The sequence below is a fragment of the Glycine max genome, chromosome 2 (assembly GCF_000004515.6).
Source record: "Glycine max cultivar Williams 82 chromosome 2, Glycine_max_v4.0, whole genome shotgun sequence".
Lineage (NCBI taxonomy): Eukaryota > Viridiplantae > Streptophyta > Magnoliopsida > Fabales > Fabaceae > Glycine > Glycine max.
In genome coordinates this window covers 36,327,767-36,392,061 of record NC_016089.4, presented here as the reverse complement: position 1 = coordinate 36,392,061, position 64,295 = coordinate 36,327,767, and the positions used below count along the sequence as shown (strand labels likewise).

Below are 64,295 nucleotides of genomic sequence, written 5' to 3'. Positions count from 1 at the left end.
AATTATAAGGAGGAAGCACGGAATGCAGCACAGAAGCATAAAGCAAAGAGGGTGGAGAGTGTCAATGTTGATGCAGAAGCCTTTGGTGATCACTGGAAAGTTCAAATTGCTCTATGCATTCTGAAGCTGAAGCACTAGAACATATGAAGAAAAGAGATACAGGCCATCAAAGTGTGTCATTGGAGAATAAGACAAGAGATTCAACTGTGCCGAAGATAGGAGATTCGGCTAAAGTTGTGATAAAACAAGACATGAAGGGAAGAAGGCATAAATATGGGTTTAACAACAATAAACGTGAGAAACCAGAGAAGGTAAGGGTGGTGGATGATGAAAATGGCGACAAACATCAGCTGGATGAAGTCCTAAGGATGCCATCTACATGTTTATTTCTCAAGATATAGTATTTATATTCCATCACACATCCATTGACTGCTAATTACATGTAATAGACTTTTTTTAACATACTTGCCCCAAATAAAATCATAATTCAATGTTTGCTGCACAACACGTCACTAAAATTTGCTATGTACAAAATGACACCAACCCCAATCAACCCCTCCCCTGGTAACCCCCAATTTCATTCCTTCATGATTCATGGTCTTCATGTCATTCCTTCCCCGAGAGTTTGAAGTACTTTTGCCAATGATTTCTCTACAATTCACCCCACTTTGCCATCCTTTAAATCCCATGGAAATCTAGCTTTGAGTGCACACTATGTAATCTTGACATGTCTACGATTATTGTTACTTGTGCTACACAGTAATTTTCTTTCATGTCTTGAAACAAATTTAAAGCACAATTATCACAACACATCATCAACCTTAATTTGTTATCAGACTATTGATTTATCATACTTTTTCATTACTATTACATCTTATCCTATTTTGAATCACAATTAAAAAGCACAACTAAATCACTTATGACTTATCCTCTTTTGATTAATCCTATTTTGTATGTTGCTGTATGTTATTGTATAAAAGATCATGGGTTCTCCACCTGCCTCCCCTCGTCCTCCTCCTCCTCCTCCTCCTTCTCCTCTTGCTCCTTCGGACGCATCAGCTTCGTCGTCTGCCGTGAAGCGGACACGCAAAGCCTCACGTCTACGATCGTTGTCTACTAGACCACCTGGTGCTGAGAGACCAGTGGTTCATGTTAATCCTGCTACCAGCAAGGCCAACGGTCCCCACAGGAAGAAATTAAGAACATATTTGGGGATTGTAGCGCGTGATAAGGTGGACGTCACCTACGAGAACTGGAAGGAGGTCCCTACTGCTCAGAAGGACCTGATTTGGGAGGATGTTCAGATATTTTTCTTTTCTTATTTGATTTTGTTTAATTAATAGCCAAAAAATACATTATTGTAACAAATAAACTTTATTTGATGTTGTCAGGCAGAATTTGATATCCCAGAGGCTTCTGACAGTAGGATGAAAAGGAAGTTACTTCAGACCGTGGGGGAGAGATGGAGGCAGTTTAAATCAGACCTCACAAGGAATGGGCCCTTGCAGCCGATCAGGACGATGTCGAGGACACTGTCTGTGAGAAATACAACATTAGCAAGGAAAAGTGGGCCCAGTTTTGCCAGACTTGCAGAGACCCTTCTTGGGAGGTATGTTCCTTGCCATTTAAGTTGTTTTTCAAAAAACATGATGTTGTTATACTTCATTCTACCAATTTGAAACATTATTGTTTAATTTTTTCAGGATGTGCGCAAGAAGGCACAGGCCATCCAGAAGCAGAATACTGCCCCTCCTCATTTTATCTCGTGGGGGTTATGACTATTTGGAGCAGAAGCTCCTGGCTGAGAAGACGAAAAAGAAGCTGGAGGAAGCTGCACAGTCAGGAAGCGTTGATGGCTTCATCGACCCTCCATCCCCGGTCAGACGCCACGTGAAGTGGAAGATGGCCCGCACAAAGAAAACAGGGGAGATGACGACTGAGGCCGCAAAGGAAATCGCTGAGAAGATCGTAAGTCATTTTCAACTAACCATTACAATTATATTTCAATATTTTGTGAATGCCATGTACCACTATGTGTTTTCTATGTAGGATTCCTTTGAGGAGCAAGCCACACAGGGATCCTTCGTCCCCCATGGACGTTAGGATGTTCTCACCACTGCTATTGGACGTCCAGAGCACCCTGGACGTGTCCGTACTGCTGGAGCCGGTGTCACCATCAAGCAATACTTTGGATCAGCTCCACGGACGTCCCGCAGCTCTTCCTCCCTGCCTCCCAAAGAATTGCAGCAGTTGACCCAGCAAATCAGGGACCAGCTAGAGGAGTCCATCACAGAAAAAGTGACGCGACAGCTAATGGCATCCTTCAGCCAGATGCAATCTCAGGGACTTGCACCGCCTCCCGACCCTCTGGTTGGTCCCTTTGGTCCTCGAGTAAGTACAAAGGGGAGTTGTGTTGATCCCTCAGGAAACGATCCTGAGACGGATGACTCTGATAGGTGCAGCTTGTACATAGAAGCAGATCCTGCCCGCCTAGTTGCCATGGGGAGAGTTTATGAGGGATCCACTGTTGTTCATAACACTCATTTGTTGCCTGGCCAAGTAAAGGTGAGTGTGGAGGAGGTTACAGATGCAGATGCTCCAATGCCTGTACCCACTAATGAGGTTTCCTTAGTGGGGCAGGCACTTCACACCTTCCTTGCTTGGCCGACACATCTGGTCAAGTCTTTATCACAGCAGGTACTTTACTCTGACTATATGTTTCTTATTTTTAAATTAATTCATTCAGCATGCCTCAAATTAGGCCATTTAACTTTGTTTCATGAACCGATAGTTGTGTCTCCGGCAAAACCACCTCCAAAGCCCTATCCAGAGGTCGATGATCCGCTTTATCTGATGACATTGACCATCCCAGAGCTTTTCTTGAGGCCTTATTAGGTTAGATAGGATGCCACCGTGTTCGGGATCTTTCATCCAGATTTCCCGCTCTACATAAAGCACGAAGACCTCTCCGAAATCGCACACAATGGTCAATGTCTCAGCATATCAGTGTTACAGTTGTGGATTCTGTAAGTCATTTTATATTACTTTTAATTACCTAAGTTATTGCTTTCAGTTCATAAATATTTAACTTTGACATAACATAAATAGGCATCTCACTGAAACATGTATGCGAGCGGGGAATTCTGATATCTATGGATTCCTCGAGCCACAGTCCATTCAGAGGTCTGGGCAATCGCAGTTTGAGTTTGAAAGTTACATAAAGACTTGGATGCAGCGTTCAAAACGCGATGTCTATCTTGGAGCCTACCTAAATGGGTAAGTCACACAAAATAACTGAATTTAATTAATGTTTACAAATATACTAACCAATATTCGTCTCCACTGCAGCGGACACTGGAAGATGGTGGTCATCCTGCCCAAGGAACACCTAGTTGTCTGGTTTTGTTCATTGCATAACAGGCCAGACAACTACCTTAAGGATATTATTAACATGTTAGTGTTCTTTTCAATATATTTGCATTGAAATACCTCAATGTACAACATCATTTTTTAATTGTTACTCATCTGGAACAGTGCTTTAAAAGGTCTTGATGATGCTCCACAGCCTAAATCAAAGGCTCCTGTTAGGTGGATTGTCGTCAAGGTACGTCATTTACATATAACTTCCACTTGTATATATTTCTTTATGTGTCTGTACACTAGTTGTTTAATTAATATCCAAATTTCATTATGTATTTAGTGTAATAGACAAAAAGGAAGTACTGAGTGCGGCTACTATGTGATGCATTGGATGTCCACCATCATTTTAGGAACTTTTAGGAATAATTGGGAAGTGGTAAGTTTATTTCAAACAAAATCGATTTTTTTATAATTTGTATTACATTATTAACTTATTATGATTTATTTCATCATGCAGTATTTTAACGATCCTAGACCATTGGAGCCAGAGGGATTAAAGGCATTACGGATCTAGTGGGCACAGTTTTATCTCCGAGTTAGAGATCAGACCTAGGATTTAGGGACATTATCTTTAGCTTAGTTTACTTTGATTTAACATTTTTGACATTTTCTATGTAATATGAACATTGAATTCATTGATGATTGTTCTTTATGATAAATCAATTATTTGATGTTTATTATCATTAAAACTGCTTGAAAGCATAATAAAATGTTTATTTGCTGTGAATTGGGCTTGAAATTGCATTTTACAGGTACAATTTTGGGTTTATTGTAAAAACATAAAGTATATATAAAAAGATACTTGAAAACAACATCGGTTATTAACAAAAACCGATGTTAATATGGTAAACAACATCGGTTATTTTCAAAAACCGATGTCAACATGAACCTTAACATCGGTCATACAGAAAACCGATGTTAACTTTTGTACATTAACATCGGTTATTCATACATAACCGATGTTACCATTTCTATATTAACATCAGTTATTTACACATAACCGATGTTAATGTGCATAAGTTAACATCGGTTATCTATACATAACCGATGTTAATGAACAAAAGTTAACATCGGTTTTCTATAAATAACCGATGTTAACTTTGTACATTAACATTGATTTTCTATGAATAGTCGGTGTTATATACAAAGACGTACAACAAATAAGTATATGCATCATCAATGTTGACATCGGTTTTCTACTGCAACCGATGTTATATTACATTAACATTGGTTATTCGAGAGAACCGATGTCAATATATAACATTAACATCGGTTTTACTACAAAACCGATGTTAACTTTCGTCATGCATACACTTTTTTTGCTATAGTTCATTGTGTTTAACATCGGTTATTTAGAAAACCGATGTTATCATATTTATGTTAACATCGATTTTTCAAAACCGATGTTAACGATGATACATTCAACATCGTCACTTTCAACATCGGTTTTAGAGCCGATGTAGAATGCCCTAAATAACCGATGTTGAAAGTATAATTTCTAATAGTGAGAGAAGCCAAAAGTATGAATGAATGGAAAAGTTATGTTGGTACTACGTTTAGGGGAATGAAAAAACTGAAGCGTGGTTCTTGCGTGCTTAACCTTCATAGGTCTCCTATGGTGGGAAGATGTTTTTTAGCCATATGGTTAAAATGAAGGGCTAGATAGGAAGGGTGCACCACAGGAAGAAAGTAGCATATAATTATTTTTTAATAAATAAAATTACAACTATAAACTTCAAAATATAGCCACCACCAAACTTCAAAATACAGCCACCACCAAACTTCAAAATATAATTATTTAGGCTTTCATTTAAGTTCTTAAATTAACTATTTTTCTCATTTTGATTCCTAAATTTATGTTAATATTATCATTTAAATTCTTAAATTAAAGACCAAAATGAGAAAAATAGTAATTTGAGGGACTTATTGTGAGTTTTTCTTAGTTTCATAGACTAAAATGACTTTAAAATACAAATTCAGTGACTAAATTGATCGTTTGCTAAATTGATACAAAAATTTTCATAGATTTGAAAAAGTTTTACAAAAATAAATAAAAAAAGGCATTAAACAAGCCATGAAGATAGCATATAATTGCTTTTTTTAATAAAATTACAAATATAAACTTCAAAATAAAGCCACCGCCAAACGAAAACATCACTGGATCAAAAATTGATACCAAAATATCTTTAGATATGAGAAACTAATATAAAATAAAAAATGAAAAGGCACGAAATAAACCTTGAAGACACATATATCTAAATCAAAACCCAAAAAATAAAGTGAAAGAAGCTTCAAATTTTGTCTTTGGGACTGAGGTTGCGCAACGTTTGAATTCCAGTGTGAAGCCCACCACTACCACTAAATCCCACCGCGAAATCCACTAAACCACATCATGAAACACATTGTGAAACTCAACATGAACCCCACTGCAAACACAACGAGAACTCCACTAAAAACCATGGCGAGAACCGCAAACCCCACGTCGTGAACTACATTGTAAATTGTTGTGAACCCCACCATGAACCACATTGTAAAGCACTATGAACCCATCATAAAATTGCTTCAAAGTCAAAAGTTTTGAATCTGAACCCACAAAAAATAAGGATATTTTTTTCTCTATGAAAGAATTGAAATTGAATGGTCAAAGAAAGAGAGGCATTGGAAGAAAGAATCGAGATTTTGAGTCATGACGTGGAGAGTGAAAATTTAGGAAACATCGCTATAGTCCACGTGTAATTATATTTGTATTATTTTTAATAAAAATATTATATGGTGTTTTCCCCATCTGAAGCTCCCTCGTCTGTCTAGTCCTTCATTTTAATTGCACGACTCATGTAATACCCCATATTAATAAAAATAAATGTTTTTCTGTGTCAGTGTTTTATTTAAGTTGCTCTATGTGAGTGATGTGCATTTTTTATTAATAATTAAATTAATTTTGTTGTGTGTGAGTGAGATATGAGCCCCTAAGGCTCAAGGAAGCCCAAACCACCCTTAGAGTCCAAAAGCCTTCTTATCCCCCCCCCCCCCCGTCACACATCAGAATTTTGAATAGAGGAAAGAGGAGAAAAGAGGAAGAGGGAAGAAAGGCTAGAGGAAGAAGGAGAGCAAGACCCATACTCCCTAACTCATCCTTGTTGCTATAGGACCCTTGGTGAGTGTTTCTTAACCATTTTCTTCTCTTTCATCTTGTGATTGTTGAAGAATGATGGTGAAATTGGGAAGTTTGGGTTTAAAACCATAACAATGGAAAATTTGGGATTTCCCATGGATTTGCACGTGTTGAAAGTTGTAGGTTGTTGATTTGGTGATTAGAAGCATGTAGCTTTATTTTTTATTCACCCTTGTTGCTTGGGTTTGTTTGGAAGGCTGAAAATTGCCACTGATAGTAGATCTCGTGAAAATCATTATTTACCGAATTATGTTGCACGTTGAGCGAGAAAACCTCCTTGGGAAGGTAGTGCGTCTACACGCTGAGTGAGCATGCCTTGGCTTAGCGAGTAGACATTGTGCACTGAGCAAGCAGTTACTCGCAGAGCAAATAGGAATTGAGAATTTAATTAGCTTCGTAGAGAAGTTTCGCGCTGAGCAAGCAAGCCTCCTTAGGAAGGTAGTTGCGTATGCGCATTGAGCAAGCATGTCTCGACTTAGCAAGCGGGCATTGCATATCTATGAAGCACCAACACCAACACGAACACCGGACACGACACGGACACGGACACGTGGACACCTGAAATGTTGAAAATGTAGGACACGAACACGGCTATATATATAATTAAATAAAATAAAATTACATAAAATTAAATATGAGCGATATGCATAAAAGATCTAAATTGAAAATCAAGATTTATATATTCATCATCATCTCAAAAGAACTTTTCCTATGATAATGAGTCACAAAAAATACTAAGAGACCTCATTATACAATTTGTACGCTTTGTTTTTTTACAAAAAAAAATTATAAAGCAAGATGATGAATTAGCAACTTCAAGTCTTCAAGAATTCCACAAACTAGCAATCATCATTGAAAAAGACACCCTCTAACTCTGGTTCATCTAAAGACAAACTAGCAATTTCAAGAATACCACAATCATCAAGTGACCCAAAATCATCTCCAGCTACATCCCACATTTTAGTTTCCTCTTGATAATATTGTGGAGTATTCCTTGAGAGAAGTCGTAGGTTGCTATGAACAAATACTAAATCTTCAGCTCTATGTGGTGTCATCTTGTTTCTCTATAAAGAATGGATAAATGAATATGTACTCCAATTCCTTTCACAACAAGAAGATGAACAAGGTTGCGCAAGTAGCTTAAGGGCAATCTTTTGAAGTATTGGAGCATTAATGCCATGAACTAGCCACCAAGCTTTTGGATCCATTTGACATCTATCATTTAAAGAATCAAATTCATCAAAACCTTTTCTTCCATCCAAGAAGTTGGCAAACTCAATATTCACTTTCCTCCTTACATCCACATCAAGAAAGAACCTCTTGAAGCATTTTAATCTTTCACGAGTGAGTTCCATGTCTTGATGTGGAGGAACTCGATTAGAATCTTCACTTAACCATTCATGACTATAATATCTACAATTAAAAAGAAATATATACATGATTAAAATTTATGTAATTCTAAAAAAAATGTATGTAAAAAAGTATAGAGTCAATTACCTAGGATTTAAAGAATGAGCTAAACAATGGAGAGGAGTGCTACTCTTAGTCCAACGGTCAATTAATATGGAGTGCACTACCTCATAAAAAGGTTGATCCTTCACTCTCCTCCTTTCTTTCATATTGATATATGGCATTCTTCACCTTTTCAATCATTGAATCCCACATCTCATATACTAGATGGAGAGATGAAGCTTCTGTATCTGTTCTTCTAAGAACATCATAGATAGGGCTAGTGAAAGAAAGAATATAATCAACCTTATCCCACCATTTATCATCCAACAAAGTATCTTTCACAAATTTAGCCTTTGCAACATCATCTTCCTTATAAGAAGACCATTGGTCACTAATGACCATCTCTTGGAGTCCTTTCTTCAATTGCTTGAATCTCTTGAGCATTACAATAGTGGAGGCAAATATTGTTGGAGCAATGGATAACAATTTCAATGAATTGAATGAATTGAAAATTGATAGTCTCATAGAGTGACTCATGACAAAGTTTTTCACAAACATCGCATCATCCGCAATTTAGGTGATCCAAGAACATTATTCATAAGCAACATTATTTTTTTTCTGTATTATTGGCTGCACATATGTTCTTCAAAGCAAGATTTAATGTATGGACAACACATGGAGTCCAATAAATGGAAGGAAACTCAACCTCAATTATTAAACCTGTTGCTTTACAAACGGCTGCATTATCCGTCACAATTTGCACAACATTTGAGTGCGCAACCTCCATAATTACCTCCCTCATATGTTTGGCAATGAAATCCTTGTCTTTGATCTCATTTGAACAATCAATGGCCTTTAAAAACATAGGTCCACTCTCTGTGACAACCATGAAATTAATAAGAGATCTTCTTTGCGGGTCACTCCATCCATCACTAACAATGCTCACACCCTTCTGGCTCCATGCATTTTTAATTGGTTGTAACAAATTCTCCACATGTCTTCTCTCGTTTTGAAATAATGTTGTCCTTAATTTATTATAACCTGGAGGTTGGTAACCACTGATCTGATTGTTGGCAGCATAGGCAAATGCCTTCCTATAATGAGGATTTCTTGCTAAATGAAAAGGCAGCCCCGAAGAGTAAAACATCCTAGAAATTTCATGATCAAGTGTCTCTTTAGCTGGCAAATTAAAGGCATTTTCTACAAATGATGTCTTTCTCTTTTTTGGATCAACACCAAGAGTGTTTGTATCCATTTGGTGTTGAGTAGAAACCGGAGGCAATGACAATGATTTTGTTTTTGACCTCTCCACCCTCAATGTAGCCTCATTGTCTATCTTCTTCAAATCTATAAGTTTGGCAACTGTTACCTTTTGACAAACTCTAACTTCCTTTCCTGTCATCTTCAACAAGTGTGCCCTCACTCTAGTGTAAGACCCATTGAAGGTAAAATCACAAATATTGCATTTTATCTCATAATTTCCACCACCAGCTACACTTTTTATCTTTGTAACATAGGTCCATAAAGGTTTGGTATCATCATCTTGTTCTTTAGCTTGACTAGGACTAGAAGCACTCATCTCTACAACAATTTAAAAAAAATAAAAAATGAATGTAAAAAATTTCTATATAAAAAACAAACAACAAAAAGCAATTTGTAATCAATGTTGACCGGGAATGTGAAAATAAATACGTTCCAAAAACATGTACATGACAAATACATAACAAATTTATCTCCAGCTTAACTAAAAAGAATAATAAACATTTAGAAGCCCCTCGTGCTGCATAGTTCATGTATGGTTTGTTTGAAATTTGAAATAAGATGGATAAATAATTAAATAGTGAAGTTGACTATTTCACAGCAAAAAAGGTAAATGCATTTAGAAGCTCCTCGACATTGGCGTATGTAGCAGTGATCATATTCTAATGAATAAGTCTTTGTAAAGTGGTATGTGTGTGTGAGAGAGAGAGAGAAAACAGCCTTTACAATAAAATAAAGTGGGACACTTTAAAGGCCTACGTGCTTTTTACAATGAGAAGTTGTTTTTTACAATAAAATAAAGGTAAATGTGTTTAGAAGGGAAAAGTGGTATGTGTGTGTGTGAGAGAGAGAAAACAGCCTTTACAATAAAATAAAGTGGGATACTTTAAAGGCCTACGTGATTTTTACAATGAGAAGTTGCTTTTTACAATAAAATAAAAAAATGGAGAAACATGTAATACCCAGCGGATAACAGCCAAAGAGAGAGAATGTGTAAATGTTTAAAGAATAAAGTGGAACACCACAGTCCACACTAAACGAAGGAAAACCAGAGGCATCAGGCAGCAAGAAAAGAAAAACCAGAGAAGAAATAGGAAGCAAAGCTTACCTGCGCGGGGAAGGAAACGAATGCGGCAATGGAGGCGCTTGCGGGAACAAGAAGGAGAAGACACAAAATGGCAGAAGAGGTATTTTTTTGGTAAGCATTTTAAAATAAATAATAAAGAAACCTAAGGCTCTTAATGGGCCGCGACGCGCATGTCTACATGGTGGGCCGCGTCCAACCAGAGGTGTCTTCCTGTTCAACCGCGTCCGGTGACGGCGGAGGCGATGGACACTGCGTCGCACCGGAGTCGTACGCGCATGCATGGCCGGTGCGAGTCTGACGCGGGACATGCCGGTGATGAGCCGCGTCCGTGCTTCATAGTTGCATATTGAGTGAACATATAACATGAATTTCAAGTTAGCTAAGCTAAGTGAGAATTATACTAGTTGAGCGAGATAGGGTTCACAAAACCAGTGCAAGACTCCTATACTTAGTCGCTAGGTGCCATTTAGGCGTGCTAAGCGTCTCAGTCTGCTCACTAAGCGAAAAAGGCATTGCTAAACGAGAGACCCCTGGAACAACATATTATACATGAACCAAATTCCATTCTTTCAACTTATAATTGAGTTTTAAATTATTCTTTGAGGACTGTATATGCATAAATACATGAATGCTACATGATCTCCATAGGGAAAGAGGTAAGTAACCCCTCCGGACTCTTGGAAGACAATTTCTTTAAGTCAGAATACAAGACATGCAAAGACAAGTAATCAAGTTAAGAACACTTTCTTTAGAGGTAGGTGAGACCCCTTCTAGCACTTCTTACCCTATAAAGGTGGAGTGTAATTCCTTGGGCCGAAGGAATATAATACGAGGCCAAGGCATAAAAGGAAAAGGACACCTTTCAATATATTGAGCTCAATAGATGTTGTAGGATGGAAGAATTTCATGAAAGTCAATCTAAGAAATATAAAGTTAATGATAAATCCCATTATAATCATGGTTGATTAAGAAGTTGTATGTGATCTTACTTTATAATAATTATTTGACATTTATAATGTCATATTGCATGTTTTGCATGTTTTAACACTCACTGGCATCTTGTCTCATTATTTTAGTGTTTATGTTACAGATTGAATAGGTTGAAGAAGGTCAAAAGGAAGCCTTAAAGACAATATATTTTGTTATTGATGTCTTTTAGACTAGTGTCTTTGGAATACTTGATTAGATACATATTTACTTATATGTTTTGATGTAGTATTCCCTTATGGGGTCAGCTATACTTTGCGTATGATGTAATTACTTAAGCATGATGTAGACTTTCTTGACTCTTGAATTCTTGAGTAATGATATCATTTGTATTAGGGTGTTACAACTCAAAATTATCTTCCCACAGTGTGAGACCTGAAGGTTACACTTGCTAGAACCCATCTTGGAAGAGAGAGGGTAGTTTGTGTCTGTTTAACTTTTTGTGTAGATGTTCTTCTTTCAAACTTATCCTTTATTTGATACACATTTTTTTGACAATCAAACAATGAGGGGCAAATATGTATTAGGAAATATATACACCAAAAGAAGACATCACTTGTATACATTGTGTTTTCCTTGAAGAAACTAAATCATTCCATTTTATTTATGAGTAAATGGTAAAAGAATCAGGGATTTCATGATGATCTTTAAGACTAGTGTAACATGTTGCTTCCTAAGCAAGAGATTGGCCACAACATTTGCTTGTCTTTTGACAAACTCTACTAAAATGTTTGGATAAGATGAGAGAAAGTTCCTACACTAAGAGATGATCGACCCCTGCTTTAGACTTATTTAATGGAACATTCTTTAGCTTACCAACCACTAACTAACTGTCTAACTAAAAAACCACTTGAATCAAACCGAGGCTAGTTGTCTAGTGAAGTGTTTGAAGAAGACCCATTGCCTCACCTTTTGGAACATGTAGGCAAGGTTCCTTCCACAAAGTTCTTATAGACACAAAGACTCCGTGTGCACTATGACAACACATGCTCCAACTTGTGGTACTAATTTGTCTGCAAAATGCATCATCTATGTTGCACTTAGTTAATGCCTCCAGAAGCGCCTTCCATTTGACCACATTAGTATCAATTAATTGAGCAACAGGTTTGACTCACATTGCATTGGAAGCATGTGATTCCTCAAGAGATTGTCTAGCCATACGAACTAGCTACTAGGAGGAATTACTATTGTTCTCCCAAAGCTTCTCATTCCTTCCCTTCCACAAACTACAAATGACAGTACCCACCAAGGCTTATTGCAACATGGTTAAATTTTTAAACAAGGAAAAAATGACATCCTTAGTAAATGACAATTTTCCAATAGTGCATTGATCATGTGCCATAAACATGTCTCCTTCCAACACAATTGACTTTTTCATAGGTAAAGAACAAGTGCCACGTATTTTTGATCCCTCCTCAAAATGGACACAATTTGAGGGACAATCAATACCTTTGTGTCTAAGCCTCAGACGTGTGGGAATGATATCATAACAAACCCTCCAAAGAAATAATTGTACCATCAGAGGAACTTTTGACCTCCAGATAAAGGACCATTCCTCATTAAGATGCAATTGTCTATCATCAAGAATTTTCTCCTTAACAATTCTATTTGCACTCTTAATAGAATACAACCCGTTGATTTCTGAAGCCCAAATCCTTGTATACAGAGGCATTTGCATCACTTTGGTCGCATATTCCTCATTCAAGATGACATAAAACCATATGCTCATTCCAGGCTCTTTCTCCCTTACTTCATGAGATCTATAATAGTAAGGTGCTTAATGTAACACCCTGAAATGTTATTAATTATAAATATATGTTTGATTGTATTTATTGTGTTGTTTGACTCTATGATAGACTTGAATAAGTTGATAGTATGAGATTTTAGATTTTACCAAAACCTAGTTCAATGAAATCGTGATACCGGATTCGTTAACCGTTGGATCATTTTCAAATTTTGTTTGGATATCCCTAAGATATGTTTCTATAGTCTGACCGTTGGGATATTGAAAATAATAAATTTTGGTCTCCCGCTAAGCGAGAAAGGCGCGCTAAGCACAATTCCAATCGAGGGGAATTGCGCTGAGCGGCCCAAAGCTGCGCTAAGCCCAATTCCAACCGAGAGGAAGTGCGCTGAGTGCCTAGAGGGTGCACTAAGTGAGCCCTAGTGTAGAGGGGGTTGCGCTAAGCCTAAATCCTTGCGCTAAGCGCAAGAAGTGGACTTCAGCTTAGCGCGACAGGCCCGCTAAGCGAAAGTTGTAGGTTATAAATATGTCCTTAGCATGAAAAACATGATTTTCACTCTCCTTTTGATGAGGACACAACTAAGGACAAGGATCATGAAGCACTTGAAGGGCCCATGACCAGAGGCATACTTAAAAAGGCCCAACACAGTGATGAGGACACAACTAAGGGCAAGGACCATGAAGCACTTGAAGGGCCCATGACCAGAGGCAGACTTAAACTGGCCCAACACGTCATAGAGACAAGGCTGGTCATTTGTATAGCTGTCATTGATGATGATTGAAGGCCTAGGTTTCCATAATTTTTAATTTTATTTTATTATTATTTAATTATTGCAATTAAATAAATAAATTGGTGGTTGTGACTAAAACCCATGTCTATTATAGATTTTATTTTATTATTATTATTCGTCAAAATGAATGAAGGCACTTTTGGCATTCTTTTCAAATATGTGAGAAAGCTTATCTCAAGGTTCCTATTAAACCAAATTCTGACTTATCAAGGTTGATTCCTTGTAGCGTCACCGTGACTTATCTTCCATCTCTGGAAGTGGTATCCCTCTATGTCAACAATCCTTTATCAAACGTTCCGCCCCGTAAGATTCACATCACTTTTCTCCCAAAAACATCTCCCAAACCCTAAAACCTTATTTTCCACCACCCAAGACCACACCGGTGGCCACCGTGAGCCGTCGTTGCTTGCCATTTGACCCCCACACCAAGAGGAACACTTTAATCGAAGCGGAATCCTCAGAATCCTCCTCGAAGATTCGATGGAGAAAATCTCTCAATCCTCCATTTCAAAGTTTCTCTGAGGCAACCTTGACTTCTAAGCCTTCTCCTAACTAGTTTGAGTTCCTCTTAGTGTCTCTTATGTGTTGGGTACTGTAATAGGGTGTTTTTACACTTCCTTTGAAAAACCCTAGAGAATGAGACATTGTAAAAGTTATCTTTTTATAACCTTGAGGTTATTTTTGTGGCATTCACTGAACCCCGATCACATTGGCGTGATTGGAATTTTAAAAAGATATTTCTTTTCTATAGAACCCGAAATACCCCTCAGTCCCTTATGTTTGACAGTGGTATTTGACCCCGAATGTTACCTTTGACCTTGTTTTTGAAATCCATACTAAATTCCTTTCGTTTTGGAATAATAGAGACTTGTGTTGGACCGACAAGCACGAACGAGAAGAGACCTAAGTGACGCAAAGAGGAACTGGCAGAGAGCTCACGATAGGTGAGGGGAGTTATTATAAAATTTACTATTTTGACACCATAGTTAGGGTCAAGGAACCTAGGTATGAGAATATCTGTTTGTCCCTGTTGCATGCTGATTTCCTTTCAAGAAAAACTATGTTTTTAACGAATAGGATGTGATATATCTATTGTTGATGAATAACATTATTGTTTATTAAACTTGTGTATTTTGAAGACCTGGGGAGTGTGAACCTCAGGCATGGAAAATATATTTATATGTGGAATGCGACTCATTGTCGATGTTGCTATTGGTGACTTTAATTGATATGTGGTTATGTTGATATTTACGATGATATTGATTTGAGATGACGTTGTTAATGATGATCATGTCAACATGAATTGATGTTATTATTCATGGTTGTGTCAATATGGAATGAGGTTGTTGTGGTTATTGGTGTTGTCATTGAAATGGAATGTTGATGATGTTGGAAATGCATTGACAAGTGCATGTTGTGTATGTTGGTGGGGGGCGGAGTGCACTGACCTTGTCGGATGGCCCATTCGTGGGGGACAAACGTGGTTAAAGAATATAAGCATTCGATGTGGGGATGCTTAGGCGCTTTAATTGGTCCATGGTCTTTGGTACTTGCTTTTGGCCACGTTCATACGTCATATGTTGTGTATGTTCATGGAGGGGGTGCCCATGTTTCATACCTCATATGACACGGGAAATAGTATAAACTGTGGCAGTATGTACTTTGTACTAGGGGGTATGTCACCTGGTAGGAAACTCCTTGTGGCCCCAGGTTGATCACCTAGGGGGGGTGAAGTTATGGTGCATGACTGGGTGGCCTCAACAAATACTGCATGGTTTCCTAAGTGAGGTGTCGTGTGGACACGCTTAGGGTTATTTCCTTAGTATTGGATACGGTACGTACCGCATTGCATCTAAAAGTTGAGGTCAGATGCATGCATCATTTTGTGCAGTCTTGATTGGATCCATGGATGGATGATGTGTAATTGTTGAATAATTATGATGAGTAATTGTTAAATATGGATGATCAGTAATTGTTGAATATGGACAATGAACAATTGTTGCATGTGAGCGTTGAATAATGAATGTTGTGTAAGCTCATGATATTTGCTTATGCTTTCTTTCTAATTATGATTATTTGGATTTAACATTGGATCATTTTATAATGAACTCACCCTTGCAATTTTGTATCGTGTGGTTGATACCTGTGATGATCACGAACCTTGTTCGTGGGAGCAAAATGACAACAGTAGGGTACAGGGATGAGATTCTGTTGAGGAGCCGCCAAGCTGATGTGATGACGTTGGGAATATTTTGGGGAGAGAGTTGTGTTTTGTTAATCAACTCCTCCATAGTGGTTCATGATTTCTTTTGTTGGATTAAGGATGTAAGTCACAGATTTAATTATATCTATGAATTGGTTTAATCTTCATTATGTCTATGATGTGTATTGAACTACTATATTAATATTCATATATTCGATTAAACATTGATGCGTGTTTGGGGACACACACACACACACACACACACACACACACACACACACACATATATTTGTGAAATTCAAATTGACTATGATTTTCATAAGCAAAAATAATGGAGTTTTCATAAAAGAAAGAAAAAGAATTTAATTTCATGAGTTATTACAGTGGTGATATCGTAGCAACGAGGCAGGTCGTTACATTAGTGGTATCAGAGCAAGTCGAACCTTTCAGCCAGTGAGTTATGAGTCTGCTATGTTTTTTTGTGCATTCTCTAGTTGCCTTGTTGATTGCTTGATGTTTGTTGGTTGCTGGTTGCTATTAGAACTTACTCACTTGTTGTGTTCCATGAGTTATAGAGATTTGATTGTTGTAGTCATATTGGATTTGTTTTTCTGATGTTTGCTATACCATGAGTTTCAATGTTGAGTCATTGGTTATCAGACTGACCATCTGTATAATTTGTGAAGGGCAATGGGATGATATGGCAAGCGATCAGAAAATACAAATGATGGAAAGTGGGTGTTAATGTATTGAGGCATCAATTCTCAAAAGTAACCAAGTAGGAACTTGTGATTTTGTGTGGTTATTTGTTTGTGTGTATTCCTTCCAAGTCTGACTCCCTGGTATGTATAGGGAGTGATGGCTGGACAGAATGATCGTGCAATAGCTGATGCCCTTCAAGCCTTAGCTCAGGCTATGGGGAATCCAAATAGGAGAGAAGCTGGTGGAGCTGTTGAGTACCAGGGGTTGGACCGCTTCCAACGAAACAACCCTTCTTCTTTTACTGGAGGATACAACCCTGATGGTGCTTAGAACTGGATGAGGGAAATTGAGAAAATTTTCTGAGTTATGGCATGTTCGGAGGGGCAAAAGGTTGCTTTTGGTGCACATACTTTAGTGGAAGAAGATGAGTATTGGTGGGAGAATACTCGCCAATGTCTAGAGGCTAAAGATCAAGATGTGACCTGGGATGTCTTCAAGAGGGTATTTTTGGAGAAATACCTTCTCAAGGATGTTAGGAACAAGAAAGAGATGGAGTTCTTGGAGCTCAAGCAGGGAAGTTTAAGGAGCTGGTGAGGTACTTTCCCCATTATCAAGGGAGGGATGGTGAAAGTTCCAAGTGTGTAAAGTTTCTGAGTAATTGTTGAATGTGGACAATGAACAATTGTTGGATGTGAGCGTTGAATAATGAATGTTATGTAAGCTCATAATGTTTGCTTATGCTTTCTTGCTAATTGTGATTATTTGGATTTAACATTGGTTCTTTTTATAATGAACTCACCCTTGCAATTTTGTATCATGTGGTTGATACCTGTGATGATCGCGAACCTTGCTCGTGGGAGTAGAATGACAGCAGTAGGGTGCAGGGATGAGATTCTATTGAGGAGCTGCCAAGCCGACGTGATGACACTGGGAATATTTTGGGGAGAGAGTTGTGTTTTGTTAATCAACTCCTCCATAGTGGTTCATGATTTCTTTTGTTGGATTAAGGATGTAAATCACAGATTTAATTATATCTATGAACTGGTTTAATCTTCATTATGTGTATGATGTGTACTGAACAACTATATTAATATTCATGTATTCGGTTAAACATTGGTGCGTGTTTGGGGACACACACACACACACACACACACACATGTGTGTGTGTGTGTGTGTGTGTGTGTGTGTGTGTGTGAAATTCAAATTGACTATGATTTTCATAAGCAAAAATAATGGAGTTTTCATAAAAGAAGGAAAAAGAATTTAATTTCATGAGTTATTGCAATGGTGATATCGTAGCGACGAGGCGGACCATTACACTTAAAACTATCAAAAGGATCTAGCTCAGCTCATGGATTAATGGTTCGCATAATAAACCCAAGGTTCACTCCAAATATTTCTAAGGGACTTGTCACCTACCTTTCCTCTATAACCTCTCAATAAAACCTATGAATTACAAATGCTTCACCATGCATAAGACAAATTGTGGCTAACCGTTGTGCCTGAAAATTCCCCCTTAGGAAGTATCTTGCTTAGAATATTCTTGTAAACATAGCTTCTGGGTTGGACATGAACCTCCAACCTTTTTTTCCAAGAAATTCTATATTGAAACCACAAATGTTTCAGAATCCCACCCCCTAGCTCCTTCCTCACAATAAGTTTGTCTTGAGATAGCCAGTGTATACTTTTCTTGTCTCTTTTCCTCGTGCCCCACCAGAAAGAATTCATCATCCCTTGCAACTCCTCACAAAAATATGAAACTAATTGCTACTAAAACTATTAACCACATGAAGCATAAGGTCAAAGGTAAGTATGGTGAGGGTTGACATTAATAAAGCCTATAACATAGTTGAGTGGACTTTCTTAAAGGAAATGATGTTTAAATTAGGCTTCAAAGCAAAATGGATCGAGTGGATTATGATGTGTTAACTCTGTTAGCTACTTTGTTCTAGTTATAATGATCTGACATATACTATGCTCTAGGATGGGGTCTCAGACTAGATTGATTTCTTGATACCCAAGTGGATGCACAAATACAAATAGATCCAATATCTCATATTTGCCCATTTCACTATGGTTAGGCATATATTGCATCTCACTCTATCAAGAGGTCCAAAAACATAACTCTTGCTAGGTATAAGGGACGAATTCTATCTACATCACTCACACCCCTCAACATGATTCATTATAGGCCCAAGTACTACCTTTATGATCTCCCTATTACAGATGATGTATTATAGCATTAAAGCCTACAACTCCTAATGTAGGAATCGTAGTGACTTCAAGTCATAGGACTACTATCACCTTGTGGTTATATTGAGAAGTGCTTATGACACTTAGATAACTATTATGAAGTCTTCTCATAGTGTGAATGTCTAGTATAAATATCACTCCTAGTATTCATATTTGTGTGCCAGCTTGATATCCCATATCCATGACTGTGAGATGCGACCATCATGCTACTCACACAACAATCTTAATGTATCAATGTTGTCCTAGTTGATAATGATACTTCAACTATAGATACTTTAGAAATCGCAATTTATTATTCAATGAATCTCACATCATCGAATAGCCCACTTATTCTAAGCCTCGTATATATATATGTATATATATATATATATATATATATATATATATATATATATATATATATATATATATATATATATAAACAAATAATATAATTGTAATACAAATATAGCCTAAAATGGATTGGCCACTAGGGCTAACTCTAACACCTAGAATATGTCAGATCATTATAACCAAAACAAAGTAGCTAATAGAGTTAACACATATCATAATCCAATAGAACCATTTTGCAGTGAAACCTAGTTTAAACAACATTTCCTTCAAGAAAGCCCAGTCAATTATGTCATAGGCTTTACTAATGTTGATCTATAGATTGAAGAATCTTTTATCTCATTAGTTTAGTTTTAATTTTTATATTTTGTATGCCAAAACACATTTAACTGGTCTAACATTGTATTGATTGTTTTAGACTAGGCATTTAACATTAGCTTAGATCTTTTTCGGCATGCTTAGATGATAATTAAGTATGTTTTCAAGTTGCTTGATCCATAAGTTTTTGAAGCAAATCATGTTCCACATAAGGTAATCGATTAGAAATTTATCTAATCAATTACAATGTGTTAGAAAAAGTATAAGAACCCACTTACGTTGAAATTTAGCTAAGTCTCATCGGGATAATTAATTACCATATTTTGTAATTGATTATCAGTTATTGTAATCAATTATATTGCTTATATAAACTTAAGTAGCTCTTTAGAAGTTGAAATAATTGATTACTAAAGTGACAAAAATACTACAAGAATGGGGGGTTGAATTTTGTTTTCATAAACTAAGTCTTTTTAGAAAATAGAAAGGTTTATGATATAAGTTGAGAATGAAGAAGTGTTCTAAGCTTATAATGAAGATGCAAGCAGTTTTGGAAAAAAAAAGGTTCTTCCATAGTTCAAAGCTCTATTTCAAAAGATTTGTCTGTTTGAAAAGACTTAGATTAAAGAGTTCAAATTTAGATGTATTTGTGAAAAGTTTTCTTGACTTAAAGATTAACAAAAAGTAGTTGAAAAATTAATAAACAAAATCAATGTGGAGAGAGGGAAAGATTAGTGCACAATGATTTGTAGGTTGATTCACCCTTAACATAGGCTACGTCCGATCCTCACCATTCAAGATTATATTTCACTAATACAGTAAGCCACTGCTGAACTAGGAATTACTAGATTTCAACAACCTACCAGTTCACTCGTAGCTTCAACTAGACCAACAACATCACTGGATTTCAACCTTGCCAGCCACTGATGGACTTTCAACAATAAAGGGGTTTGTTTCTGAGTTTGGACTGCACAAATAGTGATTTTCACCTCACAGAGGGTTTCCACTCAAGAAACACTAGTCTCTCACTTCTATCTTAGATCTATCATAGATTATAAGTTTTTTACAAAAGTGGATCACTCTCAACAAAGAGGGTTGAAGCAGAAAATTCAGATTTCTCACACAAAGATTTTGCTCTAGTTACTCTCATTGGAATGCTTCAAATTACCTTTAATATGTTTTTCAATAAACTCTTAAAGCTCCAAAGAAAACCATTGAAGTAGACCTCACTCAACTGATAGGCTTCTAGATCAAGCAGACAAACATGATAGTTGTCATTTCATGACAACTTGTAGAACCATTCTAAGGTTCCCAATCTAAGGAAACTTTTTGATGAGCAATCTGAACTAACATTAGAATATCCTATTAGGAGAAGGTACAATTGCTGGTGTGTTAGTGTTCTATTCAAGGCTTATGTAACATCTTCAATTTTCTATTTTGATGCTTCACATTGAAAAACGATAATGGGTCTCACCAAACCAAGAAGGGGTGAATTGGTTTTGAAATCAAATCAAAATAAAAATAGAGTTTTGAAAAAATTTTGCTTACAAGGATTGTATCACAAACTTTTTTGCTTAAAACCAATTATTGAATCAATCACCCATACACAATATCCTTTTGTTAAAGAAATTTAAAAAGAAAATATCTTTAAACTCAACAAATTGATAAAGAATGCAATAGAGAGATATAAGATTCAAGAGAAGATGGATAACAATATTTATACTAGTTCACTCTCCATTTCTAGGGAAGCTACTCCAGTTATCTAATTCAACCTAAATTAGATTTCCACTATGCACAATGAGTTCTTATAAGAAATCACAATCAATTTCAAATTCTACCTAGAAAATGAAACTAAAGCACCCAACCCTAGGGTCCTTGGTGAATATAAGCCTAAGAGATACCTACCTTTAGCTTCAAACTAGAAACCCCTATTCTAGCATGTTGTAAAAACTCATGCATATGTTGCAGCAATATGTAAAAACTTATGAAAATAGAGTCAAGGAGAGATACAACCTTTTCATTCAAATGCAAGAACCAAATCTTGATTGAGTAGATCTCACAAGATGTTAACAACTCACTTTAACCTTTGATAGCTTCAAGATACGAAAACTAGAGGTTGTGAGTCGTAAAAGCTCATTCTTTTTCACTCTTGAAAGTGAGAACACAAGGTGGTTGTTTATAGAGAAAATAGTTATAACCGTCTGTAATAGATTAAATTGGCAATGTAATCGACTATCTCGAAGAAGTAACTAATTAGATTCTCACTTTAATCGATTAAAGTGTTCATCCCAGCACCTGGAAAGCTTTCAAGAACAATGTAATCGATTAGATTCTCGATTTAATCGATTAAAGTATTCTTGATCACTTCTGAGAATACTTTCAAGAATAATGTAATCGATTACTATACCCTTGTAATCAATTAAAGCAAAGACCCAAGAAAATAGACACAATCTCAAAAGAACAGAGTAATCGATTACGGATATGGGATAATCGATTAAAACAAAACGAAGATCTATCTACAAGATTCCCAAAAGACATGCGGAATTGATTATGGATAGATGATAATTGATTAAAACATAGAGTTATGCACTGAAGATGTTTGTTACCTTAGAAACAATCTTCCTACTTCTACATGATGATGCATGATGTACACATAAATAGATTAAAACCAAAAGACAAAAATCAATACAAATGTCACTCAATAAGGAGTTGGGCATGTAAGAGACAAAAATCTTCAAAGCTTGATCTTCATATTGCTCCCCCTATCTCTAACACACATCAACACTTCTCATAGATAGATTCAACTTTCAACAAGTTTGTATCTTTTAATGTAGTTAGCATCGACTTTCTGATGTGCCCTCAATGTGAGGGGCAACATGTGAAAAGCAAAATGTTGTCAACTTCAGTCTTCTAATGTGCACTCTATATGTGTGGCATCATATGAAAGACATGATGTTGTCTTTGAGATGCATTCTGAACCATTTTTTAATTCCATTATAAAGTTTAGTTCTTCCAAATTAGATTCTTCATAATTATGATATGACTCTGGTACAATTTCATTCTAATTTTGGATGCTCTTCATGTAGCCTTTAATAAGTTTTCTATGTAAGGCCTTGTTGTTCTATACTTTGTCATGCAAAACAAGTTACCATAGATAAGCATTCTTCATCATGCAAATGGGCTTTAAGAAATCATCTAAGTTCTCAACTCTTTGATAGTTGTTCTAAGATAGTCTTTAAGAGCATCATTAAGAGCACTTCGAAATCAATGCACATGTCTACTTCTTAAAACATTTAGCACTGAAACACTTAAGCAGAATGTTATTCATCATGTAAATCCATCATCCTTTCAATTTGCATTGCTAATGGTTTTTCATAATTAAAACCAAGGATGTGGATTCAATAATTACCAGATGTCATAATCAATTACATTTAAGGTTTCTCTCTGTTGATCGAGATAATTAATTACTAGTTTGTGTAATCGATTACCATGATTCATGAAATGCAAAATAAGGGTATTTTGATCAAAATAATCGATTACAAGTTTTGGTAATCGATTAAAGCTATTTTATTAGTTAAATCTATAAATACCCTCTCTTGGGTGACTCTTTTACAAATTTTATCTTTTGAAAACACTTTCTAAAGATTTAACAAAGCGATTTCTGCATTCTTCATGAGAAATTAACATGCCTAAGGATCATGCATTCAATAGTAGGTTAATCATCATTGTTAGAGCTTGAAGAGTTTCTTATACACACTCAAAGGTGTATTCAATCCAATAACTCTTTTTTCTTTGTTGTAATTTGATCTTGGATAGGGTTTCCAAGGGATTGACACTACTAGAAAAAATAGTTTTAACATCGCTATGTTAACATCTGCTTTTAAAAAAACCAATGTTAACAAAAATGCAATGGCATATTTGTAAATAACATGAGCTTGTTATCAATTTTTTTAAAAATCAATGTTAATGTGACGACGTTAACATAGGTTTTTTTTTTAAAAAAAAAACCGACATTGTTGGGTTTTTTATATAAGAAAGGTTCTGGCGCCCAAACCCTTTTTGTCTCCTCCTCGTATTCTTTGACTCTCACTCTCCTCCTCATGGCACTATAACTCCCATTCTCCCTCTGTGACTCTCACTCTCGCTCCCTCACTGTCACTCAACTCCTTGCAACGCGGCGTGCCAACCATGCCACCACCGCGACATTGCATGCTCGTCACGTTCCACTCTTGCGTTGCATAATCACTCATGCTCTCGTTCTCACTCTCACTCACAGGTTTACCCACTCTCGTTCTCATTCTCGATCACGAAAGGTTAGTTTTTTATGAATGCTTGTTTTTGTGTTTGGTTTTGATGGTGATGGTAAGCGAGAAGCTAGGGCTAGTTCCTTCTATTTTCTAAATGTACAGTGCATTATTAACATAAAAATTATTGTGAATGTGCATATTTCTTCTTGTTAATGTGCGTATTACTAATATGAAAATGCTTATTTCTGTGTATGTTGTTGAAAACATGTGTTATGTTCTAGATAGACAAATATAGACTTTGTGCGTATTACTAACATGAAAATGCTTGTTAATGGGACCTTGTGCTGGTGTAAGAATTTTGCCACAACCTTAGGCCCCTAATTTTTTTTCAAAATAGGAATATCGTTCATGATTTTCAAAAATGGGTATATGCACTATTGTGTCTTTCAACTCTGTGGCATGTACTCGACCAAACTCATATATTTTGGTTTACTACTAGTAGGTAGGCATGCATATTCATTTTTTATAGTATCCTAATATTATAAGTGGAGTTTAGAAACGATGAATGAAGATCAATAGAACTAGAAGGAAATGACTAAGACAATGATGAAGATTAACAAAAAAATAGAGGAAATGTTCAACACAGTTCATATTATGGATCAGGTTAGAAATTTGAAGACTATTCTCAAATAAACATGACATGATATAATATATTTGCTTATGTTAGTTTGCTTGTTAAATGTAGTCTTATGGTGAAGTCAGTAGGTCCTTTGCTATAAGATGGAAGGATGAACTAGAGCATACTTGACATCTCTAGACAGTAATGGCAACATGCACTTTGTTACATACAACCAAGATCTGGTGAACCTAACTCTACTGGCTGGATGGACAGAACTCAGAAATTTCTATGGACTCACTGGAAAACATCAAGTGACCATAACCATTTTTAACAAAGTATTTTCTTCCTCACCTTCTTCAAAAGCATCTCTGAACCAAAAGCTTATCCTAAATGATACTCATTGTACCGCCAAGTTCCTAACTCAGTCACTTTTAAAGTCCTGTTGAGTAAGTACAAAGTGACTAGCAGCAGTTTGGTAAGTAGTAGTTAAGCACTCTTATGTCTGTCAAATTTTAAAATCATATACATATCTAAAATGAATTTAATTTTAACTTCAGGATGTGTCGAGTACCATGTACTCATTTATGAAAGCTCCAGGATTAACCCATCTGAATTTGGAAGGGATTACGGAGTACAAGATTGTTTATAATCAATGGAGGAAGACTGCAAAAATTGGAAATGGATGGACGACTTTTGCACAATCACAAAATTTGCAAGCTGGAACTCAAATTATATTTGAGTTCTGAGATGCAACTTCTAACTTTGTTTTATTTTGGATTTATTTGAAATTAAAGTACATTATACTATACTATTATTGATCTATAAATTTTCGTTTATAAGTCTTAGTGGTATATTTTGAAGGAATTGGAACATCCTGAACACATTTGTGGGAAATTTTTGTTTATAAGTACTCTTGGTGCATGGTGCATTTTTGTTTATAACTCTTAGTGGTATATTTGGTGATATATTAATTTGTGTAAATTTTTGTTTATAAGTCTTGGTGGTATATTTTGTTTATAACTTTGGCTTATTTTTATATTTTTTCACAACTTTGAATGATAAGTTGTGATATGAATAATTACAAGCTGGTAATTAAAAAAACAAGTAAGATATTAAAAAAATCCAAAAAACAACATCGGTTTTTAGAAAACCAATGTTGTTTTAACAACATTGGTTTTTAAAAAATCGATGTTAACGTTGATACTTTTAACGTCGATAGTTTCAACATCTGCTAATAACCGATGTTGAAAGTCCTTAATAACCAATGTTAAAAGTCCTTACAATTTGAACTTGTAAGGTTTAAGTTATAAGGGTTTTTGAATTTCATTGTGTGTTAATAAGGTTTGTAATACATTGGAATTCATAGTTGAAATATCCAACTATGGTTGTTGGGTATAACTAGATGTAAGTCCTCTTAAGGACTAAACCGGTATAAACCTTGTCTCTTATTCTCTCTTTCTCTATACCTTATTTTGCAATCAATCTTGAATATTGGAATTGATATTTGTTTTTTTATCCAAACTTTGATTTTATGTTTTTAATCATTGGGTTTTTCATGATAATGAACATTGTTTGAAAAGTTTCTTTGAGGAAAAACTTGATTCAAAGGGGTTGTGTTTTAATATGTGATTAACACAAAATTGGTAAATTTTAAAGGAAATCTATTCAAACCCTATTTTCTAGATTCCCCGCCTGGTCCAACTAATCTGCAAAACCACCTCACCACACTTACCTTTGACCTTACACTCCATGTGGTAAACAATTTCAGTAGCAATTAGGTGTTATCTTGGATAGAGCGACCTTCGATAAAGGTTGATTGTTCTTTAGAGATACATTTTGCAATTACCTTGCAAAGTAGTCAATTAGCGAGCAATTTAGAAAGGATTATGTACATTATGTTGCATAATGCAATCGGATGTAGATCCTTCATAGACTGAGCGTGGTTGCATTTAGGAATGAAAACAATGTTTGTGTCATTTAATATTGTTGGAAAAACCCCATGTTCAAGCCATTTGATGCATGCCTCGGAAATTTCCTTCCCATAAAGATTCCAAAGTGGAGATAAAAGCTCAAATTAAGGCCATCTAGACCTAGAGATCAACTTGTTCGGGTGCATGTGGAACACAACCTCCTTGAATTCATCCACAAAGAAATTACTAGTAAGGAAATTGTTATCCTCCTCCGCCAGGTGCAAGCTTACTATGCCATTAATAGGGTTGATGTTGATATTTTGGCTCAAAAACAAATGCTTGAAATATTCTCCCACTGTCTCCAAAAGCCAGTCATGATTCTCCACTTTGCTACCATCACCATTAATAATGTAATTCAGTTTATTCTTTGTCCTCCTAGTTGATGTCGAGGCATGGAAGAATTTAGAATTCTTGTCTTCATTCCTCAATCAAAACACCTTAGGTCTTTGCCTCCAAAAATTATTCTCTTTGACTAAGAGAGTAGTTATCTCCTCCTTCAACTTGTCAAATCTCTCCACCACATCAAAACATAATAAAATAAGAGTATGGTCTAACAATAGGGAAATCAGATTGAGTAATTGAGTTGTTGGATACTCATGCACCCAAAAAGCATTAACCATTGCTCCTATCGAAGCACTCTTCTACTTCTCTATTAGTGCCTTTATTCCTTGCCCAAGTGAATGGATAACCCTCGAGAGGGGTGTCCATAAAACCGCAATCTCTCATAGCCTCTCTGAAGTCTTAGAGGAGCCAATCCGGATGAAGAACCTTGCCACACTTGATATCAACTAAGAGAATGTCATTGTAGTCACCTACCATGCACCAAGGGAGATCAATACCTGATTGATGTCAACAGGTTTCATGATTTCCATAATCAGGAAACTCATTGTATCCCTTCAGCACCCACTTACCAAATATATCTTCTTCAATTTGTAAATTGGTGATGTTCTCAGAGAAAAGAACTATTTCACCTTTTATAGACCCCTTCCAAATAAAAGAAAATCCACCACCTCGCCCATCCTTATTCATTGTAAACACCTTATCATATCTTATCTTGATTTTGATGTCCTCTGTTTTGTTGGAGTGAACAAGGGTTTGCATATGAACAACTTGTTAAGTTTATGGACCTTAACAAGGTCCTTTAGCCTTTACACATTGTTATAGATTAAGTTCTATATACTTTAAATAAATAAACAAAAATAATAAATTAATGAAAAACAAATATCACACTGGAAGGGGTTGAATAGTGTGTTTAACAAACTAAGCTTTTTCAAAAGATAAGAAATTTTTCAAAAGATATTTATCACAAACTTGAAGAAAATGCTCTTAATAAGAGTGTCCAATGGATAAAAATAGATTTTCACAAAGATAATTTATATTAAAATTTGTGCATCAAAAGATAAAACTAAAGCAACTGAAGATAAATAAATTGTTTGGGTGTTAACTAATATAATATAAGTCATTGTGTAAGTTAGTTATGTCTTTTTGGACATGTAGAAACACTCAGTGCATAAGTGCTGGGGTTTTCACAAACTATTGGACATTTGTTTAATGGCAGTGTGTTGGACGCTGAATAACTTAGTTTAATAAAGCAAGTTACATTAGTCATTGAATGATAACTTGTAAAAGCATAAGGTTAGAGATTTTTACCATACAAGCTTATATCAAGTAAGTTATGCTACACTTCACATAAACTATTAGTTAATCAACAATTTATATATTTGTTATCATCAAAACTATGGGTATTTTGGATCATCCAGTCAAAGCCTGACATGAGAATTGTCCAGAGATGCAACAACACTAGACTCATTTTAAAAAAAAAATTATAGTTTTGTAATAATTTTTTTCTATATTGTTTTTATAAATAAATTAAAGTTTCTATTTATTTTATATCTCATTTTTTATTCAAATTAAAATGTGACATGTTATTAAAAGGTATCATTCTTTTAATTAATTTTCCTAGCATTTTACAATCATAGATTCTTATTGATTGAATTTTCAACTCTATGATATATCAACATATTGAAGAAATACAAAAAAAATAAAATTATAAAGAAAATAAAACTAAAATTAGTATTTTCATAAAGAACAAAACTTTGATACGAAATGATATTTTGTCAATGATAGATGATAATGATGGAGCCACGAAATTTTCTTTGTGAGACCAAATATAAAATATAAATTAAATCATAAATATAATTAATATTTTAAAAATATATATCAATGCGAGTTCACCCAAACTCAGTAAAATTTAATGGGAGTGTGAATTGATTTCAAAAATATAATATCACCTCTCTTAAGACATTCATACCTTTCATGACTACTTTATGTATAAATATTTATGTATATGTAATTTATTTTAAAGATATAAATTAAAAAATAGACAATAACATAAGAATAAATTAAATAAAAAATATGATATTTTTCAAATTTATTAAAATTATGTTATTTATTTAGTGAATTAAATAAAAAAAATATGTTATTTATTAAAAACAGGATATTAGATGTCTATTTTTAAATACTTAAATAATAGGTCCTTAATTAGTATTTCGTCATGGACCCATATAGTCTAAGGACATACCCTTAGACATGGCAATGGGATGGGACGAGGACGGGTATTGTCTCCCCAATCCCCGACCCCGACTTTTCACCCTGTCCCCATATCCATACTCAATACCCGACGAGTTTAAAATTATTATCTCATCCCCGTACCCGTCGGGTATCGGGTATCCCCGACCCGTACTCGATTCAAATTAAAAAAAAATTAAAAATATTAAAAATTTGATTTTAGAAATGGTTACTGCAGGTATATTTGTGGTTGCTAGTTAGGTAATCCTACACACTAGCTATGGTTACTGGAATTGAAGGCATACATGCAAGGCCCAAAGACAAAATCATGCAGCAGCTTTTATTAATTAGACCATATCAATTAACCTTGTCTTAGATTGAGACATCAAGTAGAGATCCAGCCCCTAATTAGGAATTAGGAAACCAACATCCCCAAAACATAGAGTAACTCAATTAACCAGATTGATAAAGACATATATACATAAGCATGATAACTTATAAGTTAGTGAACCGTGGAACATAGCATGTTAGTGAACATAGTGAACATAGCAAGTTATGCCAATGTTGTGTCTATATATCTCAAGCCAGTTGACCATTTGCTAGAGAATAAAGCAACAAAGTGGTATCACACAGAGTTATTCAGAATGAAGGAAAAAAAGAAAAAAATGAAAACAAATGGGGTCAATTCGAGGTAGCTGGTACCTTTGGAGAGATGGCACAGCTTCTCAAGATTTTCTTTTCTATCTATCTTCTCTGTGATTGTCAGAGTTTGATGTTACACAAAAATGCATATATGAATTGTAAGGAACAATTTCTACATTTAGCGGCTACTTAAAACCATTTTCCATGATACAACATAAAACAAGAATAAAATTGCATAAAAGAAGTATAATGATAATCTAAACGAAGAAGGCGAGCGGATCTAGTTTCTGAGTTGGAACTTGGAAGAAGATCTTACTGAGACTTAAAACTATCGATGAGAGAAACGGCCAGCTCTAGGTTACAGCCAAACCTTAATGTGTTTAGGGTTTTGCATTTCTTCATTGGGTTTGCTTTTGGGCCCAGCGGAGTGTCTTTTCAATGGACCTTGGGCCGTGCTTTTTTTTGCTGGTATGATGGTCTACCAGATGAACTTGTTCCTAGGTGCACATTTATATTTATGTTATTTTCAAGTGGCGGGACGGGTTTGGGGTCGGGGTTGAGACGGATACAGTAATCCATACCCATACCCGTACCCGTATCCGACCTTTGGACATCGGGGAAAACCCGAACCCGAACCCATACCCGGTCAACTCGGGTAATACCCGTCAAAGTCGGGACGGATTCGGGCAAGTACCCACGGGTATGGGTTTTCTTGTCATGTCTACAAACCCTACATCCAATTATGACATATTTGATCCCTACATCCAATTACAACATATTTTATTGTCCAAATCTAACAATTAAAATTAATATAGGTGTCAATACATAATAAGAAAAATTGATACAATATATATATAAAAAAAAATATTACAATATCAAACTTACCATTTTAGTAAAAAGAATTAAAAAATATACATAATTATATATCTTTTTTAGTAAGACAGTAAGTTTGTTATATGGAAATAGTTTTTGAATAAGACACTGAATTACTACAATATATCAATCATATTGTTTTATCTAAAAAATTTAAAAAATTTCATATAGAGTGACATTGTCAGAAATATAAAAAAAATTATTAAAGTAAAACTAGTATACTCGCAAATATATATATAAGAAAAATTGATATGCTATATCAAATTTAGCACAACAAATTTGCATTGTTAAAATTCCTAAGACTCATAACCAGTGAATGTCGAAAATTGGTGGATAATATGTATTAAAAAAACATTAATTTGCAAATCAAATACATAATAAAAAAGTGTTACAATATATTATAGAATCTCTTATCCAAAAATAAATTAATTAATTAAAACCCACGCACATAAATCTATAATAGAAAATAATTTTATAATATATCAAATTTAATATCTTACCTCCACATTGTAAAATGGGTGAACATGTATTAAAAAAATAGTAAACTAAAATTAAGAATGCGTATAGAAGAACATGTATTAAAAAATATATTAAATTAAATTAATATACACATCAATACATAATAAGAGAGATTGTGATGATTTATGAAGTTTAGCATAATAGAAATGCAGACACACTCTAACCACGCATGTGTTTTTTTCAGTAAAAATAATATTTATAGATTATTTTAAAAATAAATAAAAATACTATAAGAAATAATACTATTAAATATATTTCGTTAAATTTTTAAGAAATTAGGATATTTATATAAATAATTAATATTATTTTTAGTTTATTAAAACGTGGCTCGTACACTTATTAACAAAAACCCTTTTATTTTTATTTTTACGGGGAAAAAAGCCTTTTTATCTTAAAACTAGTTGAAAACTTGATTTCATTCAATTAGCGTATTCAACTACCTAACGAAACATGCATTTATATAAGAGAGACCAATTCTTTGCATTCATTCTTTCGGTTAGACTAGATAAATATACGAGACCAATTCTTTGCTGGTTTTCAATAGCCTAATCAAACATAAACGCGTTTATTTATTTTTATTTAATTAAAAAAACATTATGTTCTTAATTTATTAAAATTCAATAATAAACATTCATACTCGGTCAATTTTAGACAAATATATTCACTTTTTACTAGTCTTTTTCTTAGGCTACAGAGGAATACATGCCACCAAGTCAGAGAGCTTTACAAATTTACATTAGGATAATTTTGTTTGACTTGACTAATGAGAGATGTGAATGTGAATATACATTTTCCAAAAGAAAAATCCTTATCAGATCTGACAAGGCTGCAAGAGAATCACTATAAAAAGGTACAAAACATGAAGAAAGAAATCAATCAATTCAGATTCAACTAAAGGTTGAAGATTTAGCAAAACAATGGAAGAAGTGAAGCTGATTGCTACACATCAAAGCTTCCCTTGTGCCAGGGTAGAATGGGCTTTAAGGATAAAAGGTGTTGAATATGAGTACTTAAAAGAAGACTTAGCAAATAAGAGTTCTTTGCTTCTTCAATCTAACCCTGTCCACAAGAAAGTTCCAGTGCTCCTACATAATAACAAGCCTATAGCTGAATCACTTGTCATCCTGGAGTACATAGATGAGACATGGAAGAAGAACCCTTTGCTACCACTTGATCCATATGAGAGAGCACAGGCTCGCTTCTGGGCTAGGTTTATTGATGAGAAGGTACCGACAACACAATATGATCCTTTTATTACCCTTCTCCATTTACTTGTTTCTTTGTAGCAATTCTTATGTGAGGGCTTGTAGCCACAACTAATCAAAGGCATAAGATTATATGTTAAGGAAATTTCAGCACAGAATTTAACAGAGTTTAATTTAAATTTAAAGAATGGAGAAAAAAAATTTTGGTACAATTAAGAATGGATAAATTTTGGTTCAAGTCCTTATTAGGTCAAAATTAATTTTAGTCTCTATATTTTAATAACAATAGTTTTAATCCTCGTATTTCTGAAATGTGATGGATATGGTTCATGACTTTCATTTTGACCCGATGAAGGACCAAATTCACCATATTTCAAAAAATACAAAGACCAATATCTTCTATTCTAAAATGTAAGGACTAAAATTAATTTGGACAAAGAGGAACCTAAAATACATTTAACCTTTGTTGCTTGTACTGATGTGTTGTTATTTTGAGGTTGGGCTTAATATCCCATGAGAAATCATAGGCTTTTACCTCAACCTTAAACTAATAATTGTTTGGGTCACAACTCAACATTATGAAAAGTTATTGCTCAATTTGGTAGTGCTAAATACATTAAGCTGTAGCTATCTGATATTAGCTTATTTTCTTGGACACAGTGTGTGTTAGCTGTATGGGGAGCTACCGTGGCGCAAGGAGAAGAGAAAGAGAAAGCTGTGGGTGCTGCACTAGAGTCTCTGGCACTTCTTGAGAAGGAAATTCAAGGGAAGAAGTATTTTGGTGGAGAGAAGATTGGTTATCTTGATATTGCAGCTGGCTGCATGTCTCTTTGGTTCAGTGTCCTGGAAGAGCTTGGAGAGATGGAGCTACTCAATGCTGAGAGGTTCCCTTCTCTTCATGAATGGAGTCAGAACTTCTTACAGACTTCACCTGTCAAAGATTGCATTCCATCCAGGGAAAGTGTGGTTGAATATTTCAGCTTTGGCATCAACTATGTGCGTTCCTTAGCAGCATCCAGTAAATCTTGAAACTGAAAATATACCTTTAATCAACTACATGCATCATTTATAATTGTTCACATTGTTTGTATTGGAATTGGAGTTTGGCTTCAAATAGTGTTGGTTATCTTATCATATGTAGTTGTGTGAAATGTGTAATCAGTTTTCTGTGCAATGGTGGCACTACTAGCTATAGTGAAATTTTCAGTTAGCTATGCTATATTGTGGTTTCATGTGACAATGCAATTAATAGTAGTTTATTATCGGTTCCTGAGGAGAGAAAGAAAGAAAGTTTTCTTTTGTTCTGTATGGCTAATTCAGCAGTAAAGATAGATACTGCTTAAATAGAAGAAAAACAAAGTACATTAATCCTTTGTTCGCCTATTTGAATAAACTATACACCGAACTTTTGACCAAAGCTTCACAGATGATACTTCTTGACTTAGTGTCTAATTGTTATAATGTGATCATGTAGCCTCCTAAAATGTTTTGTCAGCATGAGTTTTGATTGAGACGTTGAGTATGAAATCATAGCAAGTATTCAATTTCACTGTATCACTATGAAGCTAGAGGGCTATATAGCAGATTTATACTTAATTTTCTCAAATATATAAGGAGTCATAAACTTATCAAAAAAGAATAATATACACCACCAATAAAATAATGGATTCACATAATATAACAGGATAAGGGTAGAAATAACATCCACACAATAATCATATTGTGCATAATAGTATCCGAATATACGGTTATCCATAAAAGTAGTCATCACTCTTCCAAATATCAGGGTACAAATAAGTGTGTTTCGTTTACTGTTTGAATGAACAGACCCATATTTTAAGACAAAGTTTGGTGAGAAGTAACATTTGTTTACTTTTGCCCGAACGTTCGTTTGGCGTATACAATACAATAGACCAAACACACTCAAGTATATGAAGTAGTCACCCAAATAAAGTCAACAAAAACTAAAAGCAAAACAGAACAACTGAGGCACGCATCCTCAGAAGTCATAATCATCATCACAGATTCACAGTATTGAGATTTCAGCTTCTTCAACTTGTGTGACAACGTGACAAATATGTAGTGTAAGGTATTATGTGTCTTAAATATTGAGTGAGATGTAAAGACATAACGTTTTGCGTATCTGAGTGATGTAGGGGATGATGTCCTTTTATCTAAATATTTTATTATAGAAAGGAAGTAAATATGTTGTACAATTCAAAATGCAATAGACTAGTGCGTTCGCGCGTTACTTCAATGTCTTCTTTCTATAAGAAAATTCCTAGTTTTCCAAAAAAATTGTGATATTCATACTATAACATATACTCCTATATTATAAATATAAATCGTCATCGTTGAATGAGTTTTATGAACTATTCTTGAACGAGTACATTTTAAAAATTATTCTCAACTTAATTGAGTTATATATGTCTTATCTTAATTTTATGTAATTGACATTTCATTTCAATTCTAAATAAAAAAAATTTATTTAACAACTAATCTAAAAAATTTGTATTTCAACTATCTCAAACTTTTCCTATTAATTTATATCCTTACTTTTCTTAACTACTTATCTCATTCGATATATCATTTTTTATCTTTATTTCTAAATTGAGATTAAATAATTTTAAAAAATGTCAATAATTAAAAATAAATTCATATAACAATATAAATTATTTATCATAAATCTAAAATATTATATATGTTAAATAATATTTATTTATTAGAAATTTAATTAAAATATTATTCATATATTCAAAAATATCATTTATTATAAGTTTTAATCATGTAAAATAAATATTTTATCTTGTTCATTGCTAAGACTAAAATACAAGTAAAAAGAGATGCTATTATGATCTGCATTTGTCTTTATGATTTGAAAGCCTTTGACTAAATATTCAATGTATGATCCTCTATCACAAAATAATGCGAGGAATTACAGTTTGAGGCTTAAAAGTGTCAATGGCTAGTAAACAGCTTATTTTATGAATGTATGAATACATGATTTGGATGATGCTAAAAAATAATCAAACAAGGTTACAATCAAGATTACTTCAACAAACATTCAAAGATTAAGTATTGCTTCAAGATTAATACAAAGTTGTTTCAACAAACAAAGTCTTGCTTCAAGATTAACTCAAGATCAAGTCTTGCCTCAAAACAAAGTGTTTCCAAGACATCTAAGGCTCTGGTAATCGATTACTAGGCAGTATAATCGATTACCAGACGACAAGTTTGAAAAATAGCTGTTAAAAAAGATTTTGAATTTGAATTTTGAACTTGTAATCGATTACCAGATGTTTGTAATCGATTACCAGCAATGGAACTCTTGAAATTCAAATTCAAAAGTCATGATCCTTGAAAATATAACTGCCTAATCGATTACCAGAAACCTATAATCGATTACTGGTGAAAAAATTCAGAAAAAGTTTTTTTAAAAGACACATCTCTTCAAACCATTTTGAAAAGGCACGAAGGACTTATATATATGTGTGTTTGATTTAAAAAAGGGAGAGATATTCCAAGAGAACTTCATTATTAAATGCTCTCTCAACAACTCTTGGACAAATACTTGCAAATCAATATATTGAGAGTTCATCCAGGAACTTCAAATTGTATTATCCACTCTAAAGGAGAGAAATCTTTTTGTTCTTCTCAGAAAGTCAATTGTAATCGAAAGACTGGTTGTCTCTTGAATTGTGAGTTTCCTAAACACAAGGGAAAGAGATTCCTTGAGTGTTCAAAAGTTGTAAAAATGATTTTTACAAAGACACTGAAAAATCTCAAGTGGGTTGCTTGAGAATTGGACGTAGGCACAGAGTGTGGCCGAAACAGTATAAATCGAGTTTGCATTTTTGTCTTTCCTTATCTCATTTATGTTATTGCAATCAATTTTGCCTTGCATGTTTTAAAGAACATTATTAAATTGATTGTTGTTTCTTCTTCTGCATTTTGAGTCTCATTTAGAAGGAGGTTAAAAATTTATTAGTGAGAAATTTTGAAACTTAATTCACCCATCTCTTAAGTTATTGAGGCCTGTCAAACGTTTAAGATCAATTTGATATATAGAATATAATAAAGTTAAGTTAGAATATGAGAATAAGAAAAGAACCAGATAAAATAAAAAATAGCATAATAGCATCATTAGCTTTAATCTAACTAGATAATGTAAGATATATATTAACCATAATGCTTTATTGATAGCTAACTGAAAATTTCACTATAGCTAGTAGATACTTTTCTTAAAATTATAAAAAAAACATAATGCTTTTATAATTTTTATTTTTATTCAAAATATTTGAAGAGTAATTATGTGATTTAAAATTTTAATTAATAATACATTTTAAACTTAGATGTCCATATTACTATCAATATATATTAAATAATATACTGAATACAGATTTTATATTATATTTATATATAGTGGGGACAAATAATTACTCTGTGCCTCTATATTTTTAAAAAATAAATAAAAGAAAAAAAAGATAATGAAAGTTAAATAATAGTAAGTGATTTACATTATGGGAGGTATTCGAGTATGAGTGATTTGGACAGTGGAATCGCAGAGATAAAATAAAAATTTGTGGAGGTACTTGTAGAAATAAAATAATTATAGGAGTAAGTATAAAGATAAAATAATATACAAAACATGTTATTATATATTATACATAAATTAGTATATTTTATATGTAAATATTATACATAATAATACTATATCTATTAAATATAATTATATAATAGAGAGAGAAACCTTATCCTATTATTTCCTAATTTATAAAGATAATTATTCTCTTATTCCATCATATTTGCCCATCAAATTTGTGGAGGTACTTGTAGAAATAAAATAATTATAGGAGCAAGTATAAAGATAAAATAATATACAAAACATGTCATTATATATTATACATAAATTAGTATATATTATATGTAAATATTATACATAATAATACTATATCTATTAAATATAATTATATAATAGAGAGAGAAACCTTATCCTATTATTTCCTAATTTAACTCTTCCTTAAAGATAATTATTCTCTTATTCCATCATATTTGCCCACCAATAGGATCATTAGTGTCTAAATGTGACAATCTCTACTCTTTTTTCCAGTTTACTTTCAAATAGTAGTTTTCCGCATAAAACATTCAAGGTGGACACCAAATAGGTTATTGGTTGATCATTATTATATGACTCTTTTCATAGCAACTCCCAAATCTTATTATTAGTTTGGCATTATAATCCTCAAATAAACTCACCTTAAAACGTCCAAGTGTATAAATTATAAATACTAACTTAATATAATTAAGAAAAGTTCCTTTACTCTTTTCAACAAATTAAATCACGTGTTGTAACAAATCCTCTATTTTAGATTCTTACGGTAAAAAAAATCACTTCTTATAGTTAACTATTTATAATTAACCATGCATTCTTTAGGACATAATGATCGCATTTAAACTTATGACTCCATGCATGTTATCCCAAATCTACCACCATTAGCCCGATCCTCATGAACCGGTAGATTAAGAAGAAAAAAACCAAGCATTCACATATTATACCTAGTTAAAAGAATGTTCAATAAAAAAAATTCTTTTCAAAAATCAAACTATAGCAAAAACAATCAATAGGGGCGAATGTAGCAGTTACATTGAACGTAATGCATACAGACCCTCCACGTATTTCACCACCTCGGGATTGAGCGTTAATCAAGACTGTTTGACTTAAAATATTTTAATTTTGTATCATTAGATTTTTATATTTTAAAAAATAGAGAGAAAAATCCAGGTAGAGTAACTAGTTCCAGACAATCCACCAAAATCACTATCCGAATTTCATGTTTGCATCACCAAACCAAAGTTGTATTGCATGCCACTAATACTAAATAATTAATCAATTCAGCCACTCAAGTATTACTCTAACCTCTAAATAGTCCTTAAAAATGAAATTATATAACTGCCCTAATTGAATATCCATCCTCTATGTTTTCGCTACCATTGAGTCGTTGATGGACTAATTTAAAGGGTTTTTAAATACCAGGAAAACTAAGTATAGCATGGTTTCCAACACTTCAAGAAATACTTATATAAATTTCATTACTTAAAGAACTACTTAGAGAGAGTGTAATACTTCAGGGACTAAAATTATTGGTTTGTTCAAGTAAATATTGAAAGACAAATGAAAAGGAGAATATGAGTAATAATTTCTAAATAGAAATATGTTGAAGAACAGATATGCCTGCAGCTGCAATGGTCAGTGAGGAAGTTCATGGCAAACATGTTAAGCAAAATGGTTATCAATACTACTTGTTTGGATCCACAAGTAACATCAGAAGAACCTACTTCAAAAAATGGTTTATCAATACTACTTGTTTGGATACAAGTAACATCAGAAGAACTTACTCCATGCGGTATACAACCCATAAATTTGAATGTAATTCTAAATCCAAAATAAACATCATAGCCAAAAACAATTTGATGCATCAGGAAAGATAAAACAAATACTCTCATCGATCTACCTACACAGTTACCGGGCAGTTTGAGCTTGTGCGTGTTCCAGAAGTTGACTGACCAACTTGTAAGTACGTCCGTTAAGGGCCTTGGTATGGTCTATCAGTTGCTCATACCTGCAGATATAGTATAAGATTAACGGTCTTGAAAAGTATGACATGCAACATGAAGGAAAGGAAGGGATCAACATAGCTGAGTCAGAATGGTACAATACAATAGGAAGCAATAAAAGCCCTTATCCATCGAGTCAGTAATCAATGTTAACTTACACATTTGGATGATTAGGTTCCATGATAACAGTTCCAGTTTCGGAGTCAATTTTGGCATCAAGCTTTGAGCTACGGATGAGATTAACAATCCATCTCTCAGCCTCCTCATAATTCAAATTTAACTTCTCAGCAAGCACTCTGAAAAAATTAGAAGTTTTGGTTGTTACTACAAATCCCCAGTACGTCATTTAGGTGTGTTACATGAAAAGTAGACCACAGGTAATCAACAAGAGAAGCAATTAAGCAAATACAGACAGAGAATATGTAACATACAAAAAAAAACTAAAATTGAGAAATACAGATAAGAGTTAATGTAAAAGCTTTCAAGGCCACAAAATAAAAGGAACAACTCCTTATTTTGTGCCTTAGGTTTTGACAGACAGACACACGGATCAATGACACAGAGGCTACATTGTGTTTTTCACAGGTGCAAAATTGTAGCATATCAGAAAAATTATAAAGCCAAGAGCTACAACATCTTATATTAGAAAGGTGCATACCCCATGTCAATCCGTTGGTGTATTCTACAGTATGTTTCAAAGATAAATAGCCTAGCATTTTCAAGGAACTCATCCCTTAGTGGTACAGTTGAAAAGTTGCTTTCTTCAACTCTTTTGCCAAGGAAGGGATCATTGAGAATCACCTGCATATTTTAAAAAGGTAAGCATAATATAAACAACCCATTACAGTGCTAGTAGCTAACATGGACACGTATTATAAGATAAAGGAGAACTGAATAAACCACCAAAGTTACATCACTCCTACAGTTGACATATATTAAAGCAAGCTTACTTCTTCACATTCCCTCATCTTCTTTTGTGCCCCATCAAAATCATAGTTGACATAAACACAAGCCAAAAACTCAGTGATAGGGTCCGTATATGAATGCTGCTCTTGTTGAATAACTTTAATAAAATCCTTGAATTGAGGCCTCCTCCTCTTGTTAACAATGAATGCTGTGGCCAAGTATCGTAAAAGGTGTGGAGCACTAGTTTGGATAGCATTTAAATACCTAAAAATTAAACCATATATTAGATGATGCAACAACAAGCCGACACTAGAGAGAGGGAGAGAAATTGACCAGTTTGACAAGGATTAACAGTAAAAGTAAAGCATGTGAAATATCCTACAAATAATCTCAGGTATCCTAGGAAAAGAGAGTAAAGGCATACTTGTCCTGATTGAACAGATCAATTATTTGTGTTCTCCCATTGTCATGATTAAAAAAGATGAACAGACTCCAATGCATCAGCCATATTCTGCTTTGCACCTGGTTCAAAGGTGATGCAAAATTCTGCAACGAAGTTCACCAGTCTATATTAATATATTAAGCATAACAAACAAGAACATGCATCTACTCCAAAGATCAACTGACAAACAAGAACATGCATCTACTCCAAAGATCAACTGACAAACAAGAACAACCTTTGAATCAATGATTTCCTTCAAGCGATTGAGCTCTTCAAGAGCAATGTCCCAGTTCTGCATCAAAATTTCAGCTGCCAGCTTCCCCCACAATGCACTCAAACTCCTTTCACTATTTGTGCACAAAGCTCTGTATTGATAAAGATAGTCAGCAGCACCAGAGTAGTTTCCACACTCAAACTGGAATTTGGAATATTGGTACAATGCTTCGATCTGTGCAGGACCAATCTGTTACAGCAGAATCCTCATTTACACAGTGAACTCAAATACCACAAAATTCAACTTCTCAAAACTAGGATGATTCTTTTAAAACCTCTAAAATACAGCAGCAAACAACAATTAAAAAGACAATATGCTCCAATAAAATAAAATTAAGAAATAAACAAAGCAGTGCATGGTTGGATTAAATTTGCAAAGTTTGAATGAACTTCATTCTGCATATAGGTGTGCAAACATACTTGAGGCAAACCCCAAAATGAGTTTACCAAGAAAAGCACAAGTTGAAGAAGACCAAACATTAAACCAAATGTTGCTGCAATTACATTACTAAGATACTATCCCACTCAAAACTTAAAAGCAAGATTTTATTATAAAAAGAAAAAAGCCTAGTCTAATTACCCTAACCCAAGGTACAAATCAAATAGCTTTAAATCCTTATTAGCAAGAAACATTTTCTCACTAGTATAATAACACCACTCAAACACCTTTTGAGTATCTAGTATCTCCTATCCTACCAGTGGAAGCTGCCAAAAACAACAAATCAAAAATTTTAGGATTTACTATCTTTTTAGTCCCTAAACTTCTCAGGATTTTGTTTTCAGTCCTGAATTCTTTTTACTAGTCCTCAGCTCAACAAAAACCTTCAAGACAAAACAATTTTAGGATTTTTACTTTTAGTCCCTAAAAAGGAGGATGAAAAAAATTCAGGCACTAAAATCAGTAAGAAAAACATTCAGCAACTAAAAAGATAGTAAATCCAATATGAATATTATGCAAACACCACAACAATCAAAGCCACGCCAATTGCTGCATACAAAACAGCATTAATTCAACCATTCCCTAAAACCCTAAACCTGATATCGGTCATTGAGCATCTGAAGATTGTACTGCTTGTCGGCACGGAGCTCCTGCACGGCAGCAGCGTTCTGGAGGAACGCAACGAGGGGGGCGGCAGCCTCCTCGAGGGACTTGAGGCGGGCGACTACCTCGGCCCTGCGGTCGACCATGTCGTGGGGTACCTCCTCGGTGTGATATAGGCTTTTATGGATGTCCATGGCGTAGTCGACCATGTTGGTGTTGTTGAGGAGGTCGATCTTCGCCTTCAGAATGTGGTTGTCGTCGTACAGCTGGCGCTCCTGCAGGAACTCCAGGAGGGGGAACACAAGGTGCCTGTCCAGATTCGGCGCCATCCGCGGGGTTAGGTCGTACTCGGCCATTCTTCTTACCACTCACAACACCCACGCTTAGGGTTAGATACGATTTCTACTTCTTTCTGCCACGGCACACGGAAAGGGTTAGTGTTTTAATCGGTTTCAATTGACGGATAACATAAAAAAAAAAATCAATTTTACTCCAGAAAATTATGGTGACACCATGAAAAAGTACAAGAAATTATTTGTTGCTCTACCTTCACCATTAAAAATTAAATTGATTATCTTCCACCATGAATCTAATTCAAGCACACTATAAGTGGGGTTTTGTGTGCAAGGAAATCGATTAGGATTTTGAGCATGTGAGTAGAAGAGAAGAAAAGAGAATGAGAGATACGTACCTGTGGCGGGGTCGAGTGGAGAAAGCGGCTCCGATAAAAGCTAGATGCAGAGAAAGGGTCCTCAGAATTCAGGAATAGGGTTTAAAAACAAGGATGTAAACGATGTCGTTTATGTCGATTTTATGTAGAGAGAAAAAAAAAAAAATCAAACAGATCTGTTCTTTATTGGGCTGTGGCTTGTGGTTTTTCATTTGGGCTTTTCTTTCAGAACACAAAATTAAAAAGAGGTTTTGTGTGCCAGCAGAATTGCCAACAATATTATTGAAGTGGCGAAAATGTCCTTCATTATGAATTTTAAAAAACTCTCTCCCTCACCCCTCTTCATTGGGCTGCTTCTACTGTTCATTTCTTCCTTTGTGCATCCAGAGCTCCACCGTCGTGCCATGAATCGTCGTAAGTCCCTCCGTCGTCGCCCCCAGTGGTCGTTATGCCGTTAGTGGCAGCCTCATCGTCGTCTCTATCGTAAATGTCGTGCTCCCTACCTCTCTGGTGGTGTGGTTGTTTCATGGATTCAAAAATCCGTATAGCTCATACTTATACGGATTGCTTAATCCATATAACTCATACAGATTACTCAATCCATATGTATTTTTTTAATTATAAATAAATTATTTTATTTTTGTTTTTAAATAGTTATTATTTTTAAAAATTTATAAATATATTAATTTATTTCGTATATATTACTTTTTTCTATAAAAAAAATAGGAAAAGGTGACATATTTTTTGTTATTATATTAAATTAATTAATTAATTATATTTGTTTTAAGTTGCTTTTTAAATAGATAATGGTTTTATTTTTTTAATTATAAATATATTATTATTATTTTTGTTTTGAAATAGTTTTTTTAATTATAAATATATTATTTTTAATTTTTTAAAATATTTTTGTTTTTTAATAAAAAAAAATAGATTATTTTCAATTATTTTTAAATAGTTATTGTATTTTTTAATTATAAAAATATTAATTTAATTTTTGTTTTTAAATAGCTATTTTTTAATTATAAATATCTTATTTAGAGTTTCGTTTTTAACTACTTTTTTTAGTTAGAAATATATTATTTTGAATTTTTTTTAAATAGTTGTTTTTTAATTATAAATATATTAATTTTATTTTTTGTTTTTAAATACATATGGTTTTTTTAATTCTAAATATATTATTATGATTTTATTTTTTAAATACTTATTGGTTTTTTTAATTATAAATATATTATTTTGAAGTTTTTTTTAAATATTTATTGTTTTTTAATTATAAATATATTATTTTGAATTTTTTAAAAATATTTATTATTTTTTAATTAAAAATATATTGTTTTGATTTTTTTAAATAGTTATTTTTTAATTATAAATATATTAATATAATTATTATATATTAGTTTTTTTGTAAAAAATTAGGCAAAGAGACATATTTTTTGTTATTTTATTTAATTAATTAATTATTTTAAGTTTCTTTTTAATAAAGAAGTTATTTTGATGACATAAAATTAATTAAAAATATATTTTAAGAATATATAAAAAATAATAATTTGTTTTATTTATGAATTATTAAATAATAATTGATTAAATTATTGTTGGAATTTTGACATAAACTGTTATGATAGTTTAAATGTGCAGATTATGGTTAAAACCAGAAGTCTGGGTCGGACTTTAGGCAAGGTTATAGAAAGAAGTCTGGGGAGACAAGTAAATCGTGATTCAGATGAAGCTCCCCTGCGGTGTGTAGAAGCAAAGCTTCATGGTGAATCAAGAGTGATTCAAAGATGTTTTGATGATAACAAAAGAAGATGATAAAGGTGATGACAAAAAGTTCAAAGGTCAATCAAAGAATGAGTTCAAGATATTCAAGATAGAATCAAGAACACTTCAAGATTCAAGAGGAAAGTTGATTTCAAGAATCAAGAATCAATATTCAAGAGATCAAGATTTCAAGAATCAAGATTCAAGAGATCAAGATTTCAAGAATCAAGAGATCAAGATTCAAGACTATTCAAGAATCAAGAGAAAGCTTGATCAAGATAAGTATGAAAAGGTTTTTTCAAAAATTGAGTAGCACATGGTTTTTCACAAAACATGTTTACCAAAGAGTTTTTACTCTATGGTAATCGATTACCAGATTGTTGTAATCGATTACCAGTGGCAAAATGTTTTTGAAAAAGTTTTCAAATTGAATTTACAACGTTCCAATTAATTTCAAAAAGCTGTAATCGATTACAATGTTTTGGTAATCGATTACCAGTGCCTTTGAACATTGAAATTCAAATTCAAATGTGAAGAGTCGCATCCTTTCACATAAAAGCCTTGTGTAATCGATTACCAGTGATTGTTTCTGAATAGATCAAAAGATGTAACTCTTCAAATGGTTTTTGACTTTTTCAAATTAGTTTTAAGTTTTTCTAAAAGTTATAACTCTTCTAAATGGTCCTCTTGGCTAGACATGAAGAGTCTATAAAAGCAAGGCTTTGATTTGCTTTTCAATACACTTTTCAAATCAATCTTATACAATCCTTTACAAGCCTTGAATCTCTTTGAACTTCTTCTTCTTCTTTGTGCCAAAAGCTTTCCAAAGTTTTCTGGTTTTCTAAACCTTGAAAACTTGTGCTATTCATCTTTTCATTCTCTTCTCCCTTTGCCAAAAAGAATTCGCCAAGGACTAACTGCCTAAATTCTTTTTGTGTCTCTCTTCTCCCTTTTCCAAAAGAACAAAGGACTAACCGCCTGAATTCTTTTGTGTCTCCCTTCTCCCTTGTCAAAGAATTCAAAACGACACAGTCTGAGAATTCTTTTGATTCTTCCCATTCCCTTATACAAAAGTTTTCAAAGGACTAACCGCCTGAGAATTCTTTTGTATCCCCATTCACAAAGTATCAAAGGTTTAACCGCCTGAGATCTTTGTCTTAACACATTGGAGGGTACATCCTTTGTGGTACAAGTAGAGGGTACATCCTTTGTGGTACAAGTAGAGGGTACATCTACTTGGGTTTGACTGAGAACAAGAGAGGGTACATCTCTTGTGGATCAGTTCTAGTGGAGGGTACATCCACTAGGTTCAAAGAGAACAAGGGAGGGTACATCCCTTGTGGATCTTTGCTTGTAAAAGGATTTTTACAAGGTTGAAAGAAATCTCAAGGACCGTAGGTCGCTTGGGGACTGGATGTAGGCACGGGTTGTTACCGAACCAATATAAAAACTCTTATGTGTTTGTCTCCTTCTTCCCTACTCTTTTACTTTCCGCTGTGCATTTTAATTTCCGCTTTTACTTTCTGTTAAATTTCTCTTCTACTCCTTATTCTATTAACAACATAGTAAAAGCCTTAGAAGAGTAATTTTTTAATTAGTAAAGGTTTAGGAATAATTAATTCAGCCCCCCCTTCTTAATTATTTTGAGGCCACTTGATCCAACACGGCGAAGGCCCACAACATCTGCACGTAGGCAACGGGAAGTTGCCCCATTGCTGAGAATGTTCATCACGTGAATGACGCAGCTGACGAGGTCCATGAACAACCTCAAGAAGTAGCTATTGATGATGAAGTTGTTGATGCCTAGAGTATTCCAAGTGAGCCATATGACACATCAGTTTTGACTACCTATGTTAATCATGTTGTAGTCATTGTTTGGAATGGAGAGGTATTTATATTTTTAAATAAATTATATTTTAATAATTATTTATTATTATTGTTAAAAAGATTTCATTTTTTTAGAAACGTCCTAAATTGAAGTTATCCTCCCATGGAAGGAAGGTCCAAAAATTTGGTAGGCCTGTTGTAGAGATTGAAAGATTAGTTGTTGCCACAAGATTAAGTCCTCTGATTGCATGTTCCTTGGACACTAGCAATCGGAGACTTATATCGACTTTTGCGAAGAGGTGTCACAAGGAAACGTGCAGTTTCCATCTTCCTGTAGGAGAGGTGACTATCACCCTCGACGATGTGGCCTCTTTGCTTCATCTGCCCATCACAGGCGCCTTCCATAGCTTCAAGACTCTTCATATTGATGAAGTGGTGTTACTGTTAATCGAATTACTTGAAGTGAGTGTAGATGAAGCAAGAGCTAAGACAATACAATGTCATGGGGCATATGTTGGACTATCATGGCTACGAGACCATTATCGTAGCAAATGTGATGCCGCCCACTGGACTATAGCAGCTCGAGCTTATATGTTGCATTTGCTAGGTTGCATTGTTTTTGCTAACAAGAGTGCAACACACGTGCATGTGGTGTTCTTGGACGCCTTTTGAGACCTCACCCAAAGTGGAAGCTACACATGGGGAGTTGTCGCCCTAGTGCATATGTACGACAATTTGAATGATACGTCTAAGAGCAGTGGTAGACAACTTGCCAGATATATCACGCTATTACAAGTAATTATAATTGAATTTAATTTTTTTGTTGTTTGATGTTAACTATTGTATTCATTTAATTTTTTTTTTGTTTTGAAAATATGTGCAGTGTTGGATTTATGAGCATTTTTCATCTGGTGTTGAGGCTATTACTGCTGACGATTATCATAAAAGGAAACCACATGCCTGTTGTTGAACCTTTGGGAAGGCATTATCAGTGTCGATGTATCGAAAGCATCTAGATCAATTGATGTCTGATGGTGTTTGTTGGATGCCTTACGGTGACCACCATGCAATTAGAGAGTTCGAGTTGATTTCTTTGTTTTTTGGACATATCCGATTGGGTTCAGTTGTTGTCATGCACCAACCAGAGAGGGTTGTGCGGCAGTTTGGGTATGTTCAGACTATTCCTCCATACTCTTCGGGTTCAAGATTATGCATAGAAGATATTGACAATAGATGGATGCATTTCTCTAAGTACCCTGCACCGGTGGGTTAGATTTGTGTTGTACTTGGACAATGTACACTAGACTACATCAACTGGTTTTACATGATTGCTCATCCCTCCATGAGGCTGGCACAGCCCGGGCATCCAATTAGACATCTATATGTCATGCAAGATGACACATATGTGGAACCAGATATTCCTCAGTACCCGGTGACGCCAACAGCTATGGAGGAAGCACCTGCACATGCACCTTCTCATGTAGAGCAGCCTCGACATGCAATGGTAACATATATATTCATCTTACTCTAATATTCATTTTATTTAAACATGAAATATGTATAATCCTTATCCGTTGTTGTGAATGTCATAGGAGGATTGCCAATCAATAGCTGAAAGGTTGGAACGGTTGCTCAACCTAAGGATAGTGACTGAAGACACAGAAGCATACAATGTCATGGAATACTACCTAAGGATCGCCAAAGGTGTGACTGCAGATCACAATATATATGTACGGTCGCGACGAAGGCGACGCATAGAAGACACATGAAGACATTTAGAATTTTTTAGGAAATGTGTAGACAATGTTTATTATTTTATTTTATTTGACAACATTTTTATTTTTCCAATTTTATTTGACATGTTTTTTATATTACTATCAAACTCTTATATCATAGGTTGTGAATTAAACCATAAACCCTATATTCCAAAACATAACAAATATTTTAATAAGTTTCGAATAACCCTAAACCGTAACTTGTGACGAAACACTAAACCCTAAGCAGTAAAACCCCTCTTTTTTATGTACCACTAAACCCTAATTGGTGGCGTACCACTAAACCTTGGTTTTCAAGTAACAATTAACCCTAATAACGCGCGTAACACTAAACCCTAGGTTGATATACTCATCAAACCATTTGGCAAGTTCTTTAAACAAATGGTTGCGCACCAAAGACCATGAATCTTCACACATACCTAATAACACAACAATTGTACGATATCCATAGTTACCATCAACTTTGACATCAACAACATTTTCAATGGAATCATGAATGCACGAATGAAATTGATCCAACATTGGCATATTCCTTCTTGGAATTGCTTGGTTTGATGATGATGCACTACTTTTGACTGAAGAATTACTATTTTGCACAGAATGTAAAGTATCAACATACTCCCAGTAAGACGGATCACACTTTGTTGATCTTTGATGTTTGGTCATCGGTTTCTTTTGAGCACCTTTGGTGTTGACCTTTTCTGGAGGAGGACACATAGAGTTTAGATCAGGGTAGGCAATTTCTTGGAGTTTACTCTTTAGAGTAACTTTGCCACAAACATCAAGTTCTTCAAACCTCTTGGATATGATTTCCATCTCTTCTGTTATGTTGACCTCGGGCTCAGATAACCCTTGGTCTAAAAAACTTAGCTTCCGCCAAAACATATGGATTGTCTCAAGTGGTATGGTACCAACAACATATCTAGATGGCTCACATGCACATGGAAGACCGTGAGTAGTTCTCATGACACATCCACAACGCGAAGGGTTTTTGCCAGCATAATGTACACGTTCAAACTCAGTAGCAAACTGATTTAAACCATACAATTTTCATACCTATATGTTGTTTTGTTTCCTAAGTGCATCACCTTATTTGTCCAGGCTTTAACAAATTTTTCTTTGTGGGGAATTATCAATGTTTGGTTGACATAGTCAACAAACATCGGCGATGGTGAACAAACAATTTCAAATTTCTTAAGGCAATCATCGAACTGATCCACAAAAGGACAATCAACCAAACTCCCCCAGGCATCCATCACATAATCCCATGCATTTTTTTACCAACTAGAGATTTACATTTTGCCTTGAAATTCTTGTCAATGTGAAACCTGCACAACAAGTTGGTACACTCAGGGAATACAATTTTCACTGCATTCATCAATGCTAGATCTCTGTCGGTAATAATAACTCCAGAGAGGGCATCACGTCTAAGAAAAAGACCCTAAAACCATTCTAAAGCCCACACCACATTATTATGATGTTCTCCCTCCAAATAGGCAAAAGTAGCAGAGAATGGTATCCCTATTGGTGTCACACCAACAATATCAAGTAACAACAGCCTATAGTTGTTTGTTTTGTAGGTACTATCTATAAAAAATACCAAATTATAGGCATTACATAACTTCACTACATCAGGATGACACCAGAAGATATCATTTACAACATCTTCATCCTTTAATATATGCCAATGAATATACTAATTTCATTCAAGAAGCTTCATTAGTTGCTGGATTTCAATATCACTGCCTCTTATGAAAGAACAATATGCACTTTTTGCATTGTATATTTGTTTGATTGTTGTATAACTATTGACATTGTGCTCCTTCAATGTTACAAAATCTTTCTTCTTGCACCTATACTAACCACTACTTTCACAACCAATTAAGACAAACAAAGTTCTTCCTCTCATACTAGTGTTTGTGTCTGACCTCATAATGACGACCACAAAACCAGTTTCATAAGTAATAGCTTGAGCCCAATTCAAAACATCATCATGGGTAGCAAACACCTACAATGCAATCCAAACATCTTTACTCTTTGACAAACATTCAATAACTTTAACAACATAAAATCATATTAATACATGAGAAGTATTGAACACATCAAAACAATCAACATGTTCTGATTTTACACCAGCTTCACCTTCATTTTGTTCACTCATATCAACTTCTTCAAACATTACACTATTATACATCCATTGATCTTTGTCCATCTTAACAAGACATTCAAAAATTTCAATCACAAACAAACGATCCTTAACTGCACCATACATATACTATCACACAAAACCCTAGGTAATTTTTTTACTGCATATAATAATATAAAACATTAAAATTGATAACCCTATATATTAAAAACCAATAACATCAACCTTTTCTACTAAAAATTAATAACCATATAATACATAAAAAAATATAACCTAACCATATGTACTAAAATAAATTATATTATTCAACTTAATTCTAATTCATGAAATTATAACCACAAAAAACAATCAATTTTAGACCACAACAACTCAAATAAATTATACATAAATTATAACTGTAAATTATTTTACAATTAATACCATTTCCAAATATATAAAAACAAATACTTACAAAGTAATTATGAAACTACACTTATTTAAAAATATTTAAAATAATTGAGAATAAGAAAGAAATAAATGTAGAATAAAAAGAAGGAAAAGAAAAAGAAAAAGTAAAAGAAAAAGAAAAAATGAAAAAGAAAAAGAGAATGAGAAAGAGGAGAAGAGAAAAACTAAGAGTGAGTTGGCTCGTGAGAAGAAGAAAAAGGTGGTTAGTCCATCTACAGGGAAAGATGTGCCATATCCGTTGGTACCCTCAAAGAAAGACAAGGAGCGGCACCTAGCTCGCTTAATTGATATCTTCAAGAAATTGGAGATTACAATACCCTTTGGAGAGGCCCTTCAGCAGATGCTGCTCTACTCAAAGTTTTTGAAAGAACTGTTAACCAGAAAGAACAAGTATATTCATAGTGACACCATTGTTTTGGAGGGAAATTGTAGTGCAGTGATTCAATGGATCCTTCCACCGAAGCACAAAGATCCTGGAAGTGTCACAATACCATGCTCTATTGGTGTTGTGTCTGTTGGAAAGACTCTCATTGATTTGGGAGCCAGCATTAACTTGATGCCACTCTCCATGTGTAGGAGGCTAGGAGAGTTGGAAATTATGCCAACACGGATGACACTACAGTTAGCAGATTGCTCTATTACTAGACCTTATGGAGTAATTGAGGATGTTTTGGTCAGAGTGAAGCATTTCACTTTCCCTGTTGATTTTGTAGTAATGGACATTGAAGAAGACACTAAAATTCCCTTGATCTTGGGACGTCCCTTCATGCTTACAGCTAGTTGCGTGGTTGATATGTGAAAGAAAAAGCTGGAAATGGGAATAGTTGATCAAAAGATCAGTTTTGATTTGTTTGATGAAAACAAGTATTTACTCGACCAAAATGTCTATTCAGAGATAAATGAAAGATGGAAGGAAATGGTTCTGAAGGTGGGAACCAAATTTGATCCATATCCATGAAGTAAGATGCGTCAAGCTAATGACGTTAAACGAGCGCTTACTGAGAGGCAACCCAACTCTTTTTAATTTTTGTTCACTGCATATAGTTAGGATTGCTTGTTTGTTATTGTTTGAATGAATCATCAGCATGTTTTGTAGTTGGATTTGGGGTTGATTAAGTTTCTTTAAAGCTGTGGATGGAAAAATAACTTAGAAAATTTTTCAGTCATCCACTCGCTCAGAGCGCCCTGTGCGCTAAGCGAATCTTTGTTCACGCGTTGAGCGAGTCTTTTCTCGCGCTAAGCGCATCAACCCTACTCATTGGCTGAATGGGCCTCGTTGAGCGAGCCTTGTGCGCTAAGCCCAAAAAATTCTTTGGAATTTCATCTTTTGGAATTGGGCTAAGGGAGTCATCTTGTTAAGCGTGCAGCTGTATCTTGCTAAGCGCTCTCTGTGCGCTAAGTGCAATTTCCTCTCTATTGGACCATTCATGAGAATTGGGCCCAGCGGGTCAGCCCGCTAAGCCCAAATCCCTCTCAGGTTTGGAATTGCGCTAAGCGAGAGTCTCTCGCTAAGCAAGTGCCACTACTACATCAGGAAGAATTTTATTCGCTAGGCCAGCCCATGGCCCGCTAAGCGAGAGTTGCAGAACTCGCTAAGCGCAACCCTTTGTGTTAAGCCCAAATCCTTCTCTAGATTTTCTAATTTTCGAATTGGGCTGAGCAAGTCTGCTCGCTAAGCGCGTGAGTTTGAATTCTGAAAACTCAAAAGTCATTGAGTGCTCCCTTAGCGAGTGACCCGCGCTAAGCGAGGCAGCCGAAACTGCCAAAAAAAATAAGGCTTAACTGCCTTGGGCAATTACTTTTGTGCAAAATTTAAAACATTTTCTCTTAGCATCTGGTATTTCTGCATTGTGCTTCCATTTTGCCTTCTGCTTCTCTGTGCTTCTTCTTTGCTTCTACATTCTGCAGTCTAGGTAAGTTTTTTCTAACTTAGCATTTTATTTTTGTTTTGAACCTTAGGGTAGAAACCTTACTGTAGCTTTTTAAAAGTTTTGATTTTGTGCTTCGCAATGCTGCTGTTAGATTAGTTTTTAGTAAACGTGCTGTTAGGGGTTTTGTTTCGTGCACAATGTATATGATTTTGCTATGGTTTGATTATGTTTTGAGGCCTAATAGGGGCTTGTGTTAGGGGGCTGAAAAGGCCCAATATTTTTGGAATTTTCGATGTGCTCGCTAAGCGCGCCTGTGCTCTAAGCGAGTTCATCGATTTTTGTTGAATTTCTAGGTTTTTGGATGAACTCGCTAAGCCAGTCCTGCCCCGCTAAGCGTGTTCATCAATTTTGTTTGCATATTTGAATGTTTGTATGAACTCGCTAATCCAGTTTTGTTTAAGTGCCGTATGAACTCGCTAAGCCGGCATGCCGTGCTTAGCGAGTTGTGTTTCTTGGGCCACATGCTAAGAGGCTTTTTGTCTTTTGTTGGTGGCTAAGCGAGTTAGTCTCCCTAAGCCACCCAACCTCTGTAAGTTGAATAAGCATGGGCTAAGCGAGCTAGTCTCGCTGAGCCCAAAGCATTTTTAATTTATGAGTTTTTTTTCATGCGCTAAGCGAGTCAATCTCGCTAAGCACAAATTCTTCTCTGTTTTGTTTTATTTTGGAATTAGGCTTAGCGAGCCTGCTCGCTAAGCCAATTAAGTTCCAGTAATTAGTTTGGGCTAAGCGCCTGATGGCGCTAAGCCTATTTAGTGTGTCGCGCTAAGCGAGTTAGTCTCGCTAAGCACAATTAGCTCTCTGTGAGAGAATAAGGCTTAGCGAGCCATGCTCGCTTAGCCACTGTGCTGTTTCAGCTAAGCGATTGTGTCTCGCTTAGCCAATATCTTTGTTTTTGTGTTGTCGCATTAAGCGAATGCTGTTATTTTCATAAGGCACGCTAAGAGAGCCAGTCTCGCTAAGTGCCCAGTCTTTTTTTTAGTTTAATTTTTCTGATTTCAGTTGAAATAAAAACCTGTCTAACTTGAATCTTGTGACTATTTTTGATGCAGATGACCTCTAGGAAGAGGAAAGCCACAACCTCCCAACCTCGGGAACCATATGACACCACCCGTTTCGTTTTTGAGGTCGCTTGGGAGCGATATTCTCAGAACGTTCACTCCCGGAACATCCTTCCGGAGAGGAACATTAACCTCTTTGTGATAGAATATGATGAATTCAGAAGAGAGCTGATAAGAAGAAATTAGCACAAGGCCTTGACCCAACACATAGACGGGCATATTGATGTGGCCCTGGTGAAGGAGTTCTACTTGAACCTGTATAACCCTGAAGACAAATCTCCAAAATAGGTTCGAGTTAGAGGGAAGCTGATTAAGTTCGATGCGACATCACTAAATGTCTTTCTGGAGACACCACCACTCATTCAGTAAGAGGAGCAGTATCCCTCATATTCTCTTTTCTGCAGGACGTGCACGGATCCTCAGGAGCTTGCTTCCAAGCTCTGTATTCCAAGGTGCAGATTTGTTTTAAATGATGAAGAAGCGCCCTGGAAGCTCTTGAGGAAGGATTTGACTACACTAGCCCAAACTTGGTGCGTGTTATCATACTCCAACCTCACCCCCACTTCTTATATGTCCGATTTGAATATGGACAGGGTGAGGTTGGTCTATGGGCTAATTATGAAGATGGACATGGACGTGGGCTTCCTCATTTCACACCAGATTTCTCAGATGGCCTAGTCCAACTCCTCGAGGCTCGACTTTCCAGCCCTCATTACTGCACTCTATATGGCCCGATGAGTAGTTTCAGATTCTCTGACTTTCGAATCCCTTAGCCTTGCCATTAATTTGGCATACATAAAGAAGAACTGCTAGAACCTAGACGATCCCACAATTATATTTCCAGGGACACACAAGGCACGGGCTCAAGGATCTGAGGGTCCATCTGCTCCTGCTCCTGCTTCTACCTCTACTCCAACTCCCTCTACTTCAGCACCACCACTACCATCAGCTCTAGTTCAGACCAGCACCTCCGCTCAGAGCTCAGACCTCACAGTACTGATGCTGCAAAGCCTCCACCATGACTTATGCCTGGTGATGCAGAGCATTCATAATTTGGCTCATCATCGGCCCATTATCAACATGAAGGATTTCATGGCATAGGTGGCCTGGCCAGGAGTCTAGCCTTCTCCTTCGGGGGGAGGTGAGGCTTCCACAGCCCAGGAGCCTCAGCCAGAGCTAGAGGTCACAAGCGAGGCCACACTAGAGACAACTCCACAGGTTTCACCTGCTACTTCACCTATTATGGATGTCGTTGAGGGTGAAGAAGGCATCGAGGACACAGACTATGCAGTAGATTTACAGGTGGTGCAGAGTACCTAGGATCCCTAGCCTACAGCTGCACAAGAGAGACCTCAGCCAGCCCAGGATACTCCTTCTTCACCTCATGACGAGCCTGCACCAGCCCAGGATGAGCAGACACCAACACAGGACGAGTGATGATAGGGCTATGATTTATTTTTCTGCTTTAGATACAGTTTATGTTTTTAGTTTTAGTTTTATATTTTAGTTTATTTAGTTAGAAAAATTTTAAAGCTTGTTGAATAGTTTACAGTTTTGATCGTTATGCAGTGGTTTGTTTGATCTGAAAATCTTGTGTTTGTTGAATGAATTGAATTGATCGATTGCATGAATTGAGTGAATTGCGATGATTAGATCATATGCTTTGAATAAGTATGCAGTAATTAGAAGAGAAAGAACATGAATTAGGGGCATGACTAAAAATGTTAGTTGGTTTGACAAATAAATTGTGAAGGTAATCATTAGCCACAACTCGGTGAGTTGTGTGATCTTTAATTGTGAGAGAACGACTAGCATTGAGTACTGATTTTTGCATGAATCTCTAATTATTGAATGAATGCATGAGTTTGAAGATGATGAAGGCCATGATTGACTGAGATAGCTACTTAGCCATAAAGCTTACCTTGTATATGAATGAATGATCCCTTGCACCCATGTTGAGCTGAAAATTGAGTGATTGACTTGAACCCTGAACTTGTAAATTGTAATCTCCATCTACCTTGTCTTAGGTTGTAGGAGAGCATCATAGTTCAAGCCAGATTTGTCCCAAATTTGGGAGAGTTTATTAGGTGACAGTAATTGTGGTAAGAAGATGACAGTGAAATTCTGATACCAGGGGATAGATGTCGTACCGGATGTCACGACATCACGCTTCAGAACATGCAGATTATATGTGTCCGTATGAACAGATTAAACAAGTAAATAACACAAGAGAATTGTTAACCCAGTTCGGTGCAACCTCACCTACATCTGGGGGCTACCAAGCCAGGGAGGAAATCCACTCTCAATAGTGTTAGTTCAAGGTCTAACAGCCCCTGTTTACAACCTTCTCACCTAACCACTACCCGTGCGATCTCTACCTAAGAGCCACTCTTAGATATGAGAACCTCCGCTCACTCCCTCTCACTCACACTCCCGTGTTTACAATTAAGTCAAAGACACACCAAAGATCAACTCTGAACAAAAGAGATCAACTCTACACACTAGAGATCAACTCTACACACTAGAGATCAACTCTACACACATAGGTCCAACACTTGATGTTAGGGTACCATCAAGGTGGCTCACAAATCACTCAAGTCCCAAAACTCACAAAATAACTCTTCGATCCCGGACTTGGTACAGAACTCGTGCAGCCTTCGTGTTTATATAGCCATGTGCGTTTCTGGGCTGCAACTTCTTGATGCTGGAGGAGATCTATCTCTTTCCTGAAAATCTGCAGTTAAAGAACTAAAAGATAACTTTTGATCTTTTAGTTTGAATCTTTAATCTTTAATCTTTAATCCCTGAACAAACTCTTCTACTTTGAAATTCGAACTTTAATGATCTTTTAATTCGTTCCTAAAGATAGATCATCTAATCTCTTGCTAACTGCACAATAATCTGTTAAAGAGATAACAGATTTATGTGTCCAGTATTTTCGGGCAAGATGTCAGGACATCGTATCCGACATCGTGGATCCTGCAGCTTCAATGCTTCACTTGACTTTTATCTTGCATTGTACAGCAATTCCAGTATTCTCGGGCAGGATGTCAGGACATTGTATCCGACATCGTGGATCCTTCAACTTCAATTCTTCACTTGACATTTTATCTTGCCTTGTGCATTGTGCAGCCCGATCTTATTCCTTGACATAACGTTGGACATCATGTGCAGCAACTCCAGCTTTCCTTCATTGTCTAAGTGCTTATGTTTTAACAAAATCTTAGCCAATCTTTTAAAGCTCAGTAGAGCTAAGCACTAACAGACAGCACACACAATAAAATCAATAAGCAGCAAGTAAAAACTGCTAAAAAAAGAAAGAAATTTCAAAAATAAAAGCTAAGTGTGTGCTGTTGTCAAAGCTAAGTGAAGCTAAATGCTGAAAGGCAAGTAATAGAAGCTAGAATAAAGGAAAAAAGGGTTGATCTAAGGATGAATGCTCTCCTAGAATTTAAGATTTTTGCATCCTAGAAAAACCATATATTGTTTGCAGCCCAGCCTCATTACAAGCCGAGAAAAGTCCTTCGGATTTAATTTGTGTGTTTGTGACTATATAGCATGAGATGAATTGCAAAGATTGAGACTTGTGTTGGTTGTTGATTGAGAAATAACCTTAAACACTTGTGCTTAAGTGAAACAGTGACCGTGAGGCATTGGCATGATGAGTCTTCCTTGATATCTGTCTTGCCTGCTAGCTTATTTCACTTGTGTGCCTAATTATCATGTTCATATCTTTGAAAAGCTACATATTTTGTGAAAAGTTGTTGGTTGAAGCATTGTATGCCACTTGTGTCATGTTATTGAATGCTTGGAAACAAACACTCTTTTGAATAACCACTGTGATTTAGTCACTTGAGGACAAGTGAACTGTTCTTTCTTTGCTTGAGGACAAGCAAAACTGTAAATTTGGGGGAGTTTGTTAGTCGTCATTTACGACTAAGTTTTGTATAGAAAAGTTTTATAAAATGTTTATCTTTTCCCCAATTTATGATTCTTTTTGTAGGTTTGTACATATTTTTAGGTTTAGTTTAATTTTGTTCAGTAGAAATGCCCTATAGTGTGAATTTAATGTGTTTCAACTTCAATTTCAGGTAAAAAGGATGAAGATTGTGAAGGCTTGCAGCTGGTGTCTCGCTAAGCGAGGCTTGTGTGCTCAGCGAGAATCATGTGCTAAGCGAGACACTCAGCCCGCTTAGCGAGTTGGGAGAATCAAGAGGAGAATCTGAGAAGCATCTACGCGCTTAACACGTCATCAGCTGGCTCAACGAGGCGTTTGTCTCTTCCAGCGCTAAGCACGCCCAGCTCGCTCAACATATATTCACTAACTCGCGCTAAGCGCGAAAATGGCGCTAAGCGAGCCTTCGAGGATAGAAAGCCTTTTTTAAGTCTGAAGTTGGAAAAATCAAGCATTCGACGATGAAAGCATGAATTAGAACGTAGAGAGCAGAACAGAGGCGTAAAACAGAGCAAGAAAGCCAAAAACCTCAGCTTTCAAGAGGATCTTAGGTTTAGGAGTAATTTCGAGGTTCCTAGAGGCGGAGGAGACATCCCCACCACTGTGTAATCTGTTAGTTTCTTCTTAAACCCTCATCTTGTAGCTGAAAGGTGCTGCCTTGTGATGGAAGGCTAAGTATCTTTGTTTGGAACTTCTACTGAAACTTGATGTAAATTCTTAACTATCTATTTAAAGTTGTTTTTATGTGTTCATTGCTTCTATCTGCACTTAATTATTGCATGCTTTTGGTCTGATCACCCATTTGTGTGTAAAGTTAGGATTTTTAGCATTGGAAAATGTATTGATCCTTAGAACTGGATAAAGCAGGGCTAGATAACTGCATTGTTAGACATAGAGTGCAGGATTTTAGTTTTTGATATGTTGTGATCGGAATGCTGTTCAGTTAGGCTAAGTTTGACGAGACATCCGAGAACGAGGTTTAATTAGAATTAGTCCATTCACGCAAGGAATCGGTGTTTGGTATTTTAGTCCTCAGCATAGAACACAAAAACAATCTTAAATAGAGAAAAATCTTTTAATTACATCAAGCGTTTAGTAGAAGGACCCGACATTTTAATCATCCATTTTCTCTCCCGTTTTGATGAGTGTAACTTGTAGTTATTTTGATTTACAGTATATACATCCTTTGCTCATTTTTATTTACATGGCTTTATATTAATGTCTGCTTGCTGAATGAAACTTCACTGAATGAAACAAGTTCCCTAAGTCCGATACTCGGTTTCTTACCGTTTTATTATTACTTTAACGACTCGGTACACTTTTCGATAAGTTTTGGGGTTGTGCAGGGCTCGAACATTAAACCAACTAAAGAGGTGAAGAATACTTTGTTTGTCTTTCTCATTTCTAGGTGGGTGTTATGGTTGAGCAAGTGATCTCCAAGCCAATACCAGGTGTGGTGTTGTGATGAGGAGATGTTGAAAGTCCAGTGGTGACTGGCAAGGAAAGTCTAGTAGGGGTTGGCAAAGAAAGTCTAGCAAGGGTGATGGCAGTTATAAAAATCCAATGGTTGATTGATCCAACATGTTGTTGGTTGTGTTATTGGAAATCTCATCAGTTTGGGTGAGGAGTGGACATAGCTCAAGATTGGGGTAACCAGTATAAATTCCATGTGTTGAATCTCATTTTCCCTTCCTTTTACATTATGTTATTTACTATATTAAATACTGCATCCGCATCAGAAAGTTATGAGCATCAAAATAACATATATCAAAATGCATACATAAGAAGGTTTTCATAACAAGATTAATTATTTTGTAAAATGACATATATGAACTAAATCATGTTTGTGATATCAAGATCTATTTTAAACAAGTTCAATCATATGTATCAAAGTATGAAAGCTTTCATAAAACATGAAAATGGTTTTGTGTATGAAAAGCTGGCAACAACATCCTGAGTAATGAATTTCTGAGTATAGCATTCTAAACAATAGCATTCTGAGTATTGCAACAACATAACATAAATTGAGTTTTTAAAAATAATAGTATTTGAGAAATGCTTTGACTTAAGTAATGATGTTCTGAATAAGAGCAAATAGAAGTGATCAGAATGTCACAAAAGGGGGGGGGTTGAATTGTGACTTTGCCAACTTTTGTAAAACTTTAACCTTTCTGAACTTTTACTAAAGATTACCATGGTGTTCAAAAAGTCATGACACAAAGGTTCAAGCACTTAAAAAGTTTGACTTTCTAAGTGATTAGTCATAACACTCATTATTAAATGTTTGATATGATTATAAGAACCTAATGTAAATGTGCATTTGCTCATGTTTCAGAAGATCATTACATAGATAAATGTATCTCGCAGTTGTTATGAAAACACAAAATTTTCATAATACTGTTTGAAGCTTTTCATGCACAAAATCATTTTCATTTTTCTGAATGTTTTCATACTTTGATGTATATGATTGAACTAGTTTAAAATAGATCTTGTTATCATAAAGATGATTTAGTTTAGATGTCATTTAATAAAACAATTAAGCTTGTTATGAAAACCTTTTTATGTATGCATTTAGATATATGTCATTCTAATGCTTAAAACATTCTAATGCAGATGCAATATATATGACAACAAATAACATAATGCAAAGAGGAAGGGAAGAGAGGATTCAACACATGGATTTTTATACTTGTTCACCCCTACTTTGGGCTACATATAGTCTTCACCCAAACTGATGAGATTTCCACTAACACAACCAATGATAAACTAGTTTTTGGGTGGTATTTTGTGAGTTTTTGTGCCATTTTGCATGCATTTTCTTGGCAAAACTTACGTTTGACACTAGTTTTGTATTCTAGAAGTGCAATCGTTCAACTAAGTGAAAGAGTTGGAAATTGCACAAATTTATGAAGATTTGAATACTCTCCACTTGATAACGATCGTGGTCAATTCCCCACTGTCGTGGTAATTAGCATGGCAAATGCTCCCATACAATGTCAAGCACTCGATGATGGTCATGGTAAACTCATGACAGTTGTGGTCAATTCATGAGGGTCATGGTCAACCAAAAGGGTCGTAGTCAATCCATAATGGCCCAAGGCTTAAACACCACTTTCGACAACGACCGTGGTGGATTCACCATGACTGTGGTGCACCTTTTTGTCTAGTTATCTTTAGGAAGCTATATATAGAGGTCTCTATCTTTGTAAAAAATAGTTATTATTAATCAATTTTATTCTTCTCTTTTTACGAATTTGGGATAACCTTGAGGGCTTTTGAGCTGAAAAGCATGGACAACACCGCTAGGACGGATTGTAATCATCATTCTTGCCTATTGGTATGCCGATCTTTACTCTTTATAGGATTGTTAGTTTTTCTCTGATTATGAGTGGCTAGTCCCCTAGTTTGGGGGTTATGATGTAACTTTCCATTTGTACTCTTCTCCAAATTCTTAATAAAATTCCTTATTGTTTTATGTCAACTAATTCTCTTCCTTATTTTAATGTTTATTTGGACCCAACCATTCTAATACTCAATCGATTGTATAGTAGTGATCATTTGCATCTAGTTGGTAGATCTAGGTAGAGAATGTTTTGCAGCAAATTACATGATCAAACTGTTTGCATAATCTTTGATAGATTAGTGAATCTTTAATTAAGCATTCATAGAATTGATTTTATCCTTTGACTTAAATTGACAGATCCATGATCATTGGGATATTTATTTAAGGCACATAACATCTTCTGACCTTGATCACAGACTTTAGTTGATTTTGGGAATCGGTAATTAATTAGGGAAAGAATTTCATTAGGACTAGGATTTGGGAAAATTGATACTAGTGAGTCATAACCCTTGGTCACTCTTATTATAACTCAAAATATCTCTTTATATTCTTTTAATTCCTTTTTTTATGAAAACCAAAACTTAAAAAATCTTTAAATCTTGTTTTTAATTATTTCTGCTCTTAGTTTAATAAATTTAAATAATTAGGAATATAACAAGTCCTTTGGGTTCGATATCCGGACTTTCGAGTCCACTATTACTATTGTGTAGGGTACACTTGCTCTTGTATGAACCTAACATATTTTATGTATCAAGTTTTTGGCACTGTTGTTGAGGACTAGTTGTGGAATACCCAACTAGTTTAATTTTGTTAAACCCAATAGTTTTGTTTATACAAATTCTTTTATTATTTATTTAATTTTATGCTATTTATTTTTATTCTATTCTTTTATTTCCCATTGCATTTGATCTTCTCCTTTGTTTTGTAGTGTATGCAAACCAAGTCCCAAAATCCATCACTGCAATATGAACCTAAGATTAACAAGCTAATCCAAAAACATTGTGCAGAAGTCTATAAAGAGACAGAGAAAAAACAATGACAATTAATCAGGCTCATACCCTTATGGATTACCCCACTCTTACCTTTGGGGAAGCCAATACCAACCAACTTCCCGATCTACTTAAGGGAGTCACATTTGACTTCAAGCATGGGTTCCTACAAATATTGAAAAACAACCCCTAAGGAAGTTCATCAAGTTAACTAACACGGTGAGACATAACCGTGTACCAATAGAGTACATCATACTCTATGCCTTTCCTTTCTCTCTTAATTGGAAGGCATGGGACTGGTTGTGCTCACTACCTGAGAACAACATCACTACATGGAACCAGTGCACAAGGGCCTTCTTAAGGAGGCATTTATCTCTCATGAAGACAGATCAGTACATCAAGGACATTAGAAACTTTGTGCATAGGGAATAAGATAGTCTACCTGATGTTTGGGAAAGGTTGCAAGAGATGATCAGAAGTTGCCCACACCATGACATTACTCAATAAAGACTAGTCCATATATTCTATGGTGGAGTGTCCTTACACAACAAGACAAGTTTAGATGTTGCTTGTGGAAGTAACCTCATGTTAAAACCTCATGTTGATGCCATAAGGATCATTGAAGACATGTGCTCTAATCCCTCTATAACAACTCACGGGATAGGAGGAGTATGAAGAGAGGCGTCAACCAAGTGGAGAAAGATGATTTCCTAACTGAAATGAGAAAATAGATGCAAGCTCTAACACTAAATATTGAGACACTCATGAGAGCTTAAGCCCAAGTCTCGATCGCTACACCTCCATTTCTAACATGTGATAGATGGTGGATTGTGCATGGGCCAAGAGAATGCACTTTGATGACAAGTTAGCAGCAACCATGGATGAGATCAACTTTGTTGGCGGAGGAAACAATTCTTACAATTAATAACCAGCTATTTCAATCAAGGATAGGGCTTCATGCAAAATCAAGGGATATATAGGCCTCAACCCATGCAAAATCAAAGGCCTAGACAAGAGGAGAGACAACCCACTCTTTAAGAGACCATGCTTCAATATATGACCTATAATGACCAAAGAATGAAGTTGGTGGAGTCTCAGCTGATCAACATACTATAACTCTTGTCACAAAGATAGCTAGGCAACCTTTCTTCACAACCTAAGAGGGAGGATGTTGATGTTGTGATAACTAGAAGCAAGAGGACTCCAAGGAGAAGGAAGGTTCTTTCCCAAAAGCTGCAGATGGTGTCCTAGCTGAGAAGGACCAAACACCTAGGAAAGTTGAGTCTCTTACTGTTATGAATCTTGTGGCAACAAAGGAGGGTGAGAAGGAGGTACTAACACCTCCTCAGGTAAGTGTTCCCTTCCCTCAAAGATTGAAAGACAAGAGTGAAGATGGATAATTTGTTAGATTTGTTGAGATGCTTAAAAGGGTACATATTAATATCCCTTTCGTTGAGGCAATTGCTCAAATGCCAAAGTATGCCAAATATTTAAAATAAATCCTTTCAAATAAAGGAAAGTTGGCAAACTTTGCTATAATTGGTCTCAATGAAGAATGCCTTGCTATAGTTTTAAGGAAGTTTCCACCTAAGATTAGTGATCTAGGGAGTTTTTTTAGTCCCTTGTACTATTGGCAACTTACAAATTAATGGAGCTTTATGTGATTTGGGTGCTAGCATTAATCTGACGCCTTATTTTGCCTATAAGAAGTTGGGGTTACAAGAACCCTAACCCACTAACATCTCTCTTTTGCTAACAAACAAGGGTTACTTATCCACGAGGAATAGTGGAAAATTTGTTGGTTAAAGTTGGAAAATTCATTTATGCAGCTGATTTTGTGATTCTTGACACGAAGGAGGATGAAGAAATCCCAATTATTTTGGGACTGTCGCAACCTACCCTTCGGCGGGAGGGCGAAGGCAAAATAGATAGGTTGTAGGAGAGCACCCTTTTGAGCCTAATGCAATTAATTATTTTCCTGAGCCTAATAAAATTCATAACCAGCTTATCTTAGGTTGTAGGAGCGCACAGGTCAAGGCAAATGTACCCTTAATTTGGGGGAGTTGGAATTTTGGTTGGGTGAAAAATCTTGTCTCAATAACATCACCAACAGACACACACAAGGATACAAGGATACAATATCATGAGTTGCTACAGTATCAATCAATTTCTACTGTTCAAAAAAAAATTTACTTGTTTCAAATAAAGAGCTGATAGCAACCAAAAGTTCCAAATAAAATTGGTGTGATGACAAGAATAACATGGAAATTGGGGCTATGAAATATGAAGCCATGGGTCATGAGAAAAATATGAGATAGGTGCTCTCTTAGAACCTAACTTTGAATTCACGGAAAAACCATGATTTCCTTGTTAGCCCAGCCATGTTACAAGCCTAAAAAGTCCTTAGTGATCCATAATATGTGTGTATGATTACATTAACTGAGATGAAGTGCAAAGTTGAGAATATTAATTTCAATTGTTAGATTAAAAACACTTTTTAACTGAGACACTTGTGCACTGAGAGAAACACTAGCCTTGTGAGGAAAGAAGTATGTTATGTCTGCTTTGATGAATTTCTACTTGCTAACATTTTTCATCTCCATGTGTATTCCTTCATGCTCCCATCACAAGATCAAAACAATTGCAAGCTCAGGATCAACCAGTGAAAGGTTTGAAAAGGGTTTTGTAGTTATCTCATGTGTTGATATATTCAAAACTTTTCTTTTGCTTGAGGACAAGCAAATGTTTTAATTTGGGGGAGT

At 35.2% G+C, this 64,295-nt stretch overlaps 3 protein-coding genes across 4 annotated transcripts; 1 reads left to right on the top strand and 2 right to left on the bottom strand.

Annotated features, from left to right (window-relative positions):
• Window positions 1-8,651: 8,651 nt before the first annotated feature.
• On the bottom strand, window positions 8,652-9,623 carry LOC113000682 (uncharacterized). Its single transcript, XM_026127277.1, has one exon. The coding sequence runs from the start codon at window positions 9,621-9,623 to the stop codon at window positions 8,652-8,654; it is 972 nt and encodes a 323-aa protein (XP_025983062.1).
• A 22,405-nt stretch (window positions 9,624-32,028) lies between these two features.
• GSTU9 (glutathione S-transferase GST 19) lies at window positions 32,029-33,752 on the top strand. Its single transcript, NM_001248057.2, has 2 exons — window positions 32,029-32,380; window positions 33,020-33,752. Exons 1-2 carry the CDS (start codon window positions 32,072-32,074, stop codon window positions 33,386-33,388), a joined length of 678 nt encoding a protein of 225 aa, NP_001234986.1. The 5' UTR covers window positions 32,029-32,071; the 3' UTR covers window positions 33,389-33,752.
• Window positions 33,753-38,633: 4,881 nt separating this feature from the next.
• On the bottom strand, window positions 38,634-42,479 carry LOC100797748 (eukaryotic translation initiation factor 3 subunit E). Of its 2 annotated transcripts, none has more exons than XM_003519042.4 (8): window positions 42,329-42,479; window positions 41,631-42,049; window positions 40,558-40,785; window positions 40,305-40,426; window positions 39,925-40,144; window positions 39,633-39,775; window positions 39,133-39,270; window positions 38,634-38,979 (listed from the first exon to the last, which is right to left on the bottom strand). In XM_003519042.4, the coding sequence occupies exons 2-8, from the start codon at window positions 41,991-41,993 to the stop codon at window positions 38,880-38,882; spliced, it is 1,314 nt and encodes a 437-aa protein (XP_003519090.1). In that variant the 5' UTR covers window positions 41,994-42,049; window positions 42,329-42,479; the 3' UTR covers window positions 38,634-38,879. The 2 variants fall into 2 exon arrangements, with proteins under 2 accessions (XP_003519090.1, XP_040865890.1); XM_041009956.1 differs by having other exon boundaries at window positions 42,185-42,335.
• Window positions 42,480-64,295: the final 21,816 nt, after the last annotated feature.

Coding starts and splice junctions, on each gene's coding strand:
- LOC113000682 (XM_026127277.1), bottom strand. CDS start 9,623: ATGAGTGCTTCTAGTCCTAGTCAAGCTAAAGAACAAGATGATGATACC.
- GSTU9 (NM_001248057.2), top strand. CDS start 32,072: ATGGAAGAAGTGAAGCTGATTGCTACACATCAAAGCTTCCCTTGTGCC. Junction 32,381..33,019: donor CTAGGTTTATTGATGAGAAG/GTACCGACAACA, acceptor TCTTGGACACAG/TGTGTGTTAGCTGTATGGGG.
- LOC100797748 (XM_003519042.4), bottom strand. CDS start 41,993: ATGGCCGAGTACGACCTAACCCCGCGGATGGCGCCGAATCTGGACAGG. Junction 39,776..39,924: donor AGATGAGGGAATGTGAAGAA/GTAAGCTTGCTT, acceptor TAAAATATGCAG/GTGATTCTCAATGATCCCTT. Junction 39,271..39,632: donor CACCAACGGATTGACATGGG/GTATGCACCTTT, acceptor TAATTTTTTCAG/AGTGCTTGCTGAGAAGTTAA.